Source organism: Pyrus communis, chromosome 9 (genome assembly GCF_041283825.1).
Source record: "Pyrus communis isolate YQ-2024b chromosome 9, ASM4128382v1, whole genome shotgun sequence".
Classification (NCBI taxonomy): Eukaryota; Viridiplantae; Streptophyta; class Magnoliopsida; order Rosales; family Rosaceae; genus Pyrus; species Pyrus communis.
The window spans coordinates 28,051,423-28,120,479 of NC_142573.1; the positions used below are offsets into that span (position 1 = coordinate 28,051,423).

General features: G+C 37.4%; 7 protein-coding genes across 14 annotated transcripts in view; 5 read left to right on the forward strand and 2 right to left on the reverse strand.

Moving 5' to 3' along the window:
- Positions 1-5,155: 5,155 nt before the first annotated feature.
- GPAT3 (glycerol-3-phosphate acyltransferase 3) lies at positions 5,156-7,614 on the forward strand. Its single transcript, XM_068480913.2, has 2 exons — positions 5,156-6,007; positions 6,442-7,614. Exons 1-2 carry the CDS (start codon positions 5,270-5,272, stop codon positions 7,324-7,326), a joined length of 1,623 nt encoding a protein of 540 aa, XP_068337014.2. The 5' UTR covers positions 5,156-5,269; the 3' UTR covers positions 7,327-7,614.
- Positions 7,615-12,601: 4,987 nt separating this feature from the next.
- On the forward strand, positions 12,602-13,466 carry LOC148694533 (uncharacterized). Its single transcript, XM_088700728.1, is given in 2 exon segments — positions 12,602-12,934; positions 12,936-13,466. Coding segments are annotated over 2 exon segments (864 nt in total).
- An 11,333-nt stretch (positions 13,467-24,799) lies between these two features.
- LOC137740282 (putative pre-mRNA-splicing factor ATP-dependent RNA helicase DEAH2) lies at positions 24,800-29,226 on the forward strand. Of its 2 annotated transcripts, none has more exons than XM_088699722.1 (7): positions 24,800-25,297; positions 26,206-26,408; positions 26,514-27,598; positions 28,006-28,131; positions 28,222-28,460; positions 28,572-28,745; positions 28,817-29,226. In XM_088699722.1, the coding sequence occupies exons 1-7, from the start codon at positions 25,001-25,003 to the stop codon at positions 28,844-28,846; spliced, it is 2,154 nt and encodes a 717-aa protein (XP_088555848.1). In that variant the 5' UTR covers positions 24,800-25,000; the 3' UTR covers positions 28,847-29,226. The 2 variants fall into 2 exon arrangements, with proteins under 2 accessions (XP_088555848.1, XP_068336235.2); XM_068480134.2 differs by having other exon boundaries at positions 28,572-28,690.
- A 1,976-nt stretch (positions 29,227-31,202) lies between these two features.
- LOC137739295 (long chain acyl-CoA synthetase 1) lies at positions 31,203-37,302 on the reverse strand. Of its 3 annotated transcripts, none has more exons than XM_068478847.2 (20): positions 37,175-37,302; positions 35,509-35,676; positions 35,325-35,388; positions 35,129-35,218; positions 34,966-35,022; positions 34,775-34,823; positions 34,580-34,656; positions 34,431-34,470; positions 34,261-34,355; positions 33,913-34,080; positions 33,691-33,801; positions 33,470-33,557; positions 33,303-33,369; positions 33,154-33,229; positions 32,939-33,056; positions 32,431-32,676; positions 32,197-32,336; positions 31,921-32,103; positions 31,710-31,829; positions 31,203-31,605 (listed from the first exon to the last, which is right to left on the reverse strand). In XM_068478847.2, the coding sequence occupies exons 1-20, from the start codon at positions 37,276-37,278 to the stop codon at positions 31,552-31,554; spliced, it is 2,115 nt and encodes a 704-aa protein (XP_068334948.2). In that variant the 5' UTR covers positions 37,279-37,302; the 3' UTR covers positions 31,203-31,551. The 3 variants fall into 3 exon arrangements, with proteins under 3 accessions (XP_068334948.2, XP_088555850.1, XP_088555849.1); XM_088699724.1 differs by having other exon boundaries at positions 35,486-35,676; positions 37,175-37,220; XM_088699723.1 differs by lacking the exon at positions 37,175-37,302 and adding an exon at positions 36,826-36,986.
- A 12,465-nt stretch (positions 37,303-49,767) lies between these two features.
- LOC137740239 (DUF724 domain-containing protein 6) lies at positions 49,768-55,574 on the reverse strand. 4 transcript variants are annotated; one of them, XM_068480084.2, is made up of 9 exons: positions 55,006-55,553; positions 53,519-53,953; positions 53,051-53,162; positions 52,624-52,835; positions 52,270-52,344; positions 52,061-52,157; positions 51,352-51,456; positions 50,767-50,925; positions 49,768-50,692 (listed from the first exon to the last, which is right to left on the reverse strand). In XM_068480084.2, the coding sequence occupies exons 1-9, from the start codon at positions 55,474-55,476 to the stop codon at positions 50,004-50,006; spliced, it is 2,355 nt and encodes a 784-aa protein (XP_068336185.2). In that variant the 5' UTR covers positions 55,477-55,553; the 3' UTR covers positions 49,768-50,003. The 4 variants fall into 4 exon arrangements, with proteins under 4 accessions (XP_068336185.2, XP_068336186.2, XP_068336187.2 ...); XM_068480085.2 differs by having other exon boundaries at positions 53,051-53,159; positions 55,006-55,534; XM_068480086.2 differs by lacking the exon at positions 52,270-52,344 and having other exon boundaries at positions 55,006-55,574.
- Positions 55,575-62,733: 7,159 nt separating this feature from the next.
- On the forward strand, positions 62,734-66,792 carry LOC137739740 (protein CHLOROPLAST J-LIKE DOMAIN 1, chloroplastic). Its single transcript, XM_068479426.2, has 10 exons — positions 62,734-62,947; positions 63,140-63,227; positions 63,355-63,459; positions 63,553-63,630; positions 64,481-64,536; positions 65,040-65,097; positions 65,326-65,451; positions 65,561-65,656; positions 65,838-65,909; positions 66,559-66,792. The coding sequence occupies exons 1-10, from the start codon at positions 62,841-62,843 to the stop codon at positions 66,619-66,621; spliced, it is 849 nt and encodes a 282-aa protein (XP_068335527.2). The 5' UTR covers positions 62,734-62,840; the 3' UTR covers positions 66,622-66,792.
- Positions 66,793-66,832: 40 nt separating this feature from the next.
- The window catches only part of LOC137739742 (nifU-like protein 1, chloroplastic), a 2,817-nt gene continuing 592 nt past the window's right edge, over positions 66,833-69,057 (forward strand). Inside the window, exons 1-2 of one of the 2 annotated variants that reach the window (XM_068479431.2) lie at positions 66,833-68,007; positions 68,133-68,269. In XM_068479431.2, coding sequence (XP_068335532.2) covers positions 67,674-68,007; positions 68,133-68,269 — 471 coding nt within the window. In that variant the 5' untranslated portion in view covers positions 66,833-67,673. The remainder of the gene's footprint in view (positions 68,008-68,132; positions 68,270-69,057) is intronic. The other variant, XM_068479430.2, reaches the window with a different exon arrangement.

The following is a 69,057-nucleotide window of genomic DNA, read 5'->3' on the forward strand; positions in this document are numbered from 1 at the left end:
ATATAACTTACATATCCTATTCGGGAAGATCCGTAAGTCGGATTCCCGATCTGTAAGTTTCTAATATCCTCAAATATTACGTATTATAACGTATCAAAGTTTGAAGATGATCCAACAGTCGGATCGTCAATTGCTATAATAATCAAGCGACGGACCTTAATGGAACTACGTTCAAATGACGGAAATTCGTCAATCTGACTTCACACACAAAATTGGAGAATCAAATTTAGCCTAGGAAGATCAGGGAATCCCTTGGTCCACGTGCCGCTGCAGGAGTCGGTCGACTGTCCCGACTCGCCGGAAAATTCAACTATTCCTAAAAATTCTCAAATTTTACAAGGATGAAGATCTTAATGAGAGGAACAACTTTCATACCTATGGCCAAGGCCAACTCGGCCGGGAAACACCTCAAATTCCCCTTGATCCGTCAAAAACCCTATAAAGGGTAATTCTTGATTCGTCCTCAAATCGACTCCGACGCTCCAACCAATGATTGGGATTTGTTCCTGACCTCAAGGGAAGTCTAATGATGGTGGTAATTGAAGGAAAACATTTCAGAATTGGTGGATTTGAGGCAAGTCTTATGCGGCACCCGTGGGGTATTCTTCATGAAATCTCCACCATTTCGTGTCAATTTTGGCTAGAATTGGATGTTGGTATGTGGTGATGAGGTTTAGTGGTGGTGAATGGGTGAAAATCACCTGGAAAATGGGTGAGAATCACCGGAAATTACTTCGAACCCAGCGACATCGCCGATTGGATACATAGGTATACAGGTGAAGGGGATGGAGATCTGGGTTGGGTGCCACTCACCTCTCTCTTTTCCCCTCCTTTCCTTCCCTTCTAATTGGTCACTCACCCTCACCCTTCATTCTAATTAGTCCGGTTCCTTCCTCCTTTCTCTCCCTTTATACTTCATCTCCACCGCCCATCTTTTCTGTCTTTAAATCTGGGCCACACACGTGGCTCTCCATATTTTGCTCCAAAAATCTGGAGCATTCCAGAAAATATTCGAATTACCATTTTGTCCCTATTTTTATTCGCCCATAACTTCTTCGTTATAACTCCAAATTGCGTCCCGTTTGCACCCATGCGTCCGTAGCGACGAGTACTACGAGGATGTACTAAGAAAATGTATCTTACATAACTCGACAAGGCAGTCAACAAAAGTCAATGCATTTGCCTCGAAGGACATTTTCGAAATTTCACATTTAAAAATTATAAAAATCGTAATAATTGGGGACGAGACGTTACAATAACACTCTTAAATATGAATGTAGGAGCCCAAAAGTAATAACGGCAGCGGTAATTTCATGACGTTTATTAATAATAACTTTTATATATACTGTAGTACGACGTTCATGGTGTGACCATGAACGTTGGTTGTGTAAAGAACAATATTATGTATAGTTGGATGGTAAATCCTATCGTTAACTAATTATGATTATTATGTAAATTTAGTAAAATATAAGTTACCCGTACTTTTTTTATAAGGGTAGATTTCCAATTAGAGAAAATTGATTGAATCAGTTTAATGGAAGATTTTGATTTTGATGAAATATATGAGAACGTGCAAAATTATGAGAGAAAAAATTGGAGAACGGAAGTGAGGTGAAGAATTCTTACCCCTCCATCACAAATACCCTAGTATCTTAATGGATCTTGAGTGTTCAAGCTACTTATGTAGCAGCTCTCTCCCAATGACGCCATAGAAGAGCGTGATTAAGAGGAGTTTCTCCTCAAAATACTTTGTGGCCTATTAATAAAATTTCGTGTTTATGATTAAAAAGTTCATGTTATATGTTACTTTGTAAAGATCATTTTTGCGAAAAATCAATTAAAATTAAGATTGTTTAGTCAATTGTAGTAAATGAATAAACGATTGGTAATGCTTTCATCAAATCGTCAATCTGTTTTTATATAGTACAAATTCCTCCAAGTCTTTCTCATGACCCCAACTCGCCGTGAGAAACATGACGCGTAGGGTACCCTATAGTAGTTGTACGCGGTTGGTGCAACGTCTTCGATTTTATGTAGCTGTTGCTCCTTGACTGGGGAGCTAGGATGGGAACATGTTGAAATTCTTAGTCTGAATTGGCCGATGGTATGTGATATCATCAAATTGCTTTGTCATTTAGAAAAACAATAAAGGTGACTGGGTGGTTGTGACATTGATTTCACTAGACAATATTCTTCCCTGAATTAAAGAGTAACATAGGGATAGAAATTTTAATTCCTAGGGTGCTCTTAAAATATTTTTCTAGCATTTTTAATTATGTTGCAGTCATATTTAGAATAGGAATGTGATTGTGTAAATCCTAGTAGATATGAGAATGTATCTTATATTCCTATTAGGAGTTGATTACCTATTAAATGTTGTAATCCTAAATGGAAAGATTTTTGTCTATCCTACTAATATAAATAAAGACACAATGAGATGATAGAAACACACCTCACAATAAAATCAGTCTCTCTTCTCCCTCAATACCGCCGGCCCCTTTTCTCTCTAAACCCTAAAGATCGTTTAATCAAATAGACCTACAACAAAAGAGCTTATGCAATATGTGCAAATATTATTTTTTAATATAGGAGGTATTCTACAACACAGTGATGACAAACAATCCTTCCCTTCATGCAACCTTGGCACCATAGGAGGCAGCGTAATTTTTGTCACGAGAGCAAATATGAAAGGCCAAGGCAAAATCGTAGGTGACCTTAAAGAATGTATTTGTTGGAGTTCCAGTTTAGATTAGAAGTTTCAAACCTTTACTCACTTTTTTATTAATTAGACCAAGTATTTATGGATGCACTTATTTTTTTCATTAAAGTTTTTATTCTAATTTCAATAAAAATGCTTTTTAACAAAAGCACTTTTAAAGAGACATTTTCTAAGTGAGTGGCTAACTTCAGCTGTCAGCTCTAAAACTACTATATACCAAAGTAAATAATCAAGCTCTTCATTCTTCTACTGTACGCTTATAAGAATTTGGTTGTTGTACGCCAATAACTTGTTACATTCTCTGAGTGATGAGATATCTTTTTTTTTTTTTTTTTTTAATTTAATTTAATTTAATTTAATTTTCATCTGAAGAGTGAAGAGTGAAGAGTGATGAGATTGAGATATCTTGTGAAGACTGAACTTACACACTAACAAATAGTCTTTTTTCACTCAAGCAACGTGAAGACATTTATTTTGGATAATGTTAGAAAGACTAAATTTAGAGACTAAATTTATAAACTAAATGATATGTCACCAATAAGAATAAACACATTTATCAACGTGTAAGTAATAAAACAATTATCAATTTCCATGCCCTTTAGTTTTCAAAACTTTGTCTACAAATTTAATCTCTCTAGCATTACTCTTTATTTTTTCATATGTAGTACATTTCATTGTTGTTACATGGATTCCATCAAATTTACTATTCCAATGTATATGATCATATACTAGTACTTATTGTATATAAATTGAAAATTGTTATAAAGGAAGTAGAATCTATCAAGCCAAATTTTCCAAAAACATATGCCATAGTGGTTTAAAGCGGTAAGGTCTTCCATAGTAGTTTAAGTGAATGTAATTTACTTATATATATAATTCAAGCACCTTGAATGTGATACTTATAACACTACTACGACATTAGTACAAGTTCAGTATATTAGTATCACACTCATGAATTCAATATATTAAACTCATGAGTGTGATATATTGAACTCATGAATCCAGTTTATTAGTATCAAACTCAATTTTTCCGACTCATTGTAGGAGTATTAAATTTATGTGACTTCATTACATTGGTGTCACACCTACTTTTTTCGACCTACTGTGAAATGCATAAGGCCTGATAATTTAGATTGTTCCTTTTATCTTAATTAGTTACAAAAGTTAAACTAAAAAGAAAATGACTAAAATACCCTTTGAGTGGAGAGATTTTTTAATGTGATCGGAACACGGAGTATGCCACATATCATTATATAATTAGAAAAATGTTTTCTTTTAAAATGTTCCTCTAATTTTATAATGATATGTGATACATCGCCTAGTGTTCCAAAACACGGAAAAATCTCTCCTTTTGGTGGTTAGTCATATTCTCTGTTTTATTATTGTTAGTTGATATACCTCATTTATAGAGGTTCGTAGAATGCAAGAATCACTAATAATTATCACTTATTGCCTTTCATAATTGTTCATAACCGTTAACAAAGAAAAATAAATTGTATACATTACATTTATTGAAATACATGCACGTTACCGGCCACATAAACACCAATCAAACTTACTAACTCTTGCTTAAATAACACTTTTCTCTTTTTAATGGTAGAAGTAGAAGATGTTCGATATTCGGAAGTACGACATTTTCTTAATTACTATTGTTGGATAATTTTTATATTTCATGATCTGATCATGTTTGATAATTATATTTTATTATAGAAAATGTTTGAATTTTCTGAGAAATAAACATGCAAAATAACAATTTGATTAAACAAATTTTATATTTGCAAGTATGACATTTTGTTGGTAACAATTTTATCATTGTTAAGCTAATTGTGAAATTTAGGCCACTCTCTCATCATTAGTGTAAATAATATTATTTATAAAAAAAAAATTCTTAATATTAAAAGTTTAAAGATAAGACTGTTTTTATCAAAAACAATAATACTAAAAAAATTTCTTGATATTACTTTGAACGTAAATAGAGATGATAGATCTTATAAATTATTTGAAATCTTTTGCATTAAAGAGCAAAATCCGAAAAATATATTTTGTGTCTGTTCTTGTTTTACTTTATAGAATTTATTATCTTTCAAGGGTCAACATGGACGACGCAAGCAATTTGCACATGGGAAAGGGATCCGTCAAGTTGCATAGGAAAGGGATCCTCTCCGGATCTCATCCTTCTAATTTATTAAGTTTAGAAATCTTGACTGTTGAAATTTGATCCACAGGTTAAAGTTATTATAATTTTTAAAGTAGATCTCTGTTTGTAGCCGTTGAATCAAATTTCAACGGCCCAGATCTTTGAACTTGATGAATTAGTTGCATACCGAAAAGATTAGCCTCATGGCCAGATCTGGCACACGGCAGAGCCGACAAGATTCTTATTTAATTGTATTTTTGACGTGAGCATTATCGTGATAAAAGTGAAGCCGGAGGGAATGAAATACATCTCAAACCATATAAAACTACATCCGGCTCTAAAAGATACATAACATAGCCTAACTTGCACGACTTGCAGCATTGGGTTGGAGAAAACATATTATTCTTCTAAAAATGCCCAAGGCCTTTTTCTTGAAGCCGTTTTTCTTTTTATATCGCATTTTCTTTCGGAAACTCAGAGGTTTCCCCAGAAGTGTGAGCAGCAACAGCCATGCAACCAGCCTATCATCAAGCCAGTCTAAAAATCGGAAGTCGTTCAGTTCTCTTCACTCCCAAAGATCAAACCTCACAAACCAAACTCTGATCGTCTTCAACGTCGAAGGAGCTCTGCTGAAAGCATCTTCTTTGTTTAATTACTTCATGCTCGTGGCTTTTGAAGCTGGAGGTTTCGTAAGGGCACTCGTTCTTTTCCTATTATGGCCTATCATATTTCTCGTCGGTGACAAATTAGGGTTGAAAATAATGGTGATGGTCTGCTTCTTTGGGGTTAAGAAAGACAGCTTTAGAGTTGGCACAGCTGTTTTGCCTAAGTTCTTCTTGGAAGACGTTGGGTTGGAAGCCTTTGAGGTGCTTCAAAGAGGTGCAAAGAAAATTGCTGTTAGTAAGCTACCACAAGTAATGATTGAGAGCTTCTTAAAAGACTACTTGGAGATCGATATGGTGGTTGGGAAGGAGTTAAAGGTGTTTGGTGGATACTTTTTGGGTATCATGGAAGAAGAGGAGAATAGAAATATTGTTTCGCCGCTTTTGGAAGAACTAGAACGTGGTGGACATGATAGTATGGCCTTTGATACAATTGGTATCTCTGCCTCCAACAAATTTCGCTATCACCAATTATTCTCTTATTGCAAGGTACTTCCTTTATTCTATTTTCACTCCGGTTAGTTAAACAAGGGTACGTAGTTTACTTTCCTTTAATTATATATTAAAAATTTGAAACTTCATGGGTATGTTGTTAAATTTAGAGAGATTTAGAGTAAACCTGGATAAGATATCGTATAAAACAATTTTCATATATATTAAATAGATTTGGTTTAAGTTAATACATTCTTCTATATTTTGGTATAAGTTAATGGACATATCATTTTCCAACATAGGTCAATAATTGTGTGTGTCTAATTTGCATTATTAAAAATATTGGGAGAAATGGTTTGGTCCATGTAGCCTTTTCTGTTTCTTCTTTGATTGTGAATTGGTTTTATGTTTAATTAATTTTTGCTAGAAAACTAAATTGTTGCAATATTTTCTGTCTTGGCCTGAAAAATTGTTGCAACTTGCACGTGCAGGATGTTTATCTAGTGGGAGACTCAGATAAGAGGAGCTGGAAGAACCTACCCAGAGACAGATACCCAAAGAAGGTCGTTTTCCATGATGGTCGATTAGCTCTCACACCAACCCCACTTGAAACCCTGGCAGTACTAATGTGGGCACCAATAGGGATAGCCGTAGCAATCTTCAGAATCATCGTTGGGATATCACTGCCTTACCACGTGTCACTCCCTCTGCTAGGTTTCAGTGGTCTGCAACTGACTGTGGGTGCTCCTAAACTCCGGAAACAAACCCTTCCAACGGACAAGCCTAGAGGTGTGCTTTACGTTTGTAACCATAGAACGCTGCTAGACCCTCTCTACCTTTGCTTCGCATTGAAGAAAAACCTACACGCAGTAACGTACAGCCTAAGCAAGATGTCTGAGATCCTCTCACCAATCAAGACCGTCCGATTAACAAGAAATCGCCATCAAGACGGAAAGATGATGGAGAAGTTGTTGAATCAAGGGGACGTCGTTGTCTGCCCCGAAGGAACGACGTGTCGTGAACCTTACCTCCTTAGGTTTAGTCCTTTATTTTCAGAAATTAGTGACGAAATAATTCCCGTTGCAATCACCACCCACGTCAGCATGTTCCATGGCACTACTGCCGGTGGGCTCAAGTGCCTGGACCCACTTTTCTTCACCATGAACCCCTCACCGATCTACACCGTTCAGTTGCTGGAGAAGGTATCCGGGCTGTCCACCTGTCGTGATGGGGATAGATCAAACTTTGATGTCGCTAATTACGTGCAAGGTGAGATTGGTAAGGCATTAGGGTTTGAAAGCACCAAGTTTACAAGGAGAGATAAATACTTGATTTTAGCCGGGAACGAAGGTATTGCTTCCAAATGTACAATTTAAATCCCGAGCAATGCCAAAGGGCCGTTATTTCAGACTACATTCAAGTGAACCACATTGAAACTTCGAAAGTGATATCGACTTGTTGCCCTTGTGTCCATTTAATTCTTCGCTTTTCTTTCAAGCTAATGTAGTATTATTGATTGATGATACAATTAAGTATAGACTAGGGTTTTCCTTTATCAAGTACTTTTTTCTTTTCTTTCCTACATTATCTATAGAATATATTGTATGCTCCAACCATGTACTTTCGCTCAAATTTGTAATTAAATATAGGTCATGACTTCTCAATTCTCTCTTTTCTATACATCAGAAGCATTAACAGGTTTGAATTTTGTCTGTATATCTGTACACACATGCCCTTTTTAGCAATATCTCGTTTTATTGTAACAACATATCGTACTAACCGTGTATTCATTATACACACACACACACACACACACACACACACACACACACCTAGATATTAATCCTAGAAAAAGATTATCTTTAGACTAAAACCTTAACCAAGATAAAAAAATATATATATATAAAAAAAATAAATAAATAAAAAACTAATTATAGTCTTTTGACTTATGTCCAAGTCAGCATGTATATTTATTGCCAGACTTAATTCCTTTTATGTAATTTTTTTATTCCTATATTATCCTTGAGTGAATTATAATGTCTCATATTTAATTTATTTATAACTTTTCATTTTATTGCTAACATAAATGATTCTACTTAGAAATGATACTTTTTGTCCAACCCAAAAAATTATCTTCAACCATGTAAGAAGAAAGGGCTAGGGCCACCGTCCACATCTAATATTTTTTCTTCTTATACATAGTGTTGATAATTTATTTTTACCTTCTCATACATCGAATCTACCAATTTTTTCTTTTGATGTTAATGTATCAATACTTTCGTACCTATATGTACGTATATACTGACACTTCCGCACCGATATTTCTGAATTGATGCTAACGTATCAATACTTTCGTACCTATATGTATGTAACCAATGCCACAAAAGACAAAATAGAAAAATATCCCTGCAATGTGAAATTACCAAATTGCCCTCCATGTTCGTAGTTTCGTAAAATTTTAACCGTAGCTTCGATTTGGATTCCGATTGTGCCTACATGTTCGTAGTGACGAACACTACGAGGATACACTAAAAGAATGTTTCATACATCTCACAATGCATTGGTCAACGAAAGTCAACGTCCTCACCTCTAAGGGTATTTTTGTTAATTCCCTCTTTTAAAATTAATAAAATTGTAAAATAGGGACAGGTTGTCACAATGTACCTATGTGTACATATGTACCAAGACTGCCATACCGATACTTCCGTACCTATGTGCACGTATGTACCGACCCTTATCCAATTCCTATATATAGACAATAAGGAGTTGTTATACTATTTTTTTTTCTTTTGTGATATATATATATATATATATATATATATTAAGGGTTATTATTTAATTTTTTAACCTATGTTTTTGTAGTTGCTTTTTCTATCTTCGACTTCTCAAGGTGACTGACCTAAAATTTCTATATACTTAATTTGTTTGTCAGCAAGTATAAATTAGTATAATTTACCTTAGTTGGATTTATCTTATTGACTTTTGTATCAAAATTTAAATGTTTTTGAATTTTGAATGGTTTATTAACGGAATATATTTAAGCCTTAATTATAGAATATCAAATAATTTTTAATTATTTTATTATATGAATCTCATTAATAAACCAATTATAAATCTTGAAAATTTAGTTTAATTGGTTTCATTTTAAAATGGGTCTTACAAATATCATTTATAACAAAAAAACATATCGATTGGAAAAAGAGAAAACCTAACATTGTCACGTCAGCCATCAAATTAACATTTGACATTTATCTTTTAAGAGCATCTCTAAAGGAGATGTCAAATTTAAAACATAAAATTTGAATTTGACTTATGACGTGGTATTTTGACATTTTTTAAAGTTTTGTTCTCCATCCCGTATGTCAAATTAAATTATTATTTTATTACACTATTTTCTTTTCATTTTATTTTTATTTTTTAAACGCGAAATGAAGCCCTGCCCTTCTTTTTGGACTCCTCCTGATCATCTTCGTTCTCTCTTTTCTGAAACTTTGTATACCCCCCTGCTTTTCTTCTCCATCATTCTCTCAATCTCATTTTTTTCTCGTTTTGTTGATGATAAATTAAAAGAAAAAGTAAAACAAAAGGGATTGTTGCAGGGAAAAAAATTGATATTTATATTTTAATGGATCTGGATTCTCAAGATTGATGCAACTTCCGCTAGACAAAGCGGTGCTCGTCCTAGTCTTCTTTATCCTTTCGTTTTAAAACCGGCTGATGCCAAGATACTGTGGAAAGGTAGGAGAGGGGAAGGAGAAAGACGAGAGGAACTGTGGAACGGGAGAGAGAATCCTATGCACAGACGAGAACACAAATTAATTTCCATTGCAGAGAAAAAATCCAACTATGAAGACCACGGCGAAGTAGGGAAGAGCAGATTTTACCTTTAGGTCTGCAACTCCGTTTGCAGGTGTGGTGATGGACTCCATGGACTTTCTTTTTCGAGATTACGACAAACATTTGAGAGCTCTTGTCTGAGCTATTGTGAAAAATGGAAAAGGACAAGCAGCGATGCTCTTATAAAAGACAAAAATAAACCTCACATCAGATTTACGTTTAGGTTTAAACGACAAATCAGTAATCTTTACATTTGGGTTTGAGGTTGAGACCGTGAGCATTGTTTATGGTTTGGTTCCCAGAAAAAGGAAGAGGAAGGATGAGCGGAGAGTGATATTTAATAATAAATGACACTAAAATATTAATAAAAGTTATTTAATAATTAGCAAAAAACATTTGAAGCTGTCAAATTTGACAGCAAACTTATTTGCTGTCATTTCATGTTATGCTACATAAGATTTGACATTTCGGTTGGAAACAATTATTATTGTCTTTTTTTTTTCTTTTATAACTTATGTAAACAATTTAGCTTCTCATTTGAAGATGATCTAATATCTCATTTGAAAATGCTTTTATTCACCAATATAAAAAATAACTCATATCAGGATCTCCAAATTGTCATTTATAAATTGCTCTAGGTGTATTCTGTCTAGTCATTTCAAATCTCTTTAACCATATCGATTATTTCAAATTCAAATTCGTCAATAAATGTTTTGTATCTTATTACTAATTCAGCCTAAATCTATATATAACCCTTACTAATTTCTCATCTCGTATTTCCAATGAAAATAGTCACTGGCTAGTTATATTTTATTACTAATTTACTAGTCTACGTTTGTTTGTGTATTAGAGCTTTAGGTAGCTAGGCTAAAATAATGGAAACAATCAAAAGCTTTCATCATCATCATGTTTGCCTTTTCTTTCTCAACCATTAAAAATGTAGAAAGAAGATTCTTTTCATATCTCTTCCACCAAAATTTCTAAATTAAGTAATCCGGACTCTTGAAATTTGATCCAACGGCTAAAATTATTATAATTTTTATAAAAGACCTCTGTTTTTAGTCGTTGGATCAAATTTGAAGGGTCCAGATCACTTAATCCGTGAGTTTTGGTAGAAGAGATCCGAAGATGATCTCTTTCCTATAAATGTATACATCTAATGTCTAAAATTTGCGTCAAAATTTGTGATTTTTGTGTGGTGCTACGGATCCTGTATATATAATGTTGTGTCTATTTTTTATGTTTCTGAAGAATAAAAAAAGAAAATAAAGATATTTGTTGTAGCCATATTTAAAATAGGATTGTGATTGTGTATATCCTAGTCGATATGAGAATGTATCTTATATTCATATTAGGAGTAGATTACCTATTAAATGTTGTAATCCTAAAGGGAAAGGTTTTTACGTTTTACCTATCCTACTACTATAAATAAAGGCACAATGGGATGAATCAAACACACCTCATAATTAAATCAATCTCTCTTCTCTCTAACCATAGCCAGCCCCCTCTCTCTCTCTAAACCCTAGATCATTCAATCAAATAGACTTACAACACGTTATCAGCACGTTTTTGCCAGAAGCTGAGGAACTGACGCACCGTAGGAGGAGGCTATCATTCACCAAATTCAAAAGGCTTATTCGTTTTCTGCTCATTAGGTACTCTGAAAATAAAAGATAATATTTGAAAAGTCCACGAAGCATGAAAACATTCCCAATGATGCATGAACCCCTTTATGTTTATATTTTCCTTTCGATATATATATATATATATTGTATATGTTCATATATTTGTTTCATGCATCGCACAATTAAATTGTTATGTAGAATATGTGAGTCAAACTATATAAAAAAAATTAGAAGCAAATATGGGTTTCCTAAACCCTAGAGGATTTTGAAAAAAAAAAAAAAAAAGGGATTGGAGATGGTGTAGCACACCACCGCACCATTACTGTGGAAGAAGCCACCAGGCCTTGGCCTGGCACTCACGTCGGCAGGGCCTGAAGCCCTATGCCCATCCTGCTGCATTGGCCCGCAACCATGGCTCCAGCCTTTATGAGGCTAGGCACCCATATGTACCCACACACCAACCCACGGGGCTGGGTTTGTCCTTCCATGCATCACCCACAAGGCCAGCTGCTGATGGGCCTTATCCCGTGCACCCCCTCCCTTCGGCCCAAACTGAAACCCAGCTGCAAGGGGTTTTCTTCCACCCCTGTGGCTTGCAGCCAACACCCAAAGTTTTTAGGGCCTTGCCTTCTACTTAAAGCACCCAACCAGTGCCCTTTGCTCATGACATCTAGCCCAAATTATTTTGGGGCTATATTTTCGATCCAATAATATTATTTAGCTTCCACAATCGACCCTATATGGCCCAATTTATTGAATTAATAAAAAATGACATGCACTCTATTAATCTGGTAATGAATTAATTAAAAAAAGATCATTTTTGGACATTAACGATTCAATAATTTATTTTTATACTTTGAAACGTCACATACTTTCGTAGTAACGAAGCTCTCACACTTGAGTTCCCAAAAAACCTCAAATCCACTATATTCAAATTAGTATATTGCATTTTGTGTTTCTTGCAGGAACCTCTCATTATAAACTAATTGTTCATAAAACTAAATTGAACTTGTAGTTTCAAATTTAGTGCCTTTGAAACTAGAAGTTTTAATTCAAAACATACCACATGAAACCTGTAGTTTTCATGCATAAATTAAACCAATACATGTCTATAGAACCTGTATGATCTACGATATATGTCTATGGCTTACCATATGACTACTCACGTTTTTACCCCTGTTTTAGGGACATGTTAAACTTAAACAAGCTCGATTTCTCCGCTCTAGAATTCTCTGGAAGAAACTATCTAAAGTGGGTTCAAGACGTGAAGCTCCATCTAACTGCAAAGGGCATCAGAGCCACCATCGAGGCATCCATCACCGACAAACCTGTTGACGAAGCTCAGAAGGCTACTGCAATGATCTTTATTCGAAGACACATCCATGATGCACTGCAGACTGAATATCTCGCTAAGGAAGACCCACTCACCCTCTGGCTTGCTCTGGCTGACCGTTTCGATCACCAAAAAGACAAATACTTGCCTGAAGCAAGACACGACTGGTAACATCTTCGCTTCCAGGACTTTTAAGTCTATGAATGAATACAACTCTGAAGTTTGTAGAATCCGTTCATTGTTGAAATTCTGCAAAGTGGAACTAACCGAATCAGATTTCTTGGAGAAGACCTATTCAACCTTCCATGCCACCAATATTGTCTTACAGCAATATTATAGGGCACATAAATTCACCAAATTTTTAGATTTGATCTCTATTTTACTTCTTGCTGAAAAGCAGAATCAGCTTTTGATGAAGAATCATCAAGCTCGACCCATTGGCTCGAACGCCGTGCCCGAAGCGCATGCGACATTTTCTAGCAACCATGAACGACGAAAGAATCGTCGTGGTCGTGGAAATGGGCGGCAAGCCCAACCACGAGCTCAAGGTCAACAAAGTGTCGCACCTAAGGGAAGAAATGTGACCCAACAGCGTCCACCACTTGCCCCTAAGGCCCCAAACTTCAAGAACAAAGGCAAAACTCTCGTTCAACCTGCTTGTACTGAACTGGACATGTGCTATCGCTGTGGATCAAGGGATTATTGGTCATGCGTATGCTGAGCTTCCCCTGAGGCTATTGCCAAGTATCATTCATGTCATGAGTTTAACTTTGCACATGTGGATCATCCGGAAGATGCAATTACATCAATGGAGATATCAGATTTTCAGGAGGCGTTAACACCTATATATGAATAAATTATACATATTTTTAGGGTGTTTAGCCCTACTGGCCGAATCTACTAGGAGTGGCCGGCCTTACCCCCCTAATTTTCTAGGCTTATGGTTTAATTTTAAACAATTATTTTCTAAGTATTTGGAATAATTTGTTTGGTTTGGTTTGTTTTGAATTATGGATTGTTATTTGAATGGATATTATTTTCTCGAATTGCTTAATTGAATGAATGGACTTATATTTATGCATGTCACCAATTTAATCAATTTATTTTTAGGTATGTCTAGTGGGGAAGTTAGTTGTCTGGTAGATAGTGCAACCACGCACACCATCTTGCATGAACGACACTATTTTACTAACTTAATACCCAAGAAAGCTCATTTGAAAACTCTCTCAAGCTCATCCAACCTGATTGAAGGATATGGAAATGCACATATCATGTTGTCTAATGGTACAATTTTGAACACTAAGGAGGCACTCTATTCTCCACGTTTTAGAAGAACGTTGCTAAGTTTTAGAGATATTCAAGATAATCAATATCATATTGAAACCATTGAAGCTAATGGTTTTGAATTTCTTCATATTACTTCATACGAATATGGCCAGAAGTGTATTCACGAGAAGTTGGAACGTTTGCCGAGTGGGTTGTACATCACAATCATTCGTGACATAGAAGCCCACAGTGTGGCCGGCCTTATGCCTGAGTTCCAGGACACTTTGTTGCTTTGGCATGACCGTTTGGGACATCTTAGACGTGACATGATGATCCTCAAATCTTCACACGTGACATGATGACCGTCAGTAGGGATTGATGTGGAACTTCCTGTACCCCATGTTCACATCCAAAACAGCTTGGCAGAAGTTTTCATAAAGTTCCTTTAATTGATAGCTCGGACTTTGGTTATGAGAACCAAACTGCTGGTATCTGCCTAGGGCTATGCAATATTGCATGCTGCTACGTTGGTTCGCCTGAGGCCCATCGCTACCTAACCACATTCACTGTTACAGTTGGTCATTGGATATGAGCCTGAGGACTCGTATTTATGGGTGTTTGGTGCGCCATTTATGTGCCAATAGCGCCACCGCTACGTACCAAAATAGGTCCTTAGAGAAAAATGGGAATCTATGTCGGTTATGATTCGCCATCAATTGTTCGCTACTTAGAACCCTTGACAGGAGATCTCCTTACCACACGTTTTGTAGATTGTCACTTTGATGAGGTAGTCTTCCCGTCGTTAGAGGGAGACAAGTATGCTAACGTTCCCGTAGAACGCTACAAATTGTCGTGGTATGCTCCCACTATGTCTCATTTAGATCCCCACATTGCCCAGTCTGAAACTAAGGTGTGATGAATTATAGATCTTCAGAGTATTGCTTAAAGCATGCTGAATGCTTTTAATGATCTAACAAAGGTGACAAGATCACATAAACCCGCTGCAAACACACTTGCAAGGATAGATGTACCCTGTGTACGTCAACAACCCGCTTGGGAAGGCCAGACCGTCCCTGAAGGTGGGGAAGTCACACCTTCCACACAGCAAGGTATACTGGCGGCTAGCCAATCATCTGCTTCGACCCTGAAGTGTGGTAGACTCTTTAGTTCAAAGGATTCACAACACTAGAAGAGGAAAATGGCACCAACTAGTGACCCTAGTTTAAATCTGACCATCGCTTACTCATTCGTTCCAACGCATGATGTTATTCTAGATTACTGTGACGCTTCAGACAAAACATGCCAGCCTCCTGAGAATCGCGAGATTTCAGTCCACTACGCAATATTGGATGAGATTTGGAATAGGAATGAGATAATCGTCGACGATACATTCGCATACTCAGTAGCTACTGACATCATGCTTAGCAACGACATTGAACCACGTTTTGTCGATGAATGCCGACGTAGAACCGATTGGTCAAATTGGAAACAAGCAATCCAGGTCGAACTCGATTCGCTCGTGAAACAATCTGGACGGATGTGGTATAACCGTCTGAGTGAATATTTAACAAGTCAGGGTTATGTGAACAACGAATGATGCATATGCGTGTTCATAAAGAAGTCACATTCTGGATTTGCAATCGTTGCAGTTTATGTCGTTGACATGAACCTCATCAGGACTTCCGCAAAGCTTGAGGAAATTGCTGCACACTTGAAATTGAAATTTGAGATGAATGATCTTGGGAAAACTCGATATTGTCTTGGCCTGGATATTGAGCATTGTTCGGATGGAATCCTAGTACATTAATCGAACTACACCCAAAAAGTGTTACATCGTTTTGATAAGGATAAAGCGAAGCCTTCGAGTACACCCATGGTCGTTCGGACTCTAGATGCTAAACGAGATCTTTTCCGTCCAAAGGAGGATGAGGAAGAGATTTTGGAACCTGAAGTTCCTTACCTATGTGCAATTGGGGCTTTATTGTACTTAGCTCAGTGCACTAGACCTGACATCTCCTTTGCTGTGAATCTTTTAGCAAGATACAACAATATGCCCAAGGGTACTACTGGAATGGCGTTAAAAACATTTTTCGCTACCTTAAGGGTACTACGGATTTGGGCTTGTTCTATACCCACAAATCTTCAAGTGTTGCCACCCCTTATGGTCCTTGGATTGATTCTCACCTTGTTGGTTATGCGAATGCTAGATATCTGTCTGACCCACATAGAGCATGTTCTCAAACTGGCTATGCCTTTACCATTGGAGACATCGCTATATCTATGAGGTCTACCGAGCAAACGTTAGTTGTGACTTTGTCGAACCATGCTGAGATTCTCGCTCTGCATGAAGCATTGCGTGAGTGCTTTTGGCTGAGAGAAGTTATGTGACATATCCGAAGTACTAGTGGTCTTACATTAGTCGTTGACCTTCCTATGACGATCTTTGAAGACAATGCAGCATGTATCGAGCAATTAAAGAAGGGATACATCAAGGGAGACAACACCAAGTACATAGCGCCGAAGTTCTTTTACTCACACCAGCAGCAGCAGCATCACAACATTGAAGTCAAGCAAATCCGTTCCCAAGACAACCTGGCCGATCTCTTCACCAAGTCATTGCCCAAGTCTACTTTTTAGAAGCTCGTCCAAGGAATTGGTATGCTTAAATTATCTGAGTTGAATTGCTTGTAGTTCTCTTATTTAGAAGTTATGTCTAACTCAAAGGGAGTATATAGAAGTATACCCCTATGATCTTAATGTACTCTTTTTCCTATGATTAGGAGCATTTTTCCCGCTAGATTTTTGCTACCTAACAGGGTTTTAATGAGACACCCATCCTAGGATGATCATACTCCATTGAGTTCACTTCCTTCGTCTAGTTTGACGTTCATTTTAAGACATTACGCATACTTTTCACTATTCTCCTTAGTCTATGGGTTTTCCCTATGCCTTGGGTTTTACCATAGCGAGGTTTTTGTGAGTTTTACTACAAATGCATACTTCAAATAAATTTGAGACTCGCGATCACCCGTTGTGCCAATGACTTCAGCAACTATTCTACCTTATCTGTTGAAGATCTGATGCGATGGTTTGTTGAGTATTTACATACTCAAGGGAGAGTGTTGTAGTCATATTTAGAATAGGAATGTGATTGTGTAAATCTTAGTAGATATGGAAATGTATCTTATATTCTTATTAGGAGTAGATTACCTATTAAATGTTGTAATCCTAAAGAGAAAGGTTTTTACCTATCCTACTACTATAAATAAAGACACAATGGGGTGAATCAAACACACCTCACAATTAAATCAATCTCTCTTCTCTCTAACCATAGCCAGCCCCTTTTCTCTTTCTAAACCCTAGATCGTTCAATCAAATAGGCCTACAACAATACATTTTTTTTTATGAGACAAGAGCATACAATTTATGTGGTTATAACAAAAAAAAGCAGAAGGAAAAAAATGTATTCTTGCTTGACACTATTTTTAGAAATCATATTGCACAGACAAATCACCTTTACGGGATTGTGTGATTGCTTTGTCAAAAAGAAATGTGTTAGAGTTCTTTAACTCCAATGTTTGATAAACCACAAGGTCAAGATTGCACAATGAAAACTGCAGGGACTTGAATGAACTTGGAGTAAATTATAGGGACCAAAAGTTGAATGAACTTGGAGTAAATTATATGGACCAAAAGTAAAGTTTGGCTTACAAAGTACATACCATGCATGAAGCCAATGATCTTGGCTACACCTATGTAAGTATTGTGTCTATATATAGAAAATTCCATCCTACACGTACATTCTTTGCGGTTTGAGTCCTAAAGTATGCACAAGGATGCGAAGATTAAAAAGTATGACATCGGTGAAAAAAACAATATTTATAAAGGTTTATAAGTAATTTGGACTACTTTATATATTGTCAATTGAATTTATGATAGAACCTCAACTTTCTTTATAGTATCAGAGCAGGTTAGCTCACGTGTGAAGCCCAATGATTACACATGCTCCACGTCACCCAATTCATGTTGTTCACGTGTTTGGCTTGACAATTTGCCACACGTGAGGGGGTGTCTGAGGATGTGAAGGTAAAAAAGTTTCACATCAACAAAAGGAGAAATCTTGCAAGAGATTATAAGAGGTTGGGTTACTTTCTCCATATTGCCAATTAGTTTTGATTATGGAACTCCAACTTTCTTTATAGTATCAGAGCAAGTTGGCTCACTTGTGAAGTCTAATAGCTACACGTTCTCCACGTCACCAAATTTGTGTTGTTCATGTGTTTGACTTGAAAATCCTCCATACGTGAGGGAGCGTGTGAGAATGTGAAGGTTAAAGAATCATACATCGGTGAGAAGAGAAACATGGCAAAGACTTATAAATAAGTTAAGTTAGTCCCTATATTACCAATTATTTTACGGTGAAACCTCAACTTTCTTCAATGTCAACCTTTAAAAAACAGTGTTCACCATCAATGAGTACCTATATCTCTATATATAAAGCCAACACTAGTGTGAACAATTTTTTTTTGGGTCACAAGCTTCACCAAAAAAAAGTGGACATAAAAATGCCTCCCAAACAAAAAGGTCAAAAGTAATAAAAAAAAAATAATGCACCAAATAATGCAGGGGTATTTTCGTCATATAAATAGTGTTTTTTTAATAAATAATTCTTTTTGTACTTTTTTTTTGTACAGTTTTTTTTTTTTTTTTTTTTTTTTTAAATTAGTATATCATAATATGTGAGCAATAATGTGATTCAATAAATTGTTTATTAAATATTATTTTCTCTATTTTTAAACATGTTCAAAACATCTTAAGAGGCATGTAGTGCCGGTTATAAAAAAAACTTTCACATGCACTAAATAATGTGATTCAATTAGTTGTCAAATGATTTTTTTTTTTTTTCGAACAAACGATATTATCTACACTAAGGGGAAGATGATGGACTTAGTCTCATAATAGGCTAGTAATAATATGATTTAATAAGTTGTTTATTAAATATTATTTTTTTTCTATTTTAAACACGTTCTAAACATCTTCAGAGGTGCGTAGTGCTGTTTATAAAAAAAAAAAAAAAAAAAAAGGTCTTTCACACGTGTATAATAATGTGATTCGATTAGTTGTCAAATGATTTTTTTTTTCCGAACAAATGATATTATCTACACTAAAGAGGAGGGGTGGGCTTAGCCTCACATTGGATTAGCAATAATATGATTTATTCAGTTGTTTATTAAATATTATTTTCTTTATTTTTAAACACGTTCAAAACATCTTAAGAGCTGCGTACCGCTGGTGATAAAAAAAATCTTTCACACGCACACAATAATGTGATTCAATCAGTTGTATTATTTTCTCTATTTTTAAACACATAAAAAGGCATGTAGTGCCAATTATAAAAAAGGCATTTCGCACGCGCATAATAACGTGATTCAATGATCTTTTTTTTTTTTTGAACAAATGATGTTTTCTACACTAAGTGGGAGTGGGGTAGGCTTAGCCTCACAATGGGTTAGCAATAATGTAATTCAATCAGTTGTTTATTAAATATTATTTTCTCTATTCTTACTGTAAATTCAATAGAATGTAGATGCAAAGGTCGATTTTATCATGTGGATTCAACTGCTTTGATTGGTTTATGAGGAGTTTTCTCTAGCATGTTCGAATATTATTCATTTACTTCAAATATTTGACTTTTTTTTTGTCATAAAAAAAATTATTGAAGTAATTAACGTAAATAAATACATTTAAAACGTGTAAGTTGAGCGTAGCACGTCATGGTTCAAATAATATCTTAAGCACGCGCGTAAGTACGTGCACGAAGGCTATTACAGAATAATGAGAAAACAGAGAGCTGGAATCGTGCATGAGTCGGAAAATGCTTGGCTGTGATCGCCATGTGAATTTAGCTGTGATTTTAATTCGTATGTAGATACAGGCCCTAATAAACAAATATTGAATAGATTTGACTTGAGAGAGCTGGAATCGTGCATGGGTCGAAAAATGCATGGCTGTTTGTAAATGTGTGGTCATTGCATGTGGGTAATCATTTATATCCCAGCAACCAACTAAAACCAAACAAAATTAATTTTGGCGGATCAACAAAATACTTCATTCAACGTGTTGCAAAGGATTTTTGGATATCCGTCTCCGATCTGTTTTGATTCCTTTGCTTCTTCCAAACGAAAATTAGTTGTGCAGTCAAATTTGATCAAACTCCACAACATGTGCTGTTTTTCCCTTTTCGGGGGCTTGGTGACGAGGATCCAACTCCAAGTGAAGCATTTCAAGCAGTATTAAAACCATTTCCAAGTCCAACTTGTACGCATGACGTGACATGGCTCGTCTTCATGTGGTCTCGTTTGTTGACAATTGTTGAAATTTTTTAACCTATTTCAAAATACAAAGTCGATTCACCTTTTAAAAGTTATGGTTGTTAATATTATCACTTAATTAGTATTCATAGCTCTTAATGTACCGTTTCTACAACAATAAACTTACATGTTGCAATCTAAAATCTTGTTTTATTTAAGCATCATTGAAATCTGCATATTCGCTATAAAAGATAAGTATTTCACTGTTATTAGTTTTATCCAATTTAATATTTCAATGTGAAAGAATATTTACTATATGTACCTTATGAGATTTGTTAGGAGAAGCAACATCACATCGCTAAAATATCCAACAACAATGACATTACGTATGCCTTAATACAAGTATATTGTGTTTGCTATCTTTGATGAGGATCTATAGCGGTGGTGCTTGTGCTGGTATCAATGGTGTTTGTGTTGATATCGTTGATGCGTATAATCTCCATATCAATGAATTAGTTACTTAAAAATATGCGAATGTGACAACCTTAATTTGTAACTGTTCTATGTAATTCATGCAAAATTACTAGGCTTTTATCACAAATAGTCCTTGAAATTGACCCTCATCATCAAGGTGGTCCTTGAAATTGAAAATCAATCAATTTAGTCCCTGAAAATGGTGTCGCAAATCAATGTGTAGTCATTCCATCATAATTCTGTTAAAAAATATATTAAGTGCTGATGTGGCACATAAATGGGGCCCACAATATTTATGGGTTTTTATCATAAATGTTCCTTGAAATTGACCCACACCATCAAGATGGTTCGTGAAATTGAAAATCGAACAATGTAGTCTTTGAAAATAGATATCGCAAATCAATATGATCATTCCAGCACAATTCTGTAAAAATATTTGTTATGTGCTGATTTGGGTTTAATAATTAATTAAAATAGTTGTCTAAATACTTTTTTGCACAATGAATTTTTTTTTCCTTATAGTAGAGCCTACTTCGAAGAGAGATCTCTTCCATAAATTCTCAAAGGTAAGAAGAGGTGTGGAAATAGTTTTCAACCAACAATAGACGCGCCTCGGGTATGACCTCATTATCTCAAAGCAGACCTCGTTGTTCTTTGCATCACCAGACCATCAGGGAAGCGCCGAATAAGCTCTCCAAGATTAAGGTTGTGAGGATGTTGATCATCTAAATGTTAACTGTGATGTCCCAGAAGTCGTTGCCAATCGATCAAGCTATCACCGAAGATGATCTTGTTGCAAGTTCAATTCAGTGAAGGGTGTCGAAATGTGTAAATATGGGTACGCTATGATTTTTTTTTAGAGAATAGAAAGTGAATGAGGTAGAGAAATGTGGATTGGAATCAGAGGTAATTGTAGGATTGTGTTTTTGGGTTGACAATTTTTTATCAACTATTAAATTATTAAGAGTATTTGTAAGTTTTTAAATTTAATTAGTCTTATATGACCCATTTATGTATCACATTAGTACATACATAATTTTTGACAAAATTATGACATAATGACAACTTTGATCAATTTTCAATTTCAGAAACCATTTTGATGTCGTGGGTCAATTTCAGACCATTTTGATGTTCCAAGTCAATTTTAACGACCATTTGTATGAAAAAAAATGACTTATGGGGTCCATTTATGTGACATAATAGTACTTAACAGAATTTTTAACAGAATTGTGACGGAAAGACCAAATTGATTTGCGACACCTATTTTCAAGAATTATATTAATTGATTTTCAATTTCAAGAACTATCTTGATAATGATGGTTAATTTTAAATATCATTTGCGATAAAAACCCAAATTACTATTGTTTCTTGGAAGAAAAAGTCCAACTCATACCTGATAACATCAAATTAATTGATAATTTCTTCTGACAGGGCAATGATTGTTTCTTGAATGCACCTTCTCATCCCAAGAACCCGTGTTCCCCGTGTAGACCAGCCATTATTTAAGACTTTATACATTTCAAATTATTATTCAAACACAGATATGAAAAATCACAGTTGATTAAAAATTAAAAATATAAAGAACAGAGAGATGGAATCATGGAAACGAAGTGGTGGTTGAATGGTATTTGTCTGGGTCCAATACTCCATATGCTTGGAACGACGAAGGCCACATGAAATAAGTACAATTAAATGTAAGAGCGTCTCCTGTAGAAGTAGTAGGGAGGGTGATTAGGTTTCCTTGCTGGGTATGTAATTAGATTTCCTTCTCCCCAAAAGAAGAAGGTTTATCGTATATCTTGGCTTTTATTGTATATATTTCTATAGGGTTAAACCGAATCAACAGGACCATCCAATTATACATTTCTATAGGGGATCAATACTTCAGGTTTGTCTTTTCATCATCATGTGCCGTCCAAACCATCATCTTCGCTTAGAAGTGAGAGGTCTTAGAGCCATAAACTCAGCATCTGTTTTTCTCTTCCAACCCGGCTTAAAATTTTAGTTTAAGATTAATAATATAATGAATTTAGCCTACTTTTTTTTTCGGTAACTTTTTTAAAAATAAAATTTATGAAGATTATCATAATTTATTTTTATGAACATTTAAATCTAAATATATTTAAATTCTGATAAGTAATTAAAAATCATACAAATACATAGGTATTTATATAGTTTTAAGTTAAATTTGATTTAAATAATTTTCTTAAATTACTTTAGACAGATTTAATTTTAGGCCGTCAAATCTTTTTTTTACCATTAGATTTGTCTCATTTGATCATAATTGTTAGATTATAAGTAAAAAAACAAAAAAAAAGTTGTTTGAAATATCACAATTTTGTAGGTCAAGAATAATTTAAGTCAGGCTTTTCTAGGAGAATCTAGGATAAAGATATATTTTCTCTCCATGACTTATTTTAGCCCAATGGTTGAAGAAGTAATTGTCGTCTTCACTGAACTTGTTGTATAAAATACGTCAGTACACCAGTCCTATGTACATTTTTATGATTAAGTGGTTGCAGAAGTTATTGTCATCTTCATTCAACTTGTCGCATAAATATACATCAGTACAAGAGTCCTATGTAAAGCTGGATACATTTTATCCCAACATCAAAACTAATAAACAACATTTACATTTGAATTTAAACATTAGAATATGAAACAGAAGTTTCATGTTGACTAAGACTGTTGTGTAAAACTTATGTCCAAAGACGGGGTGGAAACCCTAATTGTAGTCCAAGACTCCCTCATTCCATATTCCATCATGGCTCAAAACTCGTTATATATTCTATAACTCAAGACTCCCTTATTCCATATTTCATATTCCGTCATGTTGAATAGGACTTCAGTCCTCCCAATCCTTATACCTTGAAACTGATTAAAAGGAAATTAAGGTTCCATCGTAACACTAATTGACAATATATATGAGTAGCCCCACTACTTATAAGCAAATGCAAAGTATTTTCGTTCTTCGATGTGAGATCCATACTCTCAACACGTGTACACCTCTTCCCTTGCATAACACCACCGGCTAGTCCATCTTCTAATAACACTAATACTCCGTGTGAAGTTGTAAATGGGGAAGAGATAAATAGTAGAGTGAGGTATTGGCTCAATTGTGGAGGGAGTGGCGGGCACTGCCGATCGGAGGGCTGAGGTAGCTCAACCGTCACAATCCTTTTCCTTTTTAATTTTTCAATTTTCCCCTAAAGTTTAAAGTTAACAAAATGAACTATACCAAAACAAATTGAAAGGATAGTTTTAGTATATTCTTAAATGTATTTGGGTGTCCAAAGAAATATAAATTCAGGACTGAGAAAATTTAAGTGTTGAAAAATTGGTTTTAAAGGCATGTTTACTTAACTCGAATGGGAAATTTGAAGAAATCAAATAATTTAGAAATATGGGAAGTACGGGAATGGAATCGGATCACCTAGTCCTCATCGTTGATCTTTTTACTAGTTAATCTGATTATTAAATTTTAGGTATTTGATTACGGATTTCAAAATTTTTTTTTTACAATTTTCCGATTTCTGACATGTAATGTAAATAACGTAGAATAAAGTTCATCCGTATATTAATTCCATACCAAATTTAATAAACGCATAAAATGCAAGAATAAAAAATTATTCACATTCCAATTCCAAAGTGTAAACAGGATTTCTCTAACATCAAACGTTGATTGGGCCTTTCTCGGTATTATGAATGCAGTTATTGGGCCTCCTACAGTCCCACTTCACGCCGGACTAAATTGAAAGAGAATTGTTATTGGTAGTTCAAAAATCTCATTCTATATTTCAAATTTTTTATATTTAAAAAGATAAATATACTTATGAAGAGTATAAAATGAAATTTTTGAAATGCCAATTACACTCCTCAATTGAAATGGTAAGATCTTCTTTTACTGGTCTACAACAAAAAGGGTGGGACGGGCACAATCGTAATTCTGAAAACTTCACCTCCTATAATATATATATATATATATATATATTTTTTTTTTTTTGAACTGTCCTCCTATAATATTAATTGCGCAAAAGCCATAGCCTCCCTCCCAAATTTCTCAATCTTCTTCTATCTTCTAGTGTTTACGAAATTTAGGGCTAATTAATAAAATTGAAAGGAAAACCTCTCTATTCGGATCCTATCCGACTTCGTTAGGATCCAAGTTAGGATTTTGGGGGTTTTCCGTTAGGTTTTTTTATTGATGGGTACGGAGAGGAAGAGGAAGGTGAGCTTGTTCGACGTGGTGGACGAGACCTCCATCTCATTGGCGAAGATGAGCAAATCGAACGGCGACGGCGGAGCTGCTGCCAACCAAAACGCTGTGAGCAGTATGATCAATCGGTGGACGGGAAAGCCGTACTCGCAGAGGTACTATGAGATTCTTGAGAAGAGGAAGACGTTGCCGGTTTGGCACCAGAAAGAGGAGTTCTTGCAGGCTCTCAAAGCCAGCCAGTCTCTCATTTTGGTCGGTGAGACTGGTAGTGGTAAAACCACGCAGGTTCGTTTCTTCAAACTTTTACTGTACTTTTCGTGTATTTTGTAGCATGAAATAGATAATGGAAGCGGAATGAAAATTTCGAACTTGGTAATGCATATTTTGATTTTTCGCAAATTGCGATAGGTATTTAATTTGATTTTTAATTAGGGAATTGTTATTGGCATTTCAAAGTTCCAAACTTTCTATATTTAAAAAGAATAATACACGTATTGTGAATTAGAAATAATAGTAGCTTTTGTAGTGTTGAGAGAGAAGAATACAGTGATATATTTAAAACCCTTGTAGTCCGAATGATTTGAGGGTTGCTTTTTAAATGTCAGTTGTCATGCTATGCAACAGTGGTTGAGCTTAAATAGCAGTCTTATGTTTTACACCGTAACGATGCATATGGGAATTAATTCTCTATTGACGGTCGATATTACCTGATATACCTTTTTTCTGAACCACATTTGTCACCCTTGGCCCGAGGGTGCTCTTTTACCCTAATATCATTACGGCAATCCTGTTAACTTATTTGAACGTAAAGGTTGGAATCTTTGTAGGCCGGTTATAAATAAAAAGGATCTGGTTGAACTTCATAGTGCGTGCCACTTTCACAACACAACTAGGACTTGCCTACAGGAAATTTAGCGATTCTGGTAAGTTTAGGGCCGGAGCCAAAAACTATGCTAGAACTAGATGGGGCCTAGCCATGCTTTCCCCATTTCCAGGAGATACCACAATAAAGAATCTGGATAATTATGAGATTACGCTTTATATATCATATATTATGCTCTATGAACCTATTAGAAAGTTGATTGTGAGTTGATTTTTATCTTCTCCCCTATATTTTTCTTGATGAAGATCATGTAAAGAATGAGAATTGTTGAAATCGTCTAACCATGGCACTTCTCTATCCACTTTTACAGATTCCTCAATTTGTTTTGGAAGCTGTCGATTCAGAATCTTCAGATAAACGCAAGAAGATGATGGTTGCATGTACCCAACCCCGTAGAGTGGCTGCAATGTCAGTATCCCGTCGTGTTGCTGAAGAGATGGATGTAACCATTGGAGAAGAGGTCGGTTATAGCATCCGTTTTGAAGACTGCAGCAGTTCCAGAACTGTGTTGAAGTAAGCTCAACATCTTTTCTGTTCATTTTTATTGCTTTATCATTTGTACTCTTTTAGGGAGTCATTGATAAGTTACTTACATAATATGCATATTTTGTGTGGCAGGTATCTAACTGATGGAATGCTTTTAAGAGAAGCAATGACTGATCCACTATTAGAAAGATACAGCGTGATAATTCTTGATGAAGCTCATGAAAGGACTTTAGCAACAGATGTTCTATTTGGGCTGTTGAAGGAAGTGTTGAGAAACAGACCTGACTTGAAGGTGGTAGTGATGAGTGCTACACTTGAAGCTGAAAAGTTTCAGGGCTATTTCAGCGGTGCGCCACTCATGAAAGTTCCTGGAAGGCTTCATCCAGTGGAAATTTTTTACACTGAGGAACCTGAAAGGGATTATCTGGAAGCAGCGATTCGAACAGTTGTGCAGATTCATATGTATGAGACCCCAGGAGATATACTTGTTTTTCTAACGGGAGAGGAGGAGATAGAAGATGCGTGCCGCAAAATTAACAAGGAAATTGGAAATCTGGGTGACCAGGTTGGTCCTGTGAAAGTGGTGCCTCTGTATTCAACTCTACCTCCAGCTATGCAGCAGAAAATATTTGATCCTGCTCCTCCTCCTGTAAAAGAAGGTGGAATTCCTGGAAGGAAGATTGTGGTGTCCACAAACATTGCAGAAACTTCTCTGACTATTGATGGAATTGTTTATGTTATTGATCCTGGATTTGCTAAACAACAAGTCTATAACCCAAGAGTGCGTGTTGAATCATTGTTGGTATCGCCAATTTCCAAGGCAAGTGCACATCAGAGGTCAGGTCGTGCTGGAAGAACTCAGCCAGGAAAATGTTTCAGACTTTATACTGAGAAAAGTTTCCAGAATGATCTTCAACCACAAACTTATCCAGAAATATTGAGATCCAACCTTGCAAATACAGTTCTTACTTTGAAGAAATTAGGAATAGATGATCTGGTTCATTTTGATTTTATGGATCCCCCTGCTCCCGAGACACTGATGAGAGCACTAGAGGTCTTGAATTATTTGGGAGCATTGGATGATGATGGTAACTTGACCAAGCTGGGGGAGATTATGAGTGAGTTCCCGTTGGATCCTCAGATGTCAAAGATGCTTGTAGTCAGCCCTGAGTTCAGCTGCTCAAATGAAATTTTGTCAATATCTGCCATGCTTTCAGGTACTCTATTTTCTATTTTGTCATTGCTTTCTCAGTTGTGTGTCTTGGTTCTTATCTACATCAAGTAGATAAGTCGGGCTGCATGATTCTTGATTCTGTGCCTTTGAGTCTGTTATGTGTACAGACATTTTCTTTTGTGCACACACTGTCCTAACTGCTACATCTGCATGCAAATGCTTATGCATGTGGTTGAAGCGGTAATGTGTCATATTAGGTTGTCATCAGCAACTGTCTTGTCTAGGTTCCATGCCCCCGGTTGGCTTGTCCCTATGGATTTTTAAGTAAGTGCTGATGCATATAGTTGCAGTTTCTCAGTATTATCTCATGAAGCAAATGGTGTCGTCTCGCCTCTATGCATCTGCTAACGTTCCATGGGCCTCGTCTGTGATAACCAATTTATTTCTTAGTACCCAATTGCTTTGTCCGGCCTAGGGAGGCTCAAAAAGCTGCTGACGAAGCAAAAGCTAGGTTCGGGCACATTGATGGAGATCATCTCACGCTTCTGAACGTGTATCATGCATACAAGCAAAATAGTAAGTACATTTATCTCATTATTTCATTACTGATTTGAAGTTGATCATCCGGTGGGTTGTCATATTAAAGTCTTAATTTTAATGGTGTAGATGAGGATCCGTCATGGTGCTATGAGAACTTTGTCAATCAGAGGGCATTGAAGTCTGCAGACAATGTCAGGCAGCAGCTAGTGCGCATTATGGCCCGATTTAACCTCAAGCTATGCAGTACTGAGTTCAATAGTCGTGACTACTACATCAACATAAGAAAGGCCATGCTAGCTGGATATTTCATGCAGGTGGCTCACCTGGAACGCACTGGCCACTATCTGACAGTGAAAGATAACCAAGTACATAAAATTATTCTTTACTTTCCATATAGGCCATCTATTATTCCCCTTTTTTGCCTTGTCACAGTGTTTGTACTTGCTCCTGATATGTATTATTATCTTAATTTGCAGGTGGTACATTTGCATCCATCGAATTGCTTGGATCACAAGCCAGACTGGGTGATTTACAATGAGTACGTTTTGACAAGCAGGAATTTTATCCGTACAGTGATGGATATTCGTGGGGAGTGGTCAGCCTCTCTCTCTCTCTCTCCCTCCCTCCCTTCAAAATACGCATATATTAAGGTGAATCTAAATTGTGTCATGCCCTCGTGAGTTTATCTGTTTCTAAACTCCCAAATATTACATGTTTACAGGCTAATCGATATAGCACCCCACTACTATGATTTGGTGAATTTTCCTCAGTGTGAGGCCAAGCGTGTTCTTGAGAAGCTATACAGGAAGCGGGAGGATAAGGATGAGAACAAAAACAGAAGATGAAGTTCTTAACCCTGATTCTTCGGAATGTGCAGATTATTGTAAGGAGCAATTATTGAGTGCTGGTCGAAGTTAGCATATTTCAGCATTTTGCGTCTCCGAGCATCTCAGTTGTCACTGTAATTGGGAAAAGGCCTTGCATTGTTTCTGTACCATTTCTTGAATGATCTTGGATGTGATGGCCTTTATGGTATTCATGATTTAGTGGCAGTTTTAACATTTGATTAAAGTGTAACACGAGGTTATTATTTGATTCATGACCAATGAAAATCTAATTTCCAAGCATAAATGTTGTGGTAGTGTAAATTGGACCTTGTAATTCAGTATGTTTTTGGTCAGTTTCTTGTGTTTGTTCATCTCATTCCATGTAGAGATTCGACCCAGCTACCAGCGTTCTGCTTTCGTATGCCTTTCTCTTCCATCGTCTTCCTAAACTCTTGGACGCTGTTCCATACACCTCTTTCGCTGTGAATCTTTGAAAGCGTCGAACGACTTGCAGGATGGGCATGTCCCAGTTTGTCAATTTCTTTAGCAGCTAACTCGCCAAGTTCGAAACTTGAATGCAAGCCACATGCACCATGCCGATAACGCGTTCACAAACTAATTGATCTGATAGTGCAAAGTGCCGTGCCAATATCTCCGCATTTCGCGTACATACCAACAAGCGCGGTAGAAAATGTAAAATGATTTGGCCCTTGAGTCCATGAAACCACATTCTTTTCGCTCATCTTGTCGAAAACAGACCGAGCTTTGTTAATCCTCTTCTCATTTGCAAGAAACATCGATTAACTCCGTGTGGGTTTTTGGCTTTCTGCAACCCCAACAACATGGTGTTCCACGAAACGACGTCTCTCACGAGCTTTTGATCGAACAGGTCCTGTGCAATTGGCGCTTGGTCATTCCTCACGTAATCTGCAATCATTCTGTTACATGACAGAATGTTACGGGATGCAGGGAAACTGGCCGTCGGAAGCGTATAAAGCTGGCGGTAGTTTGTCAGCTAAGGAATTGGATCCTCTCCGAGGCAATGCCTCGGGATTCTTCTGACTGGACAACACGGACTGTTGGATCAAAATCCAATGGCTACAAACAGAGGTTCTTATAAAAGTTATAATAATTGTAACCGTTGGATTTATGGCCCGTATTGTCCGGTCAGGAGGATCCCGAGGCTTTGCCTCGGAGAGGATCCAATTCCGTTAGCTAATATTTTCAGAAGAACTTCTCCACGTACATATGTACTCCAAGTTTTATGAACTTAACATGAGGTGAAAAGTAGTGCATGTCACCATAACATCACGCAACATGTTGAAGTAATAAGGTTCACACATTATTATATGTGACGGTAACACTGTGATACGGTAGTAAAATAGTCCACATAAACTAGAAGACGGTAGTATACAATTCAAGATTATTTGTAGTCCTCATATTTGGATATGTTCATATAATTTTAATTAGAAATGATAGATTGATAGATAATAATATGATAGATGAGATTGATGATGAGAGAATCTAATGAAAGCATTATAGAGAGGTGAAGTCTTGATAAAAAAATAATTGACCATAACATGAGTTATGGCATATACCGTATGCCAATATATATAGTCATTGTTGCACTCATTTTTAAAAAATAAAAATAAAAATAATTTGGTGACGAAATTAAATTTTTTGTGGAAATGTTTAGAAAAGTAATTTACGATAACATGAAGTTAGCTCAAGTCAAAACAAACAACTAGGCTGTATCATTTAGGGATCCAAAAATCCCCTTGAAGTCTAAAGGTGTCCTTTATAACTTTTAGTTGTGGTGGAAGGCCCAACTCCCATTGGAGGTGCTCCAAAAACAAAACAATGCATTTAGGGTTGGTTTGATATTGCTATACTTTGAAAAAAAAAAGTACTTCTATTGTGCTGTAAGAATAAACAGCTGTACAATAAAGTAGCAGAGTGTTTGGTAAACATTTTTGTAAAAGTGCTTTTTTTTTTAAAAAAAAAAAAAACAGTATTATAGTGTTTGATAAACTTTTATGTAAAATAAATGTGAAAAAAAACTGGTTTTTCAAAGATGAGTTTTGCAGCTTTGTGTTTTTGGCTTTTTTTTCACCCAAAACTGTGAAAAAAGCTGAAGCTGAATGTTTAACAAACATATAAAAGCTGTAGTTTTTTTTATAGCCACTTTTTTCAAAATCATCTCAGTACCAAATTAGGACTTAGTACTGAAACTGGAGTCAGGTAGAGGAAGCAGTTGTAGAGTTGTAAAGTTGAGATGAGTTTTGCATAACTGCAGTAACATTCTGACAATATTATAGCGTAACAACGAAGGCTCGAAGAACACGAAATTACGTAACAAGTAGCATCCAAGTACATGATCAACGCATTATTAAAAAAATTAATTCACTCTAACACAACAGGATTAAAACTCACTAAAATGCCATCAGCAGTTCGGTATGCATACATCATACATAAACACACGTACCCACACACATACACACACACATCTACATATATATATATATGTATATGTATATGTATATGGAGCTCCTATATTATACTGGTGGTCATGACACTCGGAGAACCGCCACACACATGCCTCCCTACTGATTTCAACAAGTCCACGACGTTAATTACTAAATTTTCGTCCATCCAGGGTATTGTAGAGTTGATCAATTTGAACCTGCACGTAAAATGCTTCGTTGTCAGTTGCTTTGCACTTGGTAATTAGCAATTAACTGTAATTTCGCAAGTGCGAAATAGGGAACATAAATGCAGTATATATACCTGGTAATACTTGAGCAAGTGATTTCGTTTCTTCTTCAATGTTGCAGTCACCAAGTCTCTTTCCACGTCGAAGGGCCGAGGTTCTATGATGATTCCTTTGATATATTGAAAGCCACTCAGCTGTTTGAGAACAAATCAAAAGACACTAATCAGACACCCCATCTCGAAAATATTGGTTTAGTTTTTAATTAATTAAGATTCTTATAATTACCTTGTTCCTCTCAGCTATCAACTTAAGCTCAGCCATAATGTGATCTTTTAGCTGATCAAGAGAACAAAGATCCGAAAAGGAACCCATGTGACCGTTCAAATAAGCCCACTTCTTGGCGGTCTCTTCTTCCGGTACCACCACTGCAACAATCATCGACTTGAAGCTGTTTCCGTAGACCCAAATCTTCAAAAAAAGGAAGAAGAAAACAGCCTCATCGAACAGCACATTAGCATATATAAGCTCATGAAATATACATGTAAAGAATTAGATGCTTACATCTTCAATAATAGAAGCAATGCCATAAACATTTTCCAAGTACTCGAGTGCAACATACTCTCCTTGTGAGAGTTTGATAAGATTCTTCTTCCTATCGATAACCTTGATGACTCCGTTTGGAAGTATTTCCCCTATGTCACCTGAGAAATATTGTATGCCCCATCAATACATTTATTTTTTCAATCAAATTATATTACTGGAAAAGGATTAATTATGATCATTAAATTAATTAACCTGTGTGGAACCAGCCATCTTTGATGGCCTCTCTTGTTAATTCAGGATTTTTGTAGTAGCCAGCAAAAACAGTCTTCCCTCTCACACATATCTCACCACACGGATGATCCCCAAGTGGATTATATCCCATTTCCGGAACCTCCTCAAGGCGCATCTCATTGTATACAGATACAGTGCCAACAGCACCAACCATGCACATTTCGTCAGGAAAGCCGAGAGTTGTCGGTCCAATAGTTTCTGTCAACCCTGAAAGAATTATCCACAACGCTCTTAATTACTTGAGTTAAAGTCCCCGTATTTCTATCTAGCTAGATGTGTCCAAACAAGATATATTCACTACATTATCCTATACACTAACTGGGACTTATTCTAGCTAATATTACCAAGGAGATTAACTTAGCTAAATTTCTTCTTAGAAAGGGATTTACAACTTAATCTAAAGGGTAGTAGATTTATGTATGCTTAATTTTCATAAATACTGTTTAATGCTAAAAACAGAGTTCTTTACCATAGCCTGTGACTACGAATGCGCAGCAGGTAACTCGCAAGAATTCTTCGATCTCAGAGCTCAAGGGTGCACCTCCAGATATTACAAGTCGAAGTTGACCACCCAACCTAGCTTTGACCTAAAAACGTTAACAACATCAGGTAAGACTATTGTTGTGTGCGGATATTTCCCTTTGAAATAAAAGTTATTAATCAGATGAAAAATAAAAATACAACCTTTCTGAAGGCCAACAGATCCGCTATGGGCGATGCGTATTTGTTTTTATACCCCCTATTCATCCAAGCAAGTTTGCTGTATAACAAAAGAAAGATGTTAGCTTCAAACATAAGTGATGTACAATTAATAAAGTTGAAGGCCTACTTACTATTTGTAGAGAATGTCAAAAATCTTCCTTCTTCTTGGATTAAGCTCTAGCACTGCTTTCTTTATACCTGAAATACAGGTGAGTTTGAATCATTACGCATATCTGAAATCCACAAAAATGTGTAGTTTAATTCTGCAGACGGATAGAAAAGCAAAACTTTTTCCTGCCTTCATGTATTTTTTCGAAAACTCGAGGTACCCCAGCAAGAAGCGTTGGCTTTAACTCCACCATGTCATCCCTCAGTGCATTAAGATCCTTCAATTAGAAAATCAATGCCAATATAATTAACAGAGTTGGGAAGTTTATGGTTGGATTTTTCGTTACGATGATATATGAAGGATGTGTTTTATAATCTCCCAACAAGATACAAAAAACTCAGGTAGCATACCCCATGATAGTAGCCAACAGCAGCACCATTGCGGAAAAAATACTCCTCAATCACACGGTCAAGGATATGAGCCAAGGGAAGGAAAGATAGATAGACATCATCCCCTGTCATCTACTCAACATCATAAATTAATGCACAAGTCAGTATAAGAGAAATTATTATGAACTAACAAGGTAATTAGGTACCCCTTGAAAAACACAGGAAATGGTAACACATACTTACCTTGTCTTCAAATTGTTCCATAAAGAGATCAATCCCTCTCACTCCATATGCAACATTTTCATGTGTTATCACGACTCCTTTAGGATCTCCGCTGGTGCCGCTTGTGTACATAATGCCAGCGATATTATCTGTCGTTGGTGGAACAATCTCCGACGGATTTTGTTTACCCTGAAAACAAAAAACTCTATTCGTAACTGGGTGAAAAAGCGAAAGGAGTAGCAATTAAAAAGAAAACATTGCTAGTATTGGTCTATTTCAAAATAGTGCAAGGGTTCTTTTCCTTGCTATGAAACACACAAAAGAAAAAGAAATAAAAATAGTTATGCTGGTTAACATAGAGAAACCAACCATCTCCGTGAACTCATTCCATGAGTACGGTTTTATCCCAATCTGCACTGATTTGTTCTTCTCTTCATCCGTCATTGAACTGAAGCAGACCATAACTGTAAACACAAACAAACTCAGCACAAGGTCTTTGAGCAGATGTAGGGAACATGAACTAATCCAGTCATTCTCACCTTTTATTCGTTTAGAAGATGTAGAATCAGGTTTCAGTAGCTGCAAGGTAAAGAAATTGTATCAAATCAGAACCATCTAGTGCTTGTGAAAATGAATATGTGGAATATAAGATTTGATAAAAATGCAGATCGAGATATTTGTTTCTCACTTCTTTCACTTTCTTATCTTGGACAAAAACAACCTCAAGCTCTGCGTGATCTATAATAAAGTTTACAGCTCCTGGACCTGCATCAACACATTCCTGATCACTTGAGAGAAGTTCAACTAAATCTCTTGACATTAATGAACCCCTCCAAACATCAAGTAAAAAGAATCACTGTGATTATTTACGAATATTAATTACCAAGGGTATCGTAGAGAGGCACGCAAATCAAACTGTGAGCATTACAAGCCTACAGAAAATTTAAACAAGTTGATCATCACATGGTTGATCATACAAATCAATCATAATGAATAAAACATAAATATATATACACACATATATAAGAAATTAACAAATGAAAAAAGAGATTGAAGACGAAACCAAACACCAACCTCCATTGCCATAATCCACTGAGGACAATTTGCACCATAAATCCCAACCCGGGAACCCTATTCCGTCGTCAAATCCAAAAACGAGACTAGTTTCAGTTTCCAAAATCAACAACCATTGACTACTCAAATTGCAATCCCCTTGAATTATATTATGTGAACTTACAGGTTCAACACCGGATAATCGCAATGCAGAACCAACATCCAGAACTTCGTCATAAACCTCCTTGTATGTTTTCCAAGTGTAAGGCCCTGGCTAAAGAGCATACACAGTAATACAGTCAAAACTCAGTTTCCATTTTTTACTGGATGTGATGGTAAATTATCAGTGCATTACTTAAAAACTTTATAATCTACTTCACCTTCCCATCAACCATTTTACGCCAGCCAAGCATTCGATTTCCAGGATACTTCTGGACAGATAGACTGCGCATCAAGATTGTCAAAGAAATGAACTATTAGAAGGTAACTAATGCAGTAAGAGTCTAATCAAATTACACACGTTCAAGTAAATCTGACATACTATTGGTAGAGAATTGAAAGCACCTAAAGAGGTCCCAAGATGAATTAATTTGGCGATCAGGCGGAGGAAAATCATTTTGGGCGAGTAAATTACGGTACACTGGACCGAGTGAAGGCTTGCCATCCTCGCCTTCTCTTCCTTCCTCCACTGCAACTGAGAAAATCTTCATTCCTTTTTGGTTTTCAAGAACCCTGGACGTATGAGTTAACAGTCAGCCGAAAAGTCCAGACACAAAGTACCATACGTGATGTGAACTTATGTGTGAAAATAAGCCAAGGTCTCTGAGTTCAAACACTTCTCTTCCCCATAATCGTAGCTTAGAGTAGTAATATCATTCTAATCAAAGAACAAAAAACTTCAAGAAGTCCAAACAAAATTTAAGACGAAAAAAATTTTATGTACCAAATATTAAAAATTAAAAAAAACTTCAGAATAGTAAACTAAAATCAATCTTTATTTTTTGGTAAAACAAAAGTACAACTAACTAAGTTGCACGACTTTGATTACGGTTTTTTTAGCAGAGTGAGGCGAATGTACAGGGAAACAAAAGATTATGGCTAGCTATAACTTCACCAACCAAAAAATTAAAACCAAAATAAAAGTAAATAAATACAAAGAAAGAATTTGAGGAAAGACTATTGAGCAACTTAGCATTAGTTTGGTACTGAGGTGATTCTGAAAAAAGTGGCTATAAAAAAAATTGGGAGCTTTTTTATATTTGGTAAACATTTAGCTTGAGTTTTTTTTTCACATTTTTGGGTGAAAAAAAAGCCAAAAACACAAAGCTACAAAATCCAGCTTTGAAAAACCAACTTTTTTCCACATCTGTTTTACATAAAAGTTTATCAAACACTATAATATTGCTTTTTTTTTTTTTTTTTCAAAAGCACTTTTACAAAAAAGTTACCAAACACTTTGGTGCTTCATTTCACAGCTGCTTATTCTCACAGTACAGCAGAAACAATTTTTTTTCAAAGCACAGTACCAAAGCCCTTAACCTAAGTTTAGAGCTAACTTCACCGATCCCCCTTCCTTTTAACAATTAACAAGGGAAGTGTTATTGACACTCCAAAAATCTCACTCTACACTTCTCATAAGTGTATTTTTCTTTCTAAATATAGAAAGTTTGAAGTGTAGAATAAGGAAGTTGGAGTACCAATAACAATTTCCATTAACAATTAACAATTTAACTATTAATGCTATCATTTATAAAAATAAAATAAAAAGACTTTTTTTTTTAAATACAATGAATTCATTAAAATGAAAATTAAAAACCACATGCAGACGGGCAGGGAGAGGGGTAAAGTAAAGCAACACGAGGAATTAATAGTCCTAACAACCGGAATTTATTATGCATCCGATCCAACCAAACATGACGCCACATACAAAACAAAGTTTGGCAGACGAAAAAAATCTGAGAGTTGACGACACAAAGCTTATATTTCATAAGACCACCCAAAACCACCATTTTAAATACAGATTACTTAACATAACTATTTATAAATACATATATATATATATATATATATATATCGTTATGAAGCAAAATGCACGCCTAAAAATAGCTAGCCATGCACAAGACTGGCTAAACTTGCATGCTTTTGTGTGCGCGCGTGAGAGAGAGAGAGAGAAAGAGAGAGAGAGAGAGAGAGAGAGAGAGAGAGAGAGAGAGAGAGATGAATCACTAACAGAGAACTGGGAGAGGGAGGAGTATGGAAGCGTGAGAGACACCTGCACGAGCAGTGCAGCTTCAAAATATATTTATGAGAGAAAGATAAGGCAATGGGGGTCATCAATAATTAGTTAGTTGAAATAATAGGTGGGAAGGATATAGGTGAATAAATATATCTGATAGAAGCATTGCAGGTTCACAAACTAATCATGAACATCACCTACATCAGATTACTACTGATAGCTAGTTAGTATTGTTAGAGTTAGTTTTGTGACCAGCTTTTGCTAGTTGTTGCTAAGTTAAAGTGCTGAGTCAGCACTCATTTGATGTATGTATAAATACTCTTTCAATGTATGATTCTGATTCATTAAAATGAAAGATTCAGTTTTTTCACTTTCTATCATGGTATCCCTCGTTGGTGTCTAACGGCGCATCGATCCTACGCTTCCCCTTTCTCATACTTTCTTGTATTTTCTCACATTTTCTCGTCTCCCAAACAGATCCCTGCTTCTCCAATTCTTCAATTTCTGCTGCAATTCGTCTCATGAATTTACAAAAATACGGGAATTTACAAAAATGCCCTAGAAGCAAAGATTTTGACTAATGTTGACCATCATCTAGAGAGATGTATGACTTATTCTTTTAGCATATCCTCGTAGTACTCGTTGATGCAAACGCATAGGCAAAAGCCGTTTGTGAGTCTGGATTATAACGGTATAGTTATGGACGTTTGAAGTTGGTTATTGAGAGTTAGTTAAAAGATTAAGAATGACCAATTAGATGAAAAAGAAGAAAAGGGCAGCAGCCCAATCAGAAATCAGAAAGAGAAAAAAAAGAAAAAAAAAAAGAAGTGGGGGGGGGGGGGGGGGAGCTCCCAGCTTTTCCTGTGGGTTTTCCGTCTGTACACCTCCACGACCATCCATCTTCCAAGGCCGATTTCGGCCAACTCCAATGGAGTTTTTCGACGCCACCACCACCATCTTGAAGCTCTCATTTCTCTCTATAAAATCCACCCAAGAACCACTTTGATTAACCTCTGTATATGCCGGTTTGAGGCCACAAAATTTGATGGTTCTCATGGTGCCCCCGCCACCCTTTTTGATTTTCTAGCAAAACGGAAAATCGATGACCAATGCCACCACTTGGACCTTGTAGCCCATCATCCCAGGAGAAAATCCCAACCAACCTTGACCCCATTGGTCCACCGTAGACGACGAATCGACGCCGGGAAATTTTAGTCACCGCCGGCTTTGTGGGAAAAATTGACTCTCTTCCGTCCACTTTTGGACTTCGTGGAAGGTATGAAAGTTGCTCCACTCACTGAGATCTTCATTTCTATGAAGTTTGAGATTTTTTGGAAATAGTTGGATTTTCCGGCTAGTCGGGGCGGCCGACAGCCACCCACGGCTGCGCTTGGCCAGTGGGCCACCAATGCTATTTTTAGGCTATGTCGAATGTCTTGAATTCAGTTTTGATATTTGAATGACGTAGGTTGATCGTTGGAACCTAATTTCGTTACGATACGTTACTTGATAAAAATGTGAATCGATGATCCGACCGTTGGATCGTCACCAAACTTGGATACACTATAATATGTAATATTTAAAGATCATAGGAATTTATGGATTGGGAATCCGACGTACGGATATTCCCGAATTGGATTTGTAAGTTAGCAAAATAGATGTTAAGCGGCACTTGGTTTTGGGCAATTGGCGGAGTTCCGACCGTTGAATCGTAATGAAATTTTAATATGTTATTCCAGAAGCATATTGTGGATCTTTGGGAGTTACGAATTGAAAATTTGATATGCGTATCTTCCGGGTCGAGTTATACAAGGTTGCAGACCCTACTGTCGATCTTTGATCGACGGTTGACTTGTGACCAATGGGTCGTGAACTATTTTAGAATGTCTTTGAGGATGTGTTTTATGTGAATTATGTATTTTATTGATAAGAGTTCTGAGATGTGATTCGATAATTGGTCACAGGCACAAATCATTCGGGATGCCTCGATGCGTGCGCTAGAGAATCATAGCGTGGACTCCAAGTGAGTGTCTTTTCCTTTTTATCATACATATTATTGATAGTTCCATCGACACTTTTAAATTGATTTGCGTATATTACCTTCATATAATTAATGCAAATGCTTGAAGAACTAATGTGAACTACGAATAACTTGATCCCTGTTTAGGGTACGTAGGCAGTCTAACCAGATGTTAGATGTAGCCATACAATAAGTGAGATTAAATAATGGAGACAAAAGCTTTGTTTGGGAAAATGAGCAATGCGAAGGAATCTGGCGAAAAACATGAGATTTAACCTTATGTTTTGGGTGAATAAATGTTGGTTATAAATCAATGTGTGAGGAAATGAGAAGTTGTGGTTTTATGTTTTATAAATGCCTTGCCATAATTATTTACATTTTAGTATGTGATTTAGTACAACCTTGCACAGTGTTACACACCAATGAGGAGGCCAAGGTAAGTTCAAGTGAGTATATAATGTTGGTATGATTGAATGGTAATTAGTGATAAATGGATATGAGTAGAATTCATTGTCCTGCACCCCGGTGTTAATGCTCTACCCGAGGCCAGGGCCTAGCCTTCACGTGATCGTTCACCACCCGCACTTTACGCGCACCTTGGATTCCAAGTTAGGTGCCAGTCTGTCGTACAGACCACTTTAGATGGTTCTGACTCGTAGGTGACTTGCAATACTTCACACAGCCTTCACGTGATCGTAGCACTTGAGCGTATTTAGTTACACCTAGCCTGTTGTGCAGACCACTGTAGGTGGTTCCGACTCATGTGCAGGACTTCATTGATGAGATATTGATTGGCTAGCATATTGATGAGATACTTATTGGCTAGTATGTTGATGAGCTATTGGCTAGCATGTTATCGAGCTATTGGCTAGTATATTATTGAGTTATTGGCTAGCATGTTATCGAGCTATTAGCTAGCATGTTATCGAGCTATTGGCTAGCATATTATTGAGCTATTGGCTAGCATATTATTAAGCTTTGGCTAGCATGTTATTGAACTATTGGCTAGCATGTTATTGAGTTATTGGCTAACATGTTGATGAGCTATTGGCTAGCATGTTATCGAGCTATTGGCTAGCATGTTGATGAGCTATTGGCTAGCATGTGGATGAGTTATGGAGAAGTCGTACAGGTCACTAGAGTTGACTCCCGACTTATATGCTAGCATTGATTGATAAGATATGAGATAAGTTGTACAGGTCACTAGAGGTGACTCCCTACTTATAGGCTAGCATTGATTGATGAGATATGAGTACAATCGTACAAGTCACGTTAGGTGATTCCGGCTGATATATCATTTTATATTGATTAAGTTCATTTGGCCTACTTGTTAATGCATTGTAAAGTTGATGGACATGGCATACCCGTGGTTTTGGCCATTCTTGAGCATGGGTGGATGTAAATATATATATATATATATATATATATATATATATATATATATATTTATGTATATATGTGTGTGTATGTGCAGTACTGTCCTATAGAAAACGATAAGGGATTTACAGTGAGGGGTTATTACTGTTAGAAAGGTAATAGTTTTGGGAAGCTTGGTTTTATTGCTTATTCACACTTTCTGTTTTGTACCCCTCCAGGTTATAACTGTTGAGTTCGTATCGACGAGGATCTATGGCTAATCTTAGTATTGGTGGCTACTTTTAAGGGTATGATTCTTACCCATACTACTGTACTTTACTTATACTCTGACATTGCGTGTGAAATGGGTTCGCTCCCACTCATAGCATACTCTGGTATTTAGACACTTTTAGGTTCAAATTTATTCACATTATACACTATCACATTTTATGGCTTCATCATGTTCCAGGTGTCGACCAGCACAGCTCGATTCAAAGTCCAAGTGGACTTTCCGGATTGAGGTATGTCAGCAACGATCAATCCGTATTTCGTACCTCGTACAAAAAATGTCATTGCTGAAGGAATGGAAGATGGAAGCTTTTGGCCAAAGAAAAAAAAAACTTGGTGCAGTGTGCAGCCGGGTTCAGGCCGATGCATATGATTATGCATAAGGATTTGGCTGAGACAAATCATTAGGCCGAAGTCGAGAGTAGGTCGAAAAAGCCAATAAAATTTTAAAAAGTAGATGTCATGATTCCACTTTCCCTGACGGTATGATGTATGGACGTCACGATTCCATTTTCCTTGACATGGTTCCACTTTCCCTTTATTTTATAATAGTTGAAAGGTGGGCACTGGTTTGGTGAAGCAGAAAGATTTAATTCGACTCAAATATGGTACTATCATGACCCATATATATATATATATGTATGTATGTATGTATGTATGTATGTATGTATGTATAAAGGCAGGCCGACCCTTCAATTCTTCTCAACCTATATAACGCATGCCGAGCTTCGCGAGCTGTTGCTCGGCACAGGTTCGTTTTATATTGAGTACCATGAGAAGCGGTGGGCGAGAATCTTCGAGGCTTTGACCCCATTTGGTTTTTCTCAGCCAGCTCGTCGAGATCTTTTTCAAGACATGTCAGGTTGTGGAGTGGATTTCTCGACCATATATTTCTTCGACTGCACTAATTTCCTTAACCATTCAACTTATGGGCCGAAGCTTAAGGAAACTGGGGGGCAATGTTTAGACCCGATTTTACTTTATCGGCCTGAGTAATCAAGTGTCGTTAAATGACAAGGTGGTTGAAATGATTTTCAATTATTATTGGGAAATAATGTTGTGATTTTAATCATGATATTATCTCGTAGTAATATGTTAAATTATTTAAACCTAATATTTGTCTAAATCTTGATTAATTTGAACTCATGAAATATTGGGATATGCACGGCATCAATTGGATGAGTGCAGGAATGGTTAGATCATGCAGAAGCCTAGATAGGCTTGGCTTTTGGTGGTGATATGATAAGCCTAGGATTTGATGGTGATGGAGTTATGATGAGGTAAGAAGCCTAGATAGGCTAGACTTTTGATGATGAGGTTTGAAAAGTCATGATGCATGGATGGGATGAAATTATGAGAGGGTGATAATTAGAAGTGAATTTAATATTCATTTAGATAAAGCCTAGGAACATAGGTTTTTTGGAAGGCTAGGTTTTAAATGCATGTTTCTCGGGTTGGTGCTGTGAAGATGGATGGAGGAAAACAAGTGGTGAAGCCACGTCACCAAAGATCAAATGCAATCCTTTAAAGATCAAGTCACATCAGATGCATAGGAATTTGAAATAGGACTCTACCCAATGATCAAGTCGTGCCAAGCAAGTACATCAGTCCTATAAATAAAGATGCAATGGCAACGGAAGAATGATCTCCAATTCAACACACAAATTGCCCTGCGCAAACCTCTCAAACATCTTGAGATTTTTTTATTTTCTTTTTTCGCTGACACACCTTCAGTTTGGATAAACAGCACTGTAAAGGCAACCGGCGAACATCTTCAATTTGGATAAACAGCACTGTTGCGGTAGAATTAGCCGACCGATGAGCACTTTCAGTTTGGATAAACAGCACTGCTTCGAGGCCGACTGATTATCTATCCAAGTCTCGGTCGAGAAGGATTTTCGAATCTTTATTGGCAGAGGTCATCTCATTAGCCATCGCGGCGAAGTGAGGTGTTACAAGTTACTACAATCAACACATCGAAAGCCAAATTTGATATTGAACTTTGCAGAACTAGCAGCCTTGTCTTCAGGCTTGAGAACCCAAAGGCCGAGATTTATTCCTGCCTTGGCCGCAGTTACAAGATCAAGGAGTCAGTAGCGCGCTCAACACAACATCAACAAATTTTACTCCTCGGCCAACAAGTTGGCATGCCCGGCAACAACTGAAGGACGTAGTTAGCTTATTAGTTACTTGGCCTACGCGCCACGTAGGCTTGGTAGTTCTACGCCCCGCATCAACTGAATGACGTAGTTAGCTTATTAGTTACTCGGCCTGCACACCACGTAGGCTTGGTAGTTTTTAGGGTCAACAGAAACTTACTTCCTTATGCAAGTTCCTACCTTATTTGAATAGCGTGTTTCCAGAATCAATGCCGACGAGTCGACTTCCTCAACTATTACATGATGCCGAAGCTACTTGAGAATTTACACACTCAAGGGGGGAGTGTTATAAACTTCTTATTTAAGTGTGATTGTGTAAATCCTAGATTATATTTGATTCTAGTTATTCTACCCTTTTAGGACTTGTATTCCTTGGAGGGGAAGGATTTTTTTTCTCTCTTATTACTATAAATAAAGGCATTGCGTAGGGGAATAATACATCATCTACACAACCCTACAAACACATCTCTCTCTATATTTTCTTAGTGTTGTCGGCCCTTATCTCCTTGTCAGTTAAATATAGGCCACAACAAAACTATTATTTTGCTTACATTTACACTACCAATTTAATTATTGAGATTTGCTTATGGGTTTCCCTAATAAAAATTAAAAAAAAAAAATGCTTATGAGTGCATCTAGAATTGTTTTTTATTTTTATAAAATATTAGTACATTTATGTGACATCCCACATCGCCCAGGGGAGTGATCCTTAAATGTATATTCTCATCCATACCTAGCACGAGGCATTTTGGGAGCTCACTGGCTTCGGGTTCCATTGGAACTCCGAAGTTAAGCGAGTAGCGCACGAGAGCACTCCCAGGATGGGTGACCAACTGGGAAGTTCTCGTGTGAGTTCCCAGAAACAAAACCGTGAGGGTGTGCCGGGGGCCCAAAGCAGACAATATCGTGCTATGGTGGAGCGGGCCTGGGAGGTGGTCTCGCCCGGGCCGGGATGTGACAATTTGATATCAGAGCCTAACCCTGGTCGCGTGTGTGCCGACGAGGACGTCGGGCCCCTAAGGGGGGTGGATTGTGACATCCCACATCGCCCAGGGGAGTGATCCTTAAATGTATATTCCCATCCCTACCTAGCACGAGGCCTTTTGGGAGCTCACTGGCTTCGGGTTCCATTGGAACTCCGAAGTTAAGCGAGTAGCGCACGAGAGCACTCACAGGATGGGTGACCAACTGGGAAGTTCTCGTGTGAGTTCCCAGAAACAAAACCGTGAGGGTGTGCCGGGGGCCCAAAGCGGACAATATCGTGCTATGGTGGAGCGGGCTCGGGAAGTGGTCTCGTTCGGGGCGGGATGTGACAATTTATATATGGGTACATTTTACATATAACAAATTGGTACATAGAAATAAAAATGTGGGTACATCTCACATACAAAAAATTGGTACATTTTATACAAAAAAAAATGGGCACGTTTTATGTAAATTAAATGGGTACATTTTATATAAAAAACAGGAGGTACATTTTATATGTATATAAAAAAACAATGTGTACATTTTAGATTTAAAAAATAAATAAATAGATTTTATATTAAAAAATGGATACATCCTACATAAAATGAATGGATACATTATAAATAAAGTACGGGTACAAATAAAAGGTTAAAAAAGTTATGAGTACAAATAAAAGTTTAAAAAATACGGGCACAAAAAGAAATTAATATATGGGTAAAAATTAAAACTGAAAAGAAAATTAGTACAATTTAAAAAAAAATTGCAAATTAAAAATGGGTACAAACTAAAAATAGAAATATATTATACAAAGTTTAGCTATAAATATAAATATACCAAATGTAATATTCTAACACTCAATGAATATATTTAGAAATACAATTTAATTGAAAATAAATAAATTTAATTATCTTGATATGTAAATATTTTATTATTGAAATAATTAATGACGTTTATTAAAATCTAAGAACCTTGATTAAAAATTAAAACGAAATAAAGTTTTAATCAATGGAGTAGAAAAATAAGAATGAGAACCTAACTTCTTATAATACGAGGGAGACACGTGTGAATTAATTTGATTCTCTATGCATTAGTAAACATACTGTAACTGAAAAGTGAAAACAAGCAGATGAAACTGGAAAAGAATTTTACAAAGTCGAAAGTTCGAAATTAAAAACAAGTGTAAATTAATTTGCGATGAGCACATAAGTGTACAATACATTATTTTACCCAATATTGTGCACTCACTCGTTTTTATGGCCATGAATCTTTGACAGATAATCCTCATAAAGTCTGCTCCTGCTCGGTTTTCGAACGTCTTAAAAATCGTAACATCAACTCCGTGCATTAATGCATATAAACGAACGTACAAACGGGGACCTCCAATAATTTAGGAAATAATCAAAGACCTACCCCAAGAATCACGTGGCATGTTTGGTTATATTTGTTACTCACCAGCCTTCTTAGGTGGATTACCATCCTATTAATTGTCTTTGGATGGAACTGAATTACGAGAATTGTGAAGTAAATAGATCAAAGGAAATGTTTTTGTTCAAGATTCTCAAGTGATGTTGATGTTCATCATCTTATTTATCATCTTTGGATGAGTTTAGATCTCAATATTTATGTAGTGTAAAAGACATAAATTTCAAATTTTAAACTCATCAAATAATAATAAGTATGATGGTGAGAAATACCACCACTTGAAGATGATGAGCAAAAATGCACAATAGATTAAATTATACATATTTACAAAAAATAGAGTGTTTTAACGAAAAGTCTGCAGTACTGTTCACTTTAACGAAAAACCACATTTTAACACTAATCCTGATACTATTCACTTTACCTTTTTTTTTTTTTTTTGTTCTTATCGTTAAATCAAAGATTTCAAGTCATTTTCATTAGTTTTCCTTAAAAAATATGTTAGGGCCCAAAAATGTCACACACCAACCCAACCAAGTCTCAAGGCCCAATTGTCATGCAAAGCCTACATTCAAGCTCAAATACATGCCAATGCACATGATCGATGAGGAATATATTTACAAACATATCATGCCACGATGATTAAGCTGGATATTCACACCATGCTTCCTTTGCCACAATTCATGCTAAGCCCAAGTCACATATTCGGGGTTTGTCAAGTGGATTATGATGTGGATGGTTACGGAAGGTTATCAGGTCTACGTGGAATCGGGGTCATGGAAGACTTTGGGCTGCTTGGGAGCCCAAAGATCCAAGCCCATACCTTTTGTGTTTCACGCAAGCATCATTGAGAAAGAACTAGCCTAGTTTACTTATTTTTCCTAGTAAGCCAACTCCCTTAGTTATGACTAAACTAGATTCTTGCATTAAATGCATGTTAACCTTAACAAGTCAGGCATTTAATGCTGACTTTCCCTTCCCAGCCTGCACAAACAACCAACATGCAAAAGCCATGAGATGCAGAAGTAGCGCTTGTGGAAGGCCACCCTGGGAAAGCTGCGTCTCAGGAAGAAGCAATCTGCAAGTCTAAATGGTGCAACTACCTTACACCAAAAGGGGAATAATAGGAGGCCCTAGGGAGAAATGAGGGGAAGACCAAGCCACAAAGGGAGATTCATTTGAAGCCTAGAGAAGAATCCTTCACTTACATAAAGAGGGGGAAGCCATTACAGAGGGGGACTGGAAGAACAGAGAGAGATAGAGATAACGTAGTGAGAGTTAACCATCAAGGAAGAAGCCCAAAGAGTTCCATTTAGCCCAAAAGAATATTCCAAGCCTCAAGCATCATCATCCATGCAATCTTAGTAACTCCCATAGCCTTCCATCAAACATCTCAACCATTAGAAGCCTTACTATCACCCAGGAAAGCCCAAATCCTGCAGCTAAGAATGTCATGCAACCATGCAAACCCTTTCTCATGTAAACTGATAGTCTTCTAGCTTCTACACCACGCTTCACTTGAGCAAGTCATTATCTTGATCATTCATGCTATCTTCGAACCGTTGATGTTACTGGGGTATTTCTTAAGACAAACTAACTCTTTCGAGATATCCCGGGACTTATTACGAATCCATACCAAAGGAGACAAGAGGACGTTTTTCAAAGCTCAAGTCCACCTCGACTTAAAAGTCCTCCAACAAAATATAGTGACTTATTAGTGATGTTCACCGCTGTGAGAAAAAATGCACGATTTTTTGGAGAGAAATGACATATTTCATTCCTAAAACGGGGCAGCAAACACAAAATTGAATACAAATTAATCACACATCGCATGTCGAGTTGGCTTTTCAAAGAAATTTCTAGTTTCTAGGCTCATTAGGGTTGTGGCTTAAGTTGTGTAGAACTTAAATCCAACAAGGCTAGGCCGGCCATAGGATTGGCCACACAATGGATAGGTTTGACCACCACCTTCAAAGTCTTCATCCCAAAGTAATGCTTTGTAAAGGATTTACTTTTACCCCTTCTCTTTATTCCTTACACTTTATGTTTATACGTCACATGATGCGGAAAAATAAAGATAAAAGAGTATATCTCATTGTAGGAAAAAATCCATCAACGAATGCGTAGATTGGTAGGCTGATGGCATTCTATTTTGTTAATACATCCACTGATGAAGTTCGACCAAAAAACAAATATAAATAAAGAAAAAAAAATCCATCAACGAATGCATAGGTTGGTAGACGCATTGCTATTGCAGTCTCCACGTATTGTAGTTTGCGACCATACACAATATGTAAGTGGAGTTGGTGTCAATGGGTCCAATTGGGTTTTTTCCTTAAAGCATGATAAGGGACGACGTGGACCGCACATGCATCATCGTACCGGCTAGGGAAAAGTTGTGGACCTTAATTTCATGATATGATGAAAGTTTTTTTTTTTTTTTTTTCCTTCAAATATAGAAATAGATTAAAGTCGAATAGAAAGGTTTACATTTTGTGCTAGAATATTAAATAGAAAATCCGGGCCAATACAATCTCATAAAAAAAGTACGTCTCTCCTTAAACACATACTTCGCCACCGAATGAGCAGCACAATTACTCTCCCTAGGCACAAACGCGAACATCACCGATGTCAACCTTCGCTCTAGAATCTCAATGTCACCGAGAATGCATTCAAAGCTGAAATCATGAGACACCTCCTTCTTGAGCATCTGGATGACCACCTTAGCATCCGATTCAATGATATGGTGTAAGTTAGGTGCATGGTTTAATTTTTCATTGACAGTGACACGTGCTACTTTTACCCAGAGATGCAAGTTATTTACGTTCTAATTTTCATGAATGCTGGAAATTTTTCTTGGTAAATTCTTAGAGGGTTATGCGTACAAAAAATTAAAGAATGAATAAAACATTTATGATTTAAATAAAATATTTATGATTTACTATCCCCTTCAAACGATGGAAATTGCAATTGACCATTTACTACAGTTGTGGAAATATGTTGTACCCTTACATGACGGCGTAAGTTCGCATTCCGTCAGTGTCTAAATCTAACTTACTAACGCTCTATTAAGAAAAAAAAAATAATGGAAAGTTAAATGTTCAAAAGAATATAGCTGGATTCATCCTACATAGCTTGAATATAGCAGTGTTGGTTGCTTCGAGTTTTTTGGGTAAAGTACAAAAAACTACCTCAACTATTGGTGTCACAACACTTTCATACCTCATCTTTTAAAATTGACAATGTCATACCTCATCTTACGAATTTGTGCTAATGTTATACTCTTCGTTAACTTGGTGTGAATTTCTCAGTTAAATGCTATGTGGCTTGATCCGGAGCCCATTTTCTATTAAAAATTTATTAAAAACTAAAAAAAATCATTTAATATTTTTTTAAATATTAAAATAATAAAAAAAAGTAAAAAAAAACCAACACTCAATCCTTCCCCTTCCCCCCCCCTTTTCTCTCTTCTCCCCCATCTTCATCTTCTTCCCCCTTCCTACAACTGCAACCCAGAAAAAAAAAAAGAAGGAAAAAAAAAAAAACCAATTTGTCTTCCCGTTCCCCATCCCCTCCCAACCCCCTCTTCTCCCCGCAACCACTCTCCGCACCCAACCTCCCCACCTTCACACCCACCCTCTGCACCCAATTTCGCACCCACTACTTGCAACCCAAAAAAAAATAAAAAACCCAGATCCCATTGAGATGGAATCGGGAAACCTTCGCTAGGCCGATTCCGAAGGTTGAGAACCTGGGTGCGAAGAAAATGGGGGGAATGGGTGTAGAGGGTGGGTGCGCGCGCGGGGGGGGGGGGGGGGGGTGGGTGGGTTTTCCCTTCTCTCTCTTCTTCTTCTTCTTATGCAGGTTGGGTAAGGGGGGAAGAGGGACGAACGAACTGGGTTTTTTTTTTTGGGTTGCAGGTAGTGAGTGCGAGGGTGGGTGCGGGTTTAGGGAAGATGGGAAGGGGGAAGAAAGGAAGGGGGGTCGGGGAAAATCGCTAGTGGGGGGGGGGGTGGAGAAGATAAATTGGTTTTTTTTTTTTTTTTTTTTCTGGGTTGCAGGAAGGGCGCTGCAAGGGGAAGAAGATGAAGATGGGGGAGAAGAGAGATACCCAGGTGGGGTGGGGGAAAGGGGATATGATTTTTTTTTTTTTATAATTTTTTTTATTATTTTAATATTTAAAAATTATTAAATGATTTTTTTTTAGTTTTTAATAATTTTTTAATAGAAAATAGGTCTCGATCAAGCCACGTTAGCATTTAACTGAGAAATAAACGACCACACGAACAGAAGGTATAACATTGACACAAAATCTAAAGATGAGGTATGACATTGTCAATTTTAAAAGATGAGATATGAAAGTGTCATGACACCAATAGTTAAGGTAGCTTTTTGTACTTTACCCAAAATTCAAATATTCAAGCTATGGAATATGGATGGATTTGATCTACAAGTTTCATACTTCTCGATACATTCCACGATGCTACTCAACATTCCAGACTAGGTACTAAAATTTGAAAACTAGTGCCAAGTACAACAAATCGTCCCAACTGATACCTAAGCTTTACATCCCTAATCTGAGAAGCAAACTTTAACCACTTCCGTTGTGCGCGGCCTAAGTCACGGGAGCCAAAGCTAGCTTCTCAAAATCACTCCGAGAGCTCTGAATGCCTTCATTCATGGAATCCATATGCATTTTCAATCTAGCAATCTCATGGTCTTTGGCCTCCATTTCCGACTTCATTGATGCATGTTTATCCTGCAACTCGATTATTTTCTTCGCAATATGCTCAGCGTCTTCGACAAGTTTGGTCTTCTCATGAGAATGCTCCATGATCTTGTGTTCAGCGTCTTTTGACTCAACCTGAAACCGTCCGTGCCTGTCTTTAACAGACAGCAGATCATTCACCCGCCCACGTAGAACTGTAACATTAAACCCATACTTCTCCAAGTCAAGAAGACTCTCCAAAATGCTACCCAAAACATTTCGATGATCGTCGAACCGCAGCCTGGATATTTTATCCGCCAGACTGGAAAAGGTTATCATGTTTCCAATTGCTGAACCCTCGCGGTACTCCTCTTTGCATTCAATCAAAGGCCGGAAATGAGGATTTTGGGGAAACTTTTTGAACACTTCCAATGTTTCAATAGTCTTCCACACAGGGGAGCTCTTAACAAATGGAAACTCTTGCTTCTCCTCTGTCCCATTGCCACTGACTGCAGCAACTGCAGGAGATTCCGTTGCTAACTCGACTCGTCCTTTTCTATCACTATGCTGGTCGACATTCATATCAAGGGATGGTCCTAGAAAAGAAAAACATATATAGTCAAACTAATTGCTACAACAGAAGAATAAATTAATATATGAAGCAACTTACTTGATTCACCCACGCTCGCAGAATGCTGCATCCCTCCAAACCACATGGATAGAGGTCTGTCATCATCATCTGCATTCTCGGATGCTATCAATGAAGCTTCATTTATCATGCACCTTCCAGGAAGTTCAGCCGTTTTTCTTTTAGAGGCATCTTGTGCATCTAAACAAATTCCAGAAAGCGTTGCAGTTCAAGGGGGGGAAAACCAAGGTCAATAGAATAATAAGAAATATTTTGGCTCTAATTCTCACTGACAAAGTTGTTATACAGCAAATAGAAAAATGTTTAGCTACACTACCTTGTTGACATTAAATTGTGTGCAAATGTGAAAATAGCTAATTCTTTTCTAAGTCTCGAATTTCCAGAAATGCTTTTCAAGTTCTGGTTTGCTTCATGTCATTCCTTAATGCTTTTCAAGTTCCTTACCCAAAACTTATACAACATACTCAGTTTATCCTTTATACTGAAGAGTGATTGTGCTTCTTATATGTTGTTTTTCATTTAAACTTTGTTGTTTTCTTCAACGAAAAAGTTGAGAAATTCCTCACTGATAGGCTGAAAATGAAATCAAGTTGCACAATCTCAAACCTGTAGGATCCGTCCCTCTCAGCACACACAAAGCAGCTTCCTCAGGCATCTGATCATTCGCAACATTTTTGCCGGCGACATTTCCTGAAATATTCTGCCCCTTCACTGCAGTTCAAAACCATGGTTAGTTACCCGAGAATTCATCGGTCAAGGTAACAACTTTTTTCTTTAGGGATAAGCTGGCCTATAGGTTTACTAATAGCTCCACATATGTTCCATCTCATTTCAACTTGAACAATGTTATCCTTATGTATTTCCCCACTTGTAGCATGGCAGTATAAGGAGGATACCACTGGTTCAACTCATATTTGAGTAGTCATTATATCGCAACTTGGTATTTCTATCATTTGTGAAAATAAATAAATACAAATAACTGTCCAAAATTGCCCTGCAATTGTCCATCCATCCTCTTCCAACAACTTAATAGGATGTTAGACAAGCATCTGCATGATTCCAATACAATATCAGGTTCACATGGGATCGCATTTTCACCCAAATCATTCTTTCCCTAATTGCAAAATGTAGGATTAACATTCAAATTTTAACTAGATGGACCAAATTGACACAAATATGATAATTAAATGGTTGACATTGTTCAAATTAAAACCAAGGGGACCCAACTGAAATACATTGAAAAGCAAGGGCTCAAAATGGACTTTGACCAAATCCAGAATATCAGACAAAGAATTTAGTTATAAGGAATTTTTACCTCCTTCTGAAGCTCGTGATCTTATGACCACCAACTTTCGAGGCCTGCCTCTCTTCCTTTTATGACTGCTTCCTCCAGCTGGTTGCTGCTTAAATTCCTGCTCAAATACAGACAAACACCCATAGGCAATACCATTGTGCGGAAAAACAAAAAGTACACAAAAGATAACTTTTCACTGAGGACCTCTCACTCCATGTCCATGATTATACCATGTCTGGAAAAGTAACCAGGCTACGGAGCAGGTTAGCCAAAATTGAATCACTGCCAAGTTCAGCTGACATAACCTGGGTGTTAATAGCTTATTTTAGAGAATATCCAAAGTTGCCATTGTTGATAGCTAAAGTCCCTAATGTCTTACGTTCCTCACTTGTCATAATTGAATGAAATATTAGATAAATAATTAAATAGAAACTTCATTCCTATGAAACTAGTTTTTTTTTTTTCACTTGACTTATATCCTTTTCTCTTTAGTGATTTGTGATTTGACTCATCAAATTAAAAACTACTCACTACTCCTAAACCTTCTTTTGACTAACTGTGTCAATTTTTTGTGTATTGCCTACCATGCTTTTTTCTTTTGCAGGATCATTTGCACTCTTCCTCTGATCTTTCACTTGCAACTCTTGATCAGGTAGCTGAGCCGGTATTTCAGCCAGTGAACCCTCCTTGCCCTTAGTTGTTGACATAATAGTTTGAGGCCCTTCAGCTTCTTTAATATTACCCTCCTTCTGAACATTTTGTCCAGCCAAAGGAACACTTGCAGACTCTTCCTTACCTGCAAATAATCCATAACCAAATTACTCTCAAATAGGAAACTAAATCAGTGCAGGGTCTACTGATGAACATATATCCCCTTTTCTCTCTTTTGGCTAGGCAGTGCACAGATATACCCTGAAAATTATGAAGGACCAGGATGTCTTTCAAATAAGAAGCCTAACCAGTGTGCATGGTCTACTGATGAACATATATACCCTTTTTTCCCTCTTTTACCTGCGTCTGGGGTCAATCGACTTCCAGCATGAGATTTTGTGCGCCTTCCTTTACTTGCTACGGGATGAATCCACTGGCTATTCACTTCACCGTCATTCTCTTGCTTAGTCTTCTACACATAAAGAATATGTTGATCTTAATTCATAAACACTGGTTCCTGGGAAAACAAAACCGAAATGGTGACTTTCATCATTGCCCATCAAGGAAGGGGAAGAAAGACAACATTCCGTCACATGTAGTTTACTCAGGATCCTTTTTTGTTCCTTTCTATTTCATGTTTTAAGACATAGCATTGCTACTAGTCACAGTAATCAATCATTTAGGCCCAAGAAAAATGTGTGTGCATGTGCGCATCCTCTGTGTGTGTCACCGATTTCATGGAATCCACAAACATCATGTCATGAATGGCAAGTTGCATCACATGAATGATACAATCAAATAAAGGTTAAGAAAAGACATTCAACTCACGACATTATTTTTCCCAAGCACGCTCTCTGTTTTAAAAAACTGATGGCGTACAACAGGTTTCCTTGTGCGTCTTGTTCCCTTAACTCCTGTGCTCAGTTGAGGTAATTCCTGAGGCATTTCTTTATTGTCGGGCATTTTGCTCAATTGATGTGCTGTAGCGGATACTGTGGGCTCAGCAGCTTTGTCGTCCTTTAACTTTTTAACTGGACGCGAGTCTGTAGCACTACCATTACGAGCTAACATCTTTTTGCCCTTGATGCTTAGTGGATAACTTGGCTGCTCTGTTAAATTCTTCCCTGTATTGGTTGATTCAGGATTCTCCTCTCCAACACTCGAATATTCTAGTTGAGTAGCCACTTGAAGATTGTTAGGATCTTTTTGAGCAGGCAACTCATGCTCTAATTCTTGTGGAGTATCTGAAGCAGCCAATACATCCTGGAACGAAATTAAATTGATTATTTACCAACAAATAAATCTAATCCCTGAAAGACACTGGCTAAACTTCAACTAAATCAAGAACTAAGTATTTTGCTTTGGCATACTTCATGACCATTAACCAAAACACAAGTGATTACTGTACATTAGGTCGTATTCTACAGGAGGCATCATTGCATATATAAAAATGTAGTAAGGCTCTTTTTTCCATTGTATGCAGAGTGATTTCTCCCAAAGTACTACAAAACAATATTGAACCTTTCCTTAATTGAGATATCAATAAACCCCCCCTCTCTTCTCTTCTCTTTTCCACACAGAAACATTAAATAGAAAAGGGATTATAAGTTCAATGCTCCAACCTATTGTCATCTTATCTCGGAGAAGCTAGTTCCCTAACCTTAATCCTATGCTTAAAATGACGTTGCACATCCTCTCAGCCAGAACATTGGATGGAAACAACACCAGCCCACCTAGAAAAATCACATAAGTGGGAGGGCAAACATGCTGAAAATCTACAGCATCTTTCTGAACCCTAGCATCTGAACTATCATAGTTCACCAGAGAGGTATTATCCTCATTTTCTTTTACAACAATTGCAGGGAACCAAGCATCAACTAAATTTTCCAGAAAATTAATCGATAACACATTTTAATTCTTAGCTGCAAGTGATAAATTCACGAACACACGAAGCCTATGAAACCCACAAACAACTGCATTTTGTCATTAACTGAGTTCAGAAACCTATCAAAAGAACCCACTAGAAACAAGAAAGGGGGAAGAGCGTAGCAGTTACTTCCCTTCAGATAATTTCATTGCATAGACCCATAAGTGTCGAACACATAAGCGTCGAATGAATTGATCAAATTCCAAAACAAAGCAAGACTACCGATCTCATTTACGAATATCTTCAGACTTTTACATGCATGAGTACAACAACGTTAGCATCCAAGAGAAACAGAAAAAAAAAACCATACTAATGCACCAAAATTATGGAAACGAAAAGAAAGAAACGGCAGATTATCTTTAAAAGGAAAGAAAGAATTAGCAATTACCTGCTTGTTGGTCCGAACCCATTCGCCATTAACCCAATCCTGATGCAATCTGAGACGTTCTTTCTGAAATTCGATCAAATCCGGGGGGTTCGTGAAGACAACGCGGTACTTGGAATTGCTGTCAAGAGCCTCCCCTACGACCCCAGTCCACCACCCATCTCTGTAATCCGCATCCACAACATCTCCCACATAGAAATTCCGGTCGGCGAGCTGCGGCGGCGTCGGCCTCAGGTTCACCGAATCGACGTACTCCTTGAGCTGCTTAGACCCATCTTCCGTGACCAAGTTCTTGTACTCGACCAAGGCCCTCTTCCTCTTCTTTGAGGAGGAATTTGTGGGGCTTGTGACAATGGTGGCTCTGAACCAGGCGCCTTTGAACCCTTCCTCGTCGCTCTTCACTTCTACTTCTGTGCCCACGCTGAACAATTGGAGCTGCTCTTCTTCTTTGACCTCCGTCTCCGTGCCCGCCATTTTTGTTGGATGGCAAAAACCCTAAAGTAGGCCTCTTCTGGGTACTTTGGGTACTATAGGCTATACTTTCTTTGCCAATCTTAGATGGTCAAACCTGTCACTATGACATCTAAACACTGTTACCACTATTTACCGCAGCTATTTTTTAATAAGCCTGGCACTGTCACTGATTACGAGAGGAGACGGTGCACAAATTCCAGGTTCATTTCTCTCATCGGGATTCTTTTTACCTCAAAGGAAAATGCCAAATAGAGTCTACGAACTTTTCTGATTTGGGAATCCGATTCCAGTTTCAATCGCAATGTGCATGTATGTTGCGTGATAAGTTTTATGTGCATTTCGGATAGATTTACCGTTGATGCGTGAGCGAAATTTCATAAATTTATTTAAGTTTCAACCGTTACATGCATGTATGACAAGTGGTTATTATCATATTCATTAAGATTAAACGTTACTTCTTTTCGTGTGAGTGAAATCTCAAAAATTTCTCCTTTAAGAATCTAACTAAAACAACTTAGAAGACTAAATTATGGTATCTCAAAAATTTCTCCTTTAAGAATCTAACTAAAACAACTTAGAAGACTAGGGCACCCAACTTCAGGTTTCTCAACACCCATTTTTCTTTGGCTTACAAATGTGATTATCTCTATATTGTGGTCTGCTAGTTATTCCACGTCATTTAGGCTCCAATTTTTTTTTTTTTAAATCTATTGAGTTTCTCTGAAAAAAAATATATCACTTAGTACTACGGTCTAGTAGTATTTATCTTTACTTGTAAGTGAGAGATTTTAGGTTCAATTCTTCTCAAAGACGAATTTAAACCACATTATTACTATCTCATTGTTAGGCTTACCCTATCCCGTTCGGCCGTTTTCCTCAATAAAGATAATATCGTTTGGTTAAAAAAAAAAAAAAAAAAAAAAAAAAAAAGTTGCCCTAAAAAATAATAATTACATGATTGAATTCTAAATCACAAGAAAAGTGTTATTCATAGATTCATTTTTACCTTTTACAAAACTTTATTAACTTTTAGTCATTGATCTTCTTCAGCTTATTCGATCTGACGGCTAAAAATTAGAAAATATGTATGACAGTAAAAATAAATGTATGAATAGCACTACCCAACTTGCAATTACTACGCATTATGCATAATGCATACATGTTTCAAGGTATTATACCTCTGATTTGGGGCCTTGTGCTCAAACTCTTCCAAAACTTCGAATCAACCCTCCAACTGTTGTGAAACTGATTTTCATTTCTTACAGAAATAGATTACAATTGTGTTACTTATATACATCATTTCCTACTCACACATAACTATATTCTTCTAACTAACTTGCCACCTGTCATAATACTCTCAACTAATTATTACAGCCATGCACAGCACACATTACCTATTTCTAGGGTTTATTACAAACTGAATCTTTATTACTACAGTCCTTAACATCCCCCCGCAAACTGAAGCGAGGAGTTCGGAGAGACAGTTTGGATCGTAAAGCCAGAAACCTGTCCTTGGAGAGAGATTTGGTGCAGATGTCAGCGAGTTGATCGTGAGTGCGAACAAAGTGAATCGTAATAGCGCGCGATAACACCTTTTCGCGAATGTAATGATAGTCGAGTTCAACATGTTTTGTGCGTGCATGGAACAAAGGATTCTTAGCAAGCGAGATGGCTGATTGATTGTCACACCAAAGCTGCGGAGTGGAAGGAAGAGCAAACCCGATATCAGTAAGGAGTTGACAAATCCAAGTAATCTCGGCGGCAGTATTGGCGAGAGATCGATATTCGGCCTCTGTTGAGGATCGAGCAACAGTGGGTTGCTTCTTAGCACTCCAACTAATGATGGATGAGCCTAAGAATATACAGTAGCCACCCGTTGATCGGCGATCAATCGTACAACCAGCCCAGTCCGCATCAGAGAAAGATGTCAGACACGGTGCAGAAGGGGATTTGGTGAACCAGAGACCAAGCTCAATGGTACCCTTTAGATATCGCAGAATCCGTTTGACAGCAAGAAGATGAGATTGGCGAGGACTGTGCATGAACTGACAGACAAGGTTGACAGCAAATGAGAGGTCAGGTCGAGTCCATGTGAGATATTGGAGAGCACCTACGATGGATCGATATTCTGCAGGATTGGCAAGAAGGGGAGAGGAATGGTCCAGCTTTACAGTGCTGAGAGGAGTGACACAGGGTTTGGAGCCATGCATGTTAGCTTTCTTGAGAAGATCAAGAATATATTTTGTTTGCGTAATGAAGATGCCTGTAGAGGATCGATGAACCTCAATACCCAGAAAGTAGTGAAGGGTACCAAGATCTTTGATGGGAAATAGGGAGCTGAGCTGAGATATAACATGTTGGCAGGCTGAGGTGGATGGCCCAGTGACGATAATATCATCGACGTAGACTAACACAAAGACCAGTGGATCCTTTTTGACAAACAGGGAATGGTCGGATTGAGAGCCAGCAAAACCAAGGGTTCGTAAAGCAGCATGGAGTTTCTCATACCAGGCGCGAGGGGCCTGTTTAAGGCCGTATAAGGACTTGTGCAGGTGACACACGTGATTGGGATGAGTAATGTCCTAAAAACCAGGAGGTTGTTGCATATACACAGATTCGGATAAGGTGCCATGGAGGAATGCATTGCTGACATCAAGTTGATTGAGAGGCCAGTTGAACTAAGCAGCAATGGTGAGTAGGATGCGAATAGTCACAGGCTTGGCTACGAGACTAAAAGTCTCAGTATAGTCCAGTCCTTCCTGTTGATGAAATCCTTTAGCGACTAGTCGAGCCTTGTATCTATCAATGGTACCATCAGGTTTTCGTTTGATTCTTAAAACCCACTTACACCCCACGATGTTTTGGTGGCCGGTTGGAGGAATGAGGGACCAAGTGCCAGTTTGTTGTAAAGCAGTAAACTCGTCCTGCATGGCTTGAATCCAATGAGGATATTTGGAAGCCTGAAGATAGGTGGTAGGGACAAAGTCAAGAGAAAGATGTGAAGGGAGAGGGTGTTTAGTGGCAGAAAATGCTCTTGGTTTGTGAATACCGGATTTGGCCCGGGTCTGCATGGGATGAGTATTAGTTGGGACTACACATGATGGATGAGAAGATAAGGACGATGGAGAAGAGACAGGAAATGGTGGAGATGGGTTAGAAGGAGGTGAAGATGGCCATGTTTGTGGAAGGGAAGGATTGATGATGGGTTGAGTGAAGGTAAGGTGAGTAGGTATGGTGCTGGAAGATAGGGAAGTTGTGGATAGAGGGGAACACGGAGAGGCAGCAAGGTTGTGAAAAGGGAAGCTATCCTCATCAAAGATAACACTTCTGGAAAATATACAACTTGTTGGTGGTAGGATCGAGACATTTGTAACCTCGATGATTGAGACTGTAGCCAAGAAACACACACTGCTTGCTTTTGGGATCCATCTTAGAAGAAGAATAAGGTTGCAACCATGGGAAGCAACTGCACCCAAAAACCTTGAGCGTAGTATAAGTTGGTGCTTTTCGAAACAAACGTTCCAACGGAGATGGTCTAGAGGCAGTTGGCAACCTGTTTATGAGATACACAGCAGTGGAAAAGGCATGATCCCAATAACCATGAGGGACCTGGGAGACAGTTAATAATGTCCGAGCAGTTTCAACGATGTGTATGTGCTTACGCTCAGCACAACCATTTTGTTGGGGAGTGTGAGGGCAGCTAAGCTGATGATGAATACCATGTGTGACTAGAAAATTGGAGAATGCAGTGCTAAGATACTCCCCACCAGAGTCTGATCTGAGAGCAACAATTTTAGTGTGCAGCAAGGTCTCAACAAGAGTTTTGAACTTGACAAAGGTAGAAAACACATCTGATTTGCATTGCAAATGATAGAGCCAACAGTATTTAGTAAAATCATCGACGAAGATGACATAATATCTGTGTTGAGTAAAAGAAGTAGTAGACACTGGCCCCCAAACATCTGTATGAAGGAGTTCTAATGGCTTACTTGTGTGGCACGGTACAGAGGTAAATGGTAATCTAGAGTTCTTACTTAAAGCACAACCATTACAAAAGGAATTAGTTGAACCACTAGATACAGAAATACAAGATTTGGCAGCCAACTTATTTAGTGTCTTTAGTGAAGGATGGCCAAGCCTATGGTGCCATAGAGTCCGAGAAGCATGAGTTGATGCAGCAAACACATTGTGAGAGTTGAGTGCTGAACTGGAAGGTTGGGATTGCAATGAATAAAAGCCATCTTTTACAGGACCTTTAAAGAGCATCCTCCCCGAAGAAATATCCTTCACAATGAAGTGAAAAGGATAAAGATGCATAGAACACCAATTGTCAACAAGAAACTGATTTGCAGAAAGTAGATGTTGTTTCAAATCAGGTATATGCAACACATTTCGAAGCTGAAAGTGATGATTAGGAGTACGTAATGTAGAGGAACCAGAATGGAGAATAGGCAAACCTTTGCCGTCTCCAATGTAGACCTGCTCAGGACCGGAGTAGGGCGCAGGGTTCTGGAGATTGGTGTAGGAATTTGTCATATGAGTACTGGCGCCAGAATCAATAAGCCAGTTAGGTTGAGAGGACTGAGCATGTGCAGCCATAGCAGAAGGAGGGGAAGCACTGGAGTAGTGTGGATTCATGCGCTGAGGGCAGGCGAGAGCATCATGCTCAAATTGTCGACAGATTTGACAAGGATTCTTTCGGCCAGACGAGGTAAAATTGCTTCGACCACCACGAGTGTAACGCTGAGAGTTATTACGAGAATAATTTGGACGAAAGTTATTTGATCTGAAGTTACCTCGACCTTGACCATATTTTGAAGATGAGAAGTGTCGGCCTTGAGAGAAATGGGGATCACCGCCACGACCTTGAGCAACAAAGGCTTGAGAGGTTGGAGTAGGAAGAATTCCGGCAGTGGAATTATAGGCCTGAATTTGCACAGGAGGAGAAGTTTTCTTCCGATTTGCTAACTGTATCTCCTTACTGAGAAGAAGACCGTGCAATTCATCAATTGTAGTGGAGCCAAGCCGAAACTGGATCGCATCAACGAATGAGTCATAATCTGGTGGTAATCCATGGAGTGTAACAGAAATGAGCTCAGAATCTTCAACCAGAGCTCCGGCACTAGCAAGCGCATCTGCGATCGCTTCAATTTGTTGAAGATACTGAGCAGCGGTGGAATCGCCTTTCGAGAGGCAACGAAGACGTGATCGAAGCTCATGGATGTGCGATTGAGAAGCTGCAGCGAGTCTTGACTCCAACTTAGCCCAAAGTTCTCTGGAGTTCGTAACTCCAACAGTGTAGGGAATGATCGATTCAGATAGGGTGGAATTGATCCAGATGAGGATGTTCTGATCGTTTTCAAACCAAGAAACATATGCCGGATTGAGAACCGAATGTCCAGCAGCATCGGAGAGGAACTGTGATGGAGGAGGCACAGATCCATCAAGAATTCCGGTGAGGTTGTAGCGACGGAAGATCGGAGCAAAGAGCGCACTCCAAGTGAGATAGTTGGTGGTGGTTAGCTTGATCGGCACCATAGATCCGATATTCTGAATTGTAATTGAAGGCGTAGAGCTTGTTCCTGAGCTAGGATCAGAAATTGGAGGATTGACCGGTGTTGCCGTTTCAGAAGAGGGAGAAGCCGAGGTCGCAATGGAAGAAAGATGAAGAAAGCTTAGCGAAGAAGCTCAAAGAGAAAGAGGAAAGCTTAGGGAGGAAGAAATCTCAGCGAAAAAAAAGGAGAGGGAGCGGGAATCAGGATGAAGTCGTTAGACAGAAGGCTCTGGATACCATGTTGTGAAACTGATTTTCATTTCTTACAGAAATAGATTACAATTGTGTTACTTATATACATCCTTTTATTACTCACACATAACTATATTCTTCTAACTAACTTGCTACCTGTCATAATACTCTCAACTAATTATTACAGCCATGCACAGCACACATTACCTATTTCTAGGGTTTATTACAAACTGAATCTTTATTACTACAGTCCTTAACACCAACCACTCACACCCGTCACAGCCATCCACTCTACATTTGGTGGATCTTATCTCAACACTAGTTTGCTGCTTTATTTGTGCTTCCCTCCAATCGAAGACAACTATATGTTTTCACCCTACCAAGGTCTAGATCTCTTTGAATAGGTGTTTACACCACATGACCTTTGTTGTTACTACTTGGTTCTGGGAATTCACATGCCTATTGTGTGTTTATTTTCGACTGAGGACTGGAACTGTGGCGATTATTCTCTAAAACTCTAAAATCACAACTTTATTTTTTGAAACCCAAAATTCACTCAACATTATCTTTTTTGTATTAATTATGTTTAAAAGCTGTCAAAAATGCGTATGTGGTCTAAAAAATAAATATGTGGCATAACATTAAGGGTTGGTTTGATATTGTTGTGCTTTGAAAAAAAATTGTTTCTGCTGTGCTGTGAAAATAAGCAGCTGTGAAATAAAGTAGCAGAGTATTTGGTAAACTTTTTTGTAAAAGTGCTTTTGAAAAAAAAAAAGCAGTATTATAATGTTTGATAAACTTTTATGTAAAACAGATGTGAAAAAAAACTTGTTTTTCAAAGTTGGGTTTTGCAGCTTTGTGTTTTTGGCTTTTTTTTCACCAAAAATTGTGAAAAAAAGCTGAAGCTGAATATTTACCAAACATAAAAAAGCTCCCAACTTTTTTTTGATAGCCACTTTTTTCAAAATCACCTCATTACCAAACTAGGGCTAAGTCAATATAATAAAAGGAAAACTAATGAAAAGGGCTTGAAAACTTTAAGTTTTAACAATAAGGACAAAATAAGGGGTAAAATGAATAGTACCAGGTTTGACATTTTAGTGTAAAAATATGATTTTTCGTTAAAATGAACAGTACTGTGAATTTTTCGTTAAAACCCCTTGTAATAAAAGCTAAAAATGAAGTCTATATACAGAAAAAAAAAAAAGCCAATTAGAACACATGGTTTGGGCATGCGTGCACATCGACAACATATTCCACTATATTAATGTAATATTCTTATATTATCAATATATATTAAGATAGTAAAAATACGTGGTTAATATATTATTAATACGAGTCATTCACAACCCATTCGCACAACAACAGCGGGTATCCGCGTAGAGAATTTCTGATGGCCGTGATTACAATCTAGCAAATAAGTGGAAAGCCCACTTATTATATTAGTGGATGTACTAGTTTCTTTAGGCCCAAGTATTACTACGTGTATTCCTTATGTATTTGCGTAGTTATCAGCTGGCCTGTATTGTACTAATCCCTTTGCTTCCCCCTCTGCTTGTTCTGCTCGAAAAACCCCGAACCTGAAAATTCAAACCAAAACTCAGTTTCCACAGGGCAAATGGCTCTGGCGATTTCCCATGCTTTTCTCTACCCCAAATTGCAATTTTCCCAAAGGAATTTCCGCCCTAATGTCCCGGAGTTGAGGCTGCTACCCTCTTTCGTCAGGTAATTCACTCACTCTGTTTGGTTGGCGAGAAAATTGAGAATAGGGTTTTGTTCTGTGGAAAGTTTCGTGTTCGTGATACGAATGCTGGGTCTTTGTATTTTTTTGTTTTGTTTTGCAAATATTGTTATAATTATTTATGCTTGAAAATGTATAGATATAGCAACAGGGTGTTAAACTTATCATGTTTCTAGAACAATTCCACAGAATACAAGGGTAATTTGTGCGGCTGCGTCTGCGGCGGGAAGTTCTAATCCGGACGGTGATTTGAATCCATATGAGGTAATTTCAGCTTGTAAATTATGGACCTTTGAAATTAATGTTGCAGCAAGTGGCTGACTGAATAGTTGGGTACTTGTTTCTACTTCTCTGTTTATTTGTAATTTACTAATTCTCGTTTATCTCACAGGTTCTCGGTGTGAGCCCAATTGAGGGATTTGACATGATCAAGGCAGCGTATACAAAAAAACACAAGGAGGCCGTGAGGAGCGGTGATGAAGCAACTGCTGCTAGAGTACGCTTCAAAACTCTCTTTGTGCTCTTTTAAATATTTGGTTGAAACGAGCTTGTGAACAATATTCTTATAACTACGTAATCATTTATGTAGCTGGAGAAAGCATATGACAAAGTCATGATGGCACAGCTAACTAATAGGAAGAAAGGTGTAACCTTTGGTTCCTTCAAGGTACATGCAAGTGATACTTTTATATATTGTTCTTATAAGAGTCTGCTGGGTGGACTTTATTCGTCAAAAGAGAAAGAAAGTGGAAGTTGAAAAATGATGTCATGTGGTTTTTTTTATGCATGAATTATTCTAATTGTTGTCGTATTCTATAGCGTTGTGGTGTATAAGCTTTATACAGTACTATGGAGGAATAACTACCAACTTGTAACAACTTGTCTAACAACTTGGAGAATCTATGGAGGATTTACTCTGGATGTGTTATGCTTCCAGGGATAACACTTTTTAAGGGAGCTGCATATAGGAATAACGAGGAACCTGAATCTTGAAGAGATGCCAAATACCAAGCACAAATATTGTTTTAGAGATAATTAAAGTAGTGGAATGGAAAGAAACATGGGCATCTTTATAATTTGCGGAAGCATGTACTGTATACCTCTTAATCTGATTTGGGTTTAGATAGAATTGATTGATATCATCATTGTTAGTTGTTACTCGTAAGATCAAAGTTAGGAATGAATATTTGTCATGTCATAGTACAACAGTCAAGAATCTAGTCTACGAATTTTTCATTGAAAACTGCTATAAGAACTCATATTTTTTGCTTCTTTCAGGTATCACCTGTTGTGTAAATTAGCACATTTGAATATGTTCCAATTTGGGTGCTTTGTGTAAATGGCCCTTAAAGTTGTTTTTACATACTTCTAGATTTTGTCTTTGTGATAATTGGAATTTCAGATTGATTAGTTATCTGCCGTAACCTGTCAAAAAAGCTGATTATCATCCTTTCTTTTTACCTCATTGTACTATTCCTCTTTTTTTTCTTTTTTTTTTTTCTTTTTTTGACTTGCAGGTTTCAAAGGACATCAAATATGCTGATAAGCAACCAATTGTACCATGGGGGCCTAGGTTTGTCTACGCATCATGTGACTACTACTGATAAGTAGCATAGGAAAATAGTGCTGCTGAGAAGATGTATATTAGTGGCTGCTGATTTTGATACTTTTTAAAGCATGTGATATTTTTATATGAAGAATATGAGTAGGTTGGATTACCTTAATAGTTGTGGAAAAATTATTGCTTACCCATGCCTACTTCGCTAGAGGCTGGTACTTTAGCATTGCAGATTTTACTCTTTGCTTCATTTAATAAATTGCATGCTTAAAAACATGAACTTCTTATGAGCCCTCAATATGGAAAATGATACAAATATTCATAAATATTTTTTTTTTTTTCATTCTGATTTGGAATTATTTGGAAACGTGATAGTGCATGCGGTTTATCAATTAAAACCTGAAACCAGCTCTCGTTTCTTTCCTCCACGTTTGATATGTTGGGTATTTTCAGAGGATATGTGTAGTCTAGGTGGTGGCACTTTATGCTCTAATCTTTTGACTTCTATTTGCTTACAGGTTCACCAAGTCTACAGTACAAGATATGCGCATCAACCTGGCAATATCTGCTGTATTTGTAAGTTCTAGGGAATGATCGATTATATATGATTCTATATTCTTTATCGTTTTGGAAAATATTCTTTGGTGCATGATGTTGACTATGGAACAACTCTTGAAGGATGCTTGGCAATTAGCTAGCCCAACTTATATATTTCATAACTTAACCCTCATGGGTTCTTTTCGTTATTTTGCTTTATTCTATGTGAGTTTTTCTTACCCTTACCTTTTCCCCATCTATTTGCAGGTAGCTTGGCTTCTTATCAAGCGGAATGCTGAATATAAACCCTTGCAATTTTTAACTTTTGCTTTTGTTTATCGGATTTTTGAGAAGTTGAAATCCTTTGAACCGCCTGTATCTCCAACATATACAGTGAGTCATGTTGCTCAATAGATTGCATGTCCTCATTTTTACTTTTTGAAACTGTATGTAGAAACTTATGATAAGCTGCTTTTTCGACCTAATTATTCTATTGATGCAGGAAGATGGTGAGGATGCAGGGAGGGGACTGCGAATGGGAAAACGACTGCTCCGTTCACTTGCACTAGTGTTTGGCTGTATTGCGATTGCTTCTGTGGTATATTATGTTGCTTGAATTCTTGGTGCACTAGTGTTTGACAGGGAGGGGGTATAAGTGGGGGGATTTCAGTTCTGTTCTGATTGTCTATTTTAATTCTGATTTCTATATCTGGTTATCTTATAATTTAGTTCCACTCCTTTATGTTCATTCCACGAAAGTCTCGGTTCACTTCTTGCAGGGATACACTTGTGTACTGAATTTGATCGAGTATATGGGTAGCTACATTCCTGCTGCTCTTTACAATAACCAGGTATTGGCTGGTAATATCTTTGCTTTTATTTGAAACTTTGTTCTACACTAAAAGAATGTAATTCTAGCCATTGCAATTTTGGTCAGGACTCAGAGAGAAATTCGTATGTGTTTTTTTTCATCAATTCCCCCAAAATCCGAAGTCAAATTGTTGACTTCTAGTAAGTTATCAGATTTTTCGAAGCTTTAAACATCCTTTCGGAGTGAGATTTTAAATTAAATTGGGGTAAAGTTATACTTATTTTGTTAAAACACGTTTCACAAGCACACGGAACTAGAGTTGACAAGGTCACAGGGTAAATATGATGTCGATGGCCTGAGGTAGAGCACTCAATGGGCAAGGGTGGCCCTTTTTTTGGGGAAATTACGATGAAGCACGGGATTATCCATACTTTTTATATTGATCAACGACCTTCCTAAAGATCTCTTTTTTATAGTCTATTGATTAGTATTTGAGTATTTATATGTAAAAGCTAGTTTGTTACGTCTATATAGTTTTGAGCATTATTTCAGCAATTAAGCACTTCTGTAGACAAACGATGTGAAATGTTGGCGAGTAAAGTAATTAACTCAGTGGTCCATGTTCTGCCTGACAGATTGTGTAATACTTAGTCGTTGCCATTGTGAAAATAATATCTCTGTTCGTGTAGGAATTGATAATCACTTCATCAACCGCGTTCATGCTCTACATTATGGCATCGTATTATAGGTGATGAAATATGTTTGTGAATCGGGGGGATATCGACATGGCAGGAAGCTATCTCATGAGATGCTATTCTCCTTTGTAACGTAGCTGTGAATTTTGTTTGAACATGAGAAATGAGTCTTGTAACTTGGAATTTTGACAGGAAAGTAATTCGAAGTTAAATTTTATCTCGTGTAAATACTTTCTAATTGGTATTGGTTGGGTTTGAGTTGTTTAGTTACTGATGTAGCAGAATCTCCCAAGGTTTTCGCATTTATCAATCTGACTCGAGTTTCATAGCTCCGGAAGTTTCATACGCGATTATGGTTAAAAGTCGCAGATGAGTGGAGTCTCCTAAGTTTTTCTCATTGCAGGTATGACTCCGAGTTTCAATTGCAGTATGTTTGTAGCATGTATGTAAAGTGAGCAGTTTCATATGCACTTATGCGTAATATGCATTCTTTGTTGAATAACGGGGAAATCAAAATCAATGCCCGCTTTTTAACAGGGAAGTATTCAAGTAGCAGTTGCCTTTAACCTAATTAAATCGTAATGTATTAATGTGGTGCATTTTTTTGTCATCACTAGGTTTTACTAGACTGAACTACATGTCAACGTTGTGTTTGTTATCTGCAGAGACTAAATAGGGTTACGAGAGACTCGTCTCAACTAAATGCCCCTCCCCTCCCTCTTTGCCCGGGGGGGGGGGGAGGGTTATTAATTAAGGGTGCATTTGTTTATCATCATTAGGTTTTACTAGAACTAAATTAAATGTTAATGTAATTCTGTGTTTGTTATCTGTAAAAACTAAGTTAAATATGATTACGAGAGGCTCACCTCAACTAAATGGCTCGCTAAGCAATGGCGACAACCAGAGGACTGCTAAAACTATCGCTAGCAATCACCTCTGTTTGTGTCGTTACTAATCAATTAACTAGATACTTTTACTTAATTAAAACAGACCATATTTTTGTAAAACTCACTCAAACTTCCCAAAAACTTGTCGAAATCATAAATTGAACCCATCCCGATCTACCAGAAACGTAGAAACAGACATGCACGGCCTTGCTCTGTTCAATCATGGCGTCTCTTGCGGCCACCGGGTTTCCCAAAACCCCAACGCCTTCTTCCAAAATCCCAGGTAAATCCCACCGATACCCACAATTTACATGTCTGAAACTGCACCGTCTCACCTCTCAAAGGCCGATCTTTCTCAAAACCGCTATTAGAGCTTCAAACCCAAGCGCTGCCGCCAAGTCTTCTTCTCCGGGATTCTACTCCGCCAAGCAGTACCAACTCACGGTTCCCAACGTCGACTTGGTTCTAGAGGACGTCCGCCCCTATCTCATCGCCGATGGCGGTAACGTCGATGTTGTCTCCGTCGAAGACGGCGTTGTTTCACTCAAGCTGCAAGGTGGGTTTGATTCAAGCCTGTTTTTTCCTATGATTTGTTTTGGGAAAATATAACAATTGGGAAAAACATAGGTAATTGAAAATACATTAAATTTGCATGAACTGATAAAATTAAAGAATGAACAGGGGCATGTGGTAGCTGTCCGAGCTCAACGACCACCATGAAGATGGGAATCGAAAGAGTGCTCAAGGAGAAGTTTGGAGATGCGCTCAAGGACATTCAACAAGTCTTTGATGAAGAAAATAAAGAGATCACCGTTGAGGTCAGTGTTTCGTACTCAGATTAAATGGATTGCGTACTCTTAATTTGTTAGGCCGTATGTTTGAAAATTGAAAGTGCTTCCTTAGGAAGGACTTATAATAGAGACCACGTTGAAACTTTTAGTCAAAATGCAAGTGCTTTTCTAGAATTGTTTAGTGAAGTGGCGGACTTTAAAGGCATTGAGAGCGAGGGACTGTGAGTCTGAGATTAGAGCTAGCTATGGAGATGAAGGGAAGCAATTTACAAGTTGTGGTATTGGTGTTCTCGATGATTGGGGTTGTTATGGCCTTGTCCATTACTCACTCACTGAAAATCGTCGTCAGGTCGGTATAATCCCACCTCATCATAAATAAAAAACTCTAGTCCTGCAATCCCACCTTATCAAGACATACTACCTATTGGCTAACCCCCCCACTTATCATGATCCCTCAAAACACAACTCATGTTCGGGAAGATGTCCGAAAAACTGCACCAGTGACATGGTGAATGTTAGAAAGGCTTCCCCTTCGAAATTCCAGATTATGCATGAAGGTTCAAAATCACTAAACAAAAGTGTTCACTTGCCTGCATTAAGGCCATACTAACCTATTATGCCTCTGCTTTTATTGCCGAAAATAACATAAGGGGCCAATTGGACACTTGCTACTAGATGTGCAGGTCCAGGATAAAAATCATCAGTTAGATGTTTCTATTTTAACTTTGCCATCTCGAATAAGAGAAAATGTTAAGAGATTATACTTTATTTGAGTAAGAAATTATACTTTATTTGAGTAATTTCCGTGAAAGAAA

What these genes read in the sequence shown, in the direction of transcription:
- LOC137739295 (XM_088699723.1), bottom strand. Translation starts at nt 36,953, where the DNA reads ATGGTGGTTTTGGGTGGTCTTATGAAATATAAGCTTTGTGTCGTCAAC. An exon ending in TGATAGCTGAGAGGAACAAG is followed by an intron (nt 31,830 to 31,920) that starts GTAATTATAAGA and finishes GTTCTCAAACAG; the next exon opens with CTGAGTGGCTTTCAATATAT. An exon ending in ACTTGCTCAAGTATTACCAG is followed by an intron (nt 31,606 to 31,709) that starts GTATATATACTG and finishes TTTTACGTGCAG; the next exon opens with GTTCAAATTGATCAACTCTA.
- GPAT3 (XM_068480913.2), top strand. Translation starts at nt 5,270, where the DNA reads ATGCCCAAGGCCTTTTTCTTGAAGCCGTTTTTCTTTTTATATCGCATT. An exon ending in AATTATTCTCTTATTGCAAG is followed by an intron (nt 6,008 to 6,441) that starts GTACTTCCTTTA and finishes TTGCACGTGCAG; the next exon opens with GATGTTTATCTAGTGGGAGA.
- LOC137740239 (XM_068480084.2), bottom strand. Translation starts at nt 55,476, where the DNA reads ATGGCGGGCACGGAGACGGAGGTCAAAGAAGAAGAGCAGCTCCAATTG. An exon ending in TGCTTGGGAAAAATAATGTC is followed by an intron (nt 53,163 to 53,518) that starts GTGAGTTGAATG and finishes CTTTATGTGTAG; the next exon opens with AAGACTAAGCAAGAGAATGA. An exon ending in CTGCAAAAGAAAAAAGCATG is followed by an intron (nt 52,345 to 52,623) that starts GTAGGCAATACA and finishes ATTAACACCCAG; the next exon opens with GTTATGTCAGCTGAACTTGG.
- LOC137739740 (XM_068479426.2), top strand. Translation starts at nt 62,841, where the DNA reads ATGGCTCTGGCGATTTCCCATGCTTTTCTCTACCCCAAATTGCAATTT. An exon ending in TAACCTTTGGTTCCTTCAAG is followed by an intron (nt 63,631 to 64,480) that starts GTACATGCAAGT and finishes TTTGACTTGCAG; the next exon opens with GTTTCAAAGGACATCAAATA. An exon ending in CTGCTCTTTACAATAACCAG is followed by an intron (nt 65,910 to 66,558) that starts GTATTGGCTGGT and finishes CTGTTCGTGTAG; the next exon opens with GAATTGATAATCACTTCATC.
- LOC137740282 (XM_068480134.2), top strand. Translation starts at nt 25,001, where the DNA reads ATGGGTACGGAGAGGAAGAGGAAGGTGAGCTTGTTCGACGTGGTGGAC. An exon ending in TGACAGTGAAAGATAACCAA is followed by an intron (nt 28,461 to 28,571) that starts GTACATAAAATT and finishes CTTAATTTGCAG; the next exon opens with GTGGTACATTTGCATCCATC. An exon ending in ATGGATATTCGTGGGGAGTG is followed by an intron (nt 28,691 to 28,816) that starts GTCAGCCTCTCT and finishes ACATGTTTACAG; the next exon opens with GCTAATCGATATAGCACCCC.